The sequence below is a fragment of the Prosopis cineraria genome, unplaced genomic scaffold (genome assembly GCF_029017545.1).
Source record: "Prosopis cineraria cultivar Desert tree isolate PC_DT_omini unplaced genomic scaffold, ASM2901754v1 PC3, whole genome shotgun sequence".
Classification (NCBI taxonomy): Eukaryota; Viridiplantae; Streptophyta; class Magnoliopsida; order Fabales; family Fabaceae; genus Prosopis; species Prosopis cineraria.
Window position 1 is genome coordinate 37783927 of NW_026555334.1, and position 71345 is coordinate 37855271.

At 33.5% G+C, this 71345-nt stretch overlaps 6 protein-coding genes and 1 pseudogene across 10 annotated transcripts; 4 read left to right on the plus strand and 3 right to left on the minus strand.

The window, feature by feature from the left end:
• The first annotated feature begins 2393 nt into the window (after positions 1–2393).
• LOC129304502 (uncharacterized) lies at positions 2394–5304 on the plus strand. The gene is made up of 3 exons (XM_054944189.1): positions 2394–2767; positions 3208–3437; positions 4696–5304. The coding sequence occupies exons 1-3, from the start codon at positions 2425–2427 to the stop codon at positions 4972–4974; spliced, it is 852 nt and encodes a 283-aa protein (XP_054800164.1). The 5' UTR covers positions 2394–2424; the 3' UTR covers positions 4975–5304.
• A 12297-nt stretch (positions 5305–17601) lies between these two features.
• On the plus strand, positions 17602–19430 carry LOC129307062 (10 kDa chaperonin, mitochondrial-like). The gene is made up of 3 exons (XM_054947924.1): positions 17602–17794; positions 18527–18666; positions 19096–19430. Exons 1-3 carry the CDS (start codon positions 17690–17692, stop codon positions 19142–19144), a joined length of 294 nt encoding a protein of 97 aa, XP_054803899.1. The 5' UTR covers positions 17602–17689; the 3' UTR covers positions 19145–19430.
• Positions 19431–20498: 1068 nt separating this feature from the next.
• Positions 20499–23052, minus strand: LOC129306869 (serine carboxypeptidase-like 46). Of its 2 annotated transcripts, none has more exons than XM_054947641.1 (10): positions 22711–23052; positions 22516–22617; positions 22260–22421; positions 22051–22143; positions 21906–21976; positions 21542–21823; positions 21331–21455; positions 21122–21214; positions 20866–20983; positions 20499–20768 (listed from the first exon to the last, which is right to left on the minus strand). In XM_054947641.1, exons 1-10 carry the CDS (start codon positions 22958–22960, stop codon positions 20610–20612), a joined length of 1455 nt encoding a protein of 484 aa, XP_054803616.1. In that variant the 5' UTR covers positions 22961–23052; the 3' UTR covers positions 20499–20609. The 2 variants fall into 2 exon arrangements, with proteins under 2 accessions (XP_054803616.1, XP_054803617.1); XM_054947642.1 differs by having other exon boundaries at positions 22326–22421; positions 22711–23051.
• Positions 23053–27757: 4705 nt separating this feature from the next.
• On the minus strand, positions 27758–32067 carry LOC129304412 (uncharacterized). Of its 4 annotated transcripts, XM_054944049.1 has the most exons (8): positions 31926–32018; positions 31521–31633; positions 30825–30967; positions 29477–30265; positions 29252–29386; positions 28855–28946; positions 28325–28393; positions 27758–28190 (listed from the first exon to the last, which is right to left on the minus strand). In XM_054944049.1, exons 3-8 carry the CDS (start codon positions 30958–30960, stop codon positions 27783–27785), a joined length of 1629 nt encoding a protein of 542 aa, XP_054800024.1. In that variant the 5' UTR covers positions 30961–30967; positions 31521–31633; positions 31926–32018; the 3' UTR covers positions 27758–27782. The 4 variants fall into 4 exon arrangements, with proteins under 4 accessions (XP_054800024.1, XP_054800027.1, XP_054800023.1 ...); XM_054944052.1 differs by lacking the exon at positions 31521–31633 and having other exon boundaries at positions 27758–28153; positions 31926–32067; XM_054944048.1 differs by lacking the exon at positions 31521–31633 and having other exon boundaries at positions 31926–32067.
• A 4371-nt stretch (positions 32068–36438) lies between these two features.
• On the plus strand, positions 36439–37543 carry LOC129304411 (calmodulin-like protein 3). Its single transcript, XM_054944047.1, has one exon. The coding sequence runs from the start codon at positions 36815–36817 to the stop codon at positions 37271–37273; it is 459 nt and encodes a 152-aa protein (XP_054800022.1). The 5' UTR covers positions 36439–36814; the 3' UTR covers positions 37274–37543.
• Positions 37544–47736: 10193 nt separating this feature from the next.
• LOC129307366 (pentatricopeptide repeat-containing protein At1g80270, mitochondrial-like) lies at positions 47737–51455 on the plus strand. Its single transcript, XM_054948303.1, has 3 exons — positions 47737–47878; positions 48435–48999; positions 49686–51455. Exons 1-3 carry the CDS (start codon positions 47844–47846, stop codon positions 50931–50933), a joined length of 1848 nt encoding a protein of 615 aa, XP_054804278.1. The 5' UTR covers positions 47737–47843; the 3' UTR covers positions 50934–51455.
• A 1564-nt stretch (positions 51456–53019) lies between these two features.
• LOC129304563 (TGACG-sequence-specific DNA-binding protein TGA-2.1-like) lies at positions 53020–55357 on the minus strand (annotated as a pseudogene).
• Positions 55358–71345: the final 15988 nt, after the last annotated feature.

Consider the following 71345-nt stretch of genomic DNA (forward strand, 5'->3'; position numbering starts at 1 on the left):
TTAGAAGATACAATACACGCTTCAAGTGTAAGATTTGCGGGAAATTTGAACATAACCGAAGAACTTGTCCCCAACCTATCAAGCAAAGTTTAAATGCATGCACATAAGAATCTACTCAAGTCACACCACCCCCAAGCAATTAACCTGGATGTAGTTAACATTAATGTTGTTATTTCATGCTTTAGGTTTCAAAAAATTACTTTTGGTATCTTATTTTGCTTTGATGGTGTATTTTAGATATGGCTTAACATGCTAATTATGCACTGTATGGTTGCTTTTGGATCTGGTTTAAAATACCAAGTGTATTGCATGGATGATGTTATAAGTATCTGCAATTAATTAACAAGTAAATGTATAGACTAATTTTTTCCTTATTACTTTAGACCTTTGAGAAGTTAAAAGTTTTACCCTTCAATAATAAGTATTTTCAAAGTTATTCCCAAGCTTGAATGGTATCGATAGGTGGTTAATCTATAATTAATCACACTCAACAATTATTAATACCTTCATTAATGAAATTTCAACCCTTTACTTAATACTTCCACTACTCAAGATCCCAATCTCTAACATTTAAGTATAGCCATTATGTTTATTAACATCCTTTAGCTCATATTAGCTTTATTAAACTCTTTCTTCAACATTAGTGGCATTGAAACTCTTCCAACTATCTCCATTAATGCCTTTTTCAGCCTTAAATATCTCCCAACAACCAAAGACACTTCAATTCACCAACCTATAATTTAAATAATTTAAACAACTCCTATTAACTTTATTTAAGTTAATGGGTTTGGATTTATAACCTCTAAAGTCCGAAAATCAATTATCATGTGCAAACCCTAACTTAAAAGCTTGAGAAAATGGAAGAGGAAGAAGGAGAAGGCTTAGGAAACTTACCTTAGAGGTTAGAAAGCTCCAAAACACCCTAAAACCTTTAAGAATGCAGGTCCTCGTAGAGCTCCTTAGTTCCTCATCTCCCTCTCACTCAACTCTATATTTTTTTTTATAATTTTTCAAGCTGCAAAACACTCTTATTTATGTTAAAATTTGACCATGTACTGCTGTGCACATCACACACCATGCAGCATGTGATATAGAGAGCAATTCCTTCAAATTGTGAACCATGTGTTGTGGTGGATATTGCATGTACCAAGTCACATGCTACAAAGGTATGCCTTCTATTTCTTCCCCCCTTCAGGGCTTATATGGCCCAATGCCGCTCTGAACCCAATCTTTAGGTTGCAATCACAACCCAATAGGGTCATTAGTGCTCTCTAACCATCCACACACCCACACATACTTATATTTGCTTAACTACCTTCAATTATTTTAATTAAATAGGGGGTTAATTTTTATGATGTTACAGATATAACCTACACAAAGAGAAAGTGAGTAGTTAAATGAATTAAATTCTTCTTTTGTTTGCAACTGACATAATCAGAGGTCTTGTAGGACATGTTTTCAAATTAGATATCACTTGCAAATACAAATATCATTGAAAAAAAAGAGCCAAGTTTCACATAAAACCCAAAAATCAAAGCGAAAATCAAATGAAGAAATCATTTGTGATTCGTATCGTAGTCAAGGTATGGGCCAGCCAGGATTGTTAGCCATGATACAACCGACAATGTTATGGAATTTGGGATTCCCATTTCCACTCCAACCGAAATCATGCAAGGAAGCCTAATGAAGAACTTTTCCTGAGTAATGGAAGGCGGGAGCAATGGGTCAAGATCGGTGACACTCTTGTTACCCGCAACGAGGAGTAGCAAGTGGTGCAGAGTGGGGGTGACAACAAATGGACTTCACATACGGATATGCAGCGTAAATGAAAAATGCAGTAGGAAACACCATAAGCACAGTTAGAAATTGGTGTAGGTTATGGCGTGAATGGAGTGGAAACAGAAGTTTGGATTCCACGAATGAGTACAGATAGGTGACACCAAGACGGAAACCATAAAACTTGGAGCCTACCAATGACCACAAACCTTGAGTGACAATTTGATACAATAACCGCACAAATGCGGAAAAAAACTTAAGGCTTTGAGGTGCCGTGCTCGGTTGACAAAGTTTAAGTACAGTGACTGGTTATTCTATGTCAGATTTAGATAGCAAATTGTTGGCGATTGACGGTGATAATAAAATAAGACAAAATTTAAAAAATTCATTAAAGCCACATATTATCAAGTTTAAACATTTAATTTTTGGGGTGATTCATGGTCAGAAATTTTTTGGGTTGATTGAAAATTCTAGGTTCATTCCTCGGGCTTTCTCGGCAACGCGCTCCTGACTTCACTCCCTTTCCATTTCCATGTTTGTTGCCACCCACCCACCCTATTTTATATTATTTTCCGTTTTGTCTTTTCTGTCCATAAAAATATAAATCTCACCCCGCTTTCCTTCGTCAGTGATTTCAAGCTCAAGTCCATGGCGTCTCAAGTCGAGCCCCACTTGGAACCCTGGCGCTCCCTGCATGGCAAAGTTGTCATGGTCACCGGCGCTTCCTCCGGTCTCGGCCGAGACTTCTGTCTCTCCCTCGCCAAAGCCGGCTGCAAGATCATCGCTGTCGCTCGGCGGGTCGATCGCCTTAAGTCCCTCTGCGATCAAATCAATCAATTCAGCTCTTCAGACGTCCAACCTGGGAGCATTCTTGCAGTGGCGGTGGAACTGGACGTGTCTGCCGATGGCCCCACCATCGACAAGTCCGTGCAGAAGGCGTGGAACGCGTTTGGCCGTATTGACGCGTTAATTAACAACGCCGGTGTTAGAGGTAATTATTCAGTTACCCGAATCAACTTTTTGTTTTGAAAAAATTTGAAGATTAAATATCTGGGCGAATTGTCAAGGGTCCTTGGGAAATTGGATCGCACAGGCCATTTTTATGTGATGTATCAACTGCCGTTATTTGTTGTATGCGGATCAATTTACTTCACATTTACTTTGATGGTCTTGTTCTGGCCTTGGTTTCCAAAACTATAAGGCTAATTTGTCTTAGTCACAGCTTGTAATTTATCATTTATGTGAAGGATTAGACTCCGCATAGTTATTTACATTTGAAATCCATGGCTACTTGCTATTTAAAATGTTTATAAGGTTTGTTGATGTTGTTATTCCTGGAGATGGATAAGGGGGTTATATTATTTAATAAACATTGATAGAACAGAAGTTGACATGTAAATTGTCTATTTCCTTTTTTCTTGCGCCGTGTAGGAAACGTTAAATCACCATTGGAGTTGTCTGAGGAGGAATGGAATCATGTTTTCAAAACAAACTTAACAGGATGCTGGCTGGTGTCCAAATCTGTATGCATACGCATGCGTGATGCACAGATAAAAGGCTCAATTATCAATATTTCTTCAATAGCTGGATTAAACCGTGGGCAACTGCCTGGAGCTACTGCCTATGCAACTTCAAAAGGTGGAGTAAATATGTTGACGAAGGTAATATCTTTTGGCATGCACAGTAACGGCATCAAACCCCCAAGTTTCCCTATTCCTCTCTGTCTTCATTTCTCTCTTGGATCTAAAAGTAATGCAGTCTGGATTATTAGAAGAAACAAAGACGTGGATTGGCGTTTAGTATATTAGGATATAGATGTAGAAGTTGGTTTTGATAAAAACAATGGTTGTCAGTATGATTTAGATGATGGCCGAAAATAAAAGGTGGTCTAGCCTAGCTTCATTACCTGAAATGTTTAGTGTCTGCAACAGTAACATCTACCATGTAGCTTAGCAATGTTTACGGAATGAAGGGTTAGAGCCAGCTGTTTTTAGCAAATGACCGGAGCTTAGGCTTGAGTTTGGTATTAGACTAAAAATGACCAAGACAGTTTGGTTGGCTTTAGATGAAGATTTTGGCAAACAGCGAATTTTGCAGGGCTTGTTTTAATTAAAATTCAGTATGATGCCTAAAAACAAGGAAATTGTTTGAATTGGGTGGGCTTCCATATTGCAGCTAAATGGTAAGGTAGATAATTATTCCTACACTTGTATTGTTCAGACCACCAATGGAATGCTTGAAAACTTGTCATCCCCAACCTACACGTCATTCCCACAGCTGTTATGTCCAGCAATCTTGGCACGAGGAATTTTGTACATCTAGATTTCGCTTGAAGGAACCATATTGAAATTAAATATATAGTTTTCTTGCTTTAATGAGGTTTTTAAGAAGTAGAAATGCAACTATTATTTTTTTAGATGGAAAAGTTTCGAAGATGGAAGTGGAAGCCCAACTCTGAATTGCTGATGTTATTACTGACTTCTTAGGCTTCTAGGCAGCATTTTGTTGACGTGTTAGGAGGATAAACAGGCGTGGAAGCTTTGAGTGATGGGGAAGAAATTCCTAGTCTTTTACTAATTAAGCTAGAGTGATGGAATATTCCACGTTTATATCATTTTTACTAATTTAGTCTTTTACAGATTCGTTCAAGATACGAGTAGTGAACAGTGAAATAGCATTTTTAGGACATCTCCATTATCCATCTAATCCCTTATTCCCTTATATTGTAACGGATTAATAATGACTAAACTATCCTAGATTTTTCTTCATGGCATATAGACAAAGGAAGTTCCTGGTCTGCTTTTATATCAACGACATTTTTAACCACTCGCAAATTTAGAATCTTTTTGAACAATGCACGGCTTTACTGTTCATGTTCACAATGACTGAAGTCATTTTCTGTGTGATATTGTTTGACAGGTGATGGCGTTGGAGTTGGGGGAATACAAAATCAGGGTGAATTCAATATCGCCTGGACTTTTCAAATCTGAAATCACTGAAAAGTTAATGGAGAAGGATTGGCTGAATAATGTGGCCCAGAAAACAGTGCCTCTGAGAAGATATGGTACCGCAGATCCAGCATTAACTTCGCTTGCGCGTTACTTGATTCATGAGTCCTCTGAATATGTATCGGGAAACAATTTCATAGTTGATGCTGGCGCCACCTTACCTGGCGTGCCTATTTTTTCCTCCCTATGAAGTACTGCGATCTTCTTTCAATTTTTTTTTTTAAAAGGGATGTTTACGGTTACCTATGTATATCTTGACCTTACTTAGGAAGGTGTAAATTTCCATGGTTTCTTTCAAGATTGTACCGACAGAAATGGAGAGGTTTGTAATTTATGGTGGCTGGAATGGGGTTTGAGCTTTTGGTGGGGGAAGATCTCAGAGCCCGCACAGCAGCTCTGTAGGAGTTTAGCTAGAAAAATTGGCTAATCTCTCATAGAGAAAAGGACCCAGTTGGAAAGCGGTTTCCGAACCATGTCTCGAGAACCCTGTTTTAAGACGATGTTGAAGAGCTTTCTGCAATGATATTGCTTTTCTGCTGGTTTTTTAAAAAAAAAATTTCTCCAAGATGCAATTATAAATCTTAGACAGAGTCGAGTATATGATATAAATTATTTGAATCTAGTTAGTTACACTCAAGTGGTATTTGATTAAAACCAAGTTTTGTTTGTTGAGAATAAGAAATTTAATCTCCGAGTATGGCGTTAACAAATCCAAGGAAAGCCAAGGGCGTTTAAGTTGTCCACAAGTTATCGTTTGGTGATTTGAACAAGTATAATCACACAAGACAATATAGAAGTTAACGCGCGCACGCATATTGGGATTAGATTTGCAAAATTCCACTGTGGAGAATTGGATTTCAAAAACCCTGAAGGATCCTCTTGAATGCAAACAGTGATACAAGGAAATCTCATAGGCAAATCAAGTACTCTTCCAAATAATTGCAGTATATATCATATTTACGAAAATATTTGCATGTATAGATAGGGGGAACACGCAGAGAGATTGTACGTTAAGACTTGAGAGAAGTAAATTTCAAATAAAATATCATTTCATTTTAGTTTTGTTGGGTAAGTATACGTGTATTATTTTTTAAATGTCCAATTGTATGATCGTATGTTAGCTCATGTAATTGAGAAGTCAACAGGAAGCCGGGAATTATCCCAAATTCTGTCATTTTACCAGCAAAAAAAAAAGACTTTTGAGGTAAATAATCGATTGGTGAAACAGAAATGCTTGACGCAGAATGGAAATGAAGCCCAAAAAACAGACAGTGGCATTGTGAGAATGAGACAAGCGAAAAAACCCTGAGAGGGAATTACAACAAGCATTGGCCCACTGATGATTTTATGTAGAGGACGAAATGCCAGCTGGAATAAGGGTCGGGTTTGACGGGCCGCCCGTTTAAGCCCGTTTTAATAAGGGTTCGAGCTTAAAAATTTGATATTTTTTAGGGTAACCGGGTTTTGAAGCCCAGCCCTTTTAAGCCCTAGAAAAATAGGCTCGGGTCCGGGCGGCTCGTGAAGCCCGTTTTATTATTCACAAAGTATTGTTTTCACCTCTTTCCAGATAATGTGCAAACATTAATTTGTATTTTGTATCAGCAATTGGTTGAATTGTTTTGTGCCATTTTATAGTAATTTTTATATTTTATCTTGTGATATATGTATAGATATATATTTGATAATAAAACAATTTAATTAATAATTATTATAGGTGATGATGAAAAAGTTGCAGAAATAATTAATATTGAGCTTCCGCCTCCATTTTTTACAAGTGGACCTACATTTGAGGGTTTTAATATTTTATTTATGGATGATAATGAGGGAGATCTTGATTAGGATTAATGATGATGTTTGTCTTCATCTTATTTGGACTTTTAAATTTTTTGTTCATTTTTTAGATTATGTGAGACTTTGGTTTGATATATGTTAAATTTTAAAATATTCTAAATAAATTTTAATGTTAAATTTTATTTTATTCTTATTCGGGCTTACGGGCCCGGCCCTGAGCCCTATGAATAAAGGCCAGGCTTCAATTTTAGAGTAAAATTGGGGTAACCGAACTTTAGGGTCTAGACCCACAAGGGCCGAGTCCATATGGGCTAGGCCCGTCCGTTTACCAACCCTAATGCCAGCTGGCTATTCTCCCATCAATTGAAATTCAAAATGTGGGGTGGCCTTCTGACAATTGACAAACATGAGTTGGTTATAATTATTTCACTAATGACAATGACAATAAATCTTAAGCTGCCAAATGCTCCATGTACCCCGCCTCCATTAAATCTTGATCAATGGGCGTCCGTGTAGCCCTGCCATTTTTGTTTTGTGAATGAGTGAATTCTGATACCACCAAACAATCAAAGCACTCTACTCCATTCGCTTCACTTCTTTCTTCATTCAGTGTTTCAATGTATTTCATCCATTCCAATGACCAAAAAATGACTTGACATGCACGTGCCACACTCAGCTGCATTTGTGTGTGTGTATTCATGTCCAAGCCTGCGAAGATGTTTTCAGATCCAAGGCAAAATTATTAATAAAACCTAACATGTGTAATTGTCCTTTCAAAAAAAAATACACTCATTATTTTTTACAAAATTATATATTAAAATTTTATAATATAGTGATTTTAATGAAATACGAAATTAATTTAATAGTGAAAATTAGTGTTGATAAAATGGTCCAACCCCATCTTATATATTGAGATAGAACATTAACAATGATATGGGATGGCAATACATTTTTAACAAAAAAGATATAATTAAGACTAATAATATCAATGATTAATATGAAAAATTAATAATTATTATACAAAATATAAAAAAGATTTTTAATAATGCTTAAAGTTATCACGTTGATGGTTTAAAACTACACAAAGTCTTGATATGAATATTTTTCAATGTTTTAGGTTTTAGAATAAGAAAAGGAGAAAATGAAAAGTGAGATTGTTAGAAAAAATTAATGCAAGCTAACATAATGCAAATAAGTATTTTATAGATCTCACTATCATTTTTTATGTAGATAATAAACTAAACTCAACAATTAATGTTATAATGGAAATAATTAGAACTTTTCAATAGAAAAAAACAATCAATACTTGTTATTCTCTTTCATCTACAAATAAATATATAATAATACAAATATCAATCACACATAATAGGGGTATTGATATTTTTTTTTTTGGAGGCCTAAGGCAATTGCCTTACTTGACTTTTGGCTTCCCCAGCCTTGTTCATATCCTCATCAGATTTCAATTTTTCCTTTTATTGAAATTAATAATCACAATAAAATATTGTCTGAAAATTAAAAATATGCCAGGAACTTGTTGTAAAGAACGAGGGACGACAAGATAAAAAAATTAACTTAAACATTTTTATCATGTATTTAAAACAAGTAAAACTTTAAAACTTTGATATATAATTGGGACGAGAGTGCGTTCGTTTCACACTCACGAGTCATGAGCATCGACCCTTCCAACATTTTTTTCAACAATATCAATTATATATGATTATGTGTTTGATATAAAAAGGAGATGGGAAAGATATACAACGGTGCAAGTACTATTATTACTTTCCGCCTCTATTGTAGCTTTTCTACTCTCCTCATAATCAACAAGCGTGCGTTAAGCATGTGCTGCTTCCAGAGCACACCCATCTCTGCCGATTTAGGAACTGCACGTAGTATGTGATCATTTTTTTTTTTTTTGACTTGAAGTATGTGATATGAGTCATCGATCTGAGTTTCAAGCTTGAACTTTAAAAAGTCCATTCTAGACAGAGGGAACGAGGATGTATATATTCTATTGGCTTTGAAGTTGAAGAACATATCTCCGAGGCAGACAGACAGACAGAAACGGCTAATGTTGAGAAGTGAGACCACAGTGACATGCATGTAATGTAACAGAGGGCCAGTGGAGATACTGTTTTTTTTTTTCCTCAATAATTTGCAGCTAACAGAATTATTTCCTTAGCCCCCAATACGTACACACACACACACACACATATATATAATCATCTCTTAAAGTACGTAAATTTAATGCCGTCTTTGGCTGTTTCTGAAGTCTCCATAATTCTGATGCATTTGTGGCCACACAGAAATGTTCCCTCTGCAACAAAAACAATTTCATAGGCAAGGGAGGGAAAGTATGTCCTCCTTGTATAAACTACAAGTTTCAAACATATCTGTATTCCGATCAATCAATCTGTACTGGAATATTAATTAAAAAAGAAAGAAAAACGAATCCTATTGACAATTCCTTGTTATAACTGCCTCTTTTAGCCCTTCACAGTACTGTATGTATCATTACAGTGTAACACCAAAATCTCAGAAGAAAAAGGGTTTTGTTAGCAGAGTGAGTAAGATGCCGAACTAAGTGGGGGTGTGACTGGAAAAAGCAGAATAAGAAATGAAACTCAGAGTGGGTCCTGCCTCATAATAACCACGGAGAAATTACGTGAGTGGGTACATATGATTCATGCTAAGCTTCATGATTAAAAGTGGAGAAGGAGGTTGAAAAATTTTATGCACATCGACGGCCCACAATTCATCTCAGCACACCCTTCCATTCCCACCGGAATTACTACATCGCAAACCCTTTTCAGATTATAGAAGAGGCCTGCATCTACCCCCCAGAAGACAGACGTACGTACATGAGCCTAGCAGCACTTTTTTGCAGAGATTTTTTAGCCTTTATTTGTGCTGCAGAACAGCAGAAATGTAAGTTTCACGGCAACGGGCTTGGTTCTTGCTCACGGAGAAAGCTATTATTCACTCCACTAAATAATAATGAAGATGACATTTGACTCGTGAAGGAATTCTGAATTATTTTATTGAGCATCCTAGAACTGAAGAAAATATTGTATGTATGTACTATAAATGAACAAACCCTTTCTTTTGGACAAGAGCTTGAAGAAAGAAAGACGATCACTATCCAAATTCATATCGCAGAATATTTGATATTATTTACATTATTGTAATTTTTTTTTTATGGGGAAGCCACATTATTGGCACCATTTCCATGCGTGCTATTCAAACAGACTTTCTTGTTAAAGACAGTGGGACTTAGCTAGATATAGAAAACCTGATGATGTGTGTGAGAATCTTGGAGGAAATCAGGACAAAGGAAGCATGCAGGCAAACGCGCATAAGCTAAATTAAAGCAAAAGCAGGCCAATATTCACTCAAACCAACCACCATATTTATAGCTACCTATAGCGTTCATCTTTCGGAGAGAAAAAATCTTTCAAAAAATAATTTTACTATATTCTCTCATCATCACCAAGATCATCTCAAATCTCAAACCTAATTTTGCATATACATCTGTAAATAACTTAACCGGAAAAGTCTTGCAGAGCACCGAAAATGCTCTTTGAAATATGAAATATGAAAGAAAGAAAGAACAAGAGGAGAAAGGAACTTGGATTGAGGACACAAAGCTGGATTGAGCGCGTCGGCTAACTTATCTGTTGTGTAGTGGATTTGGACCTGTGTAGACTTTTCTCTTATCAGCTCCAAAAATTTCATCTCCATCGACACCTTGATATTCATGCCCTTGGAGGTCACTGCCGAAATGAAAGGGCCTGAGCTCAGAATTAGGAAACCCATGACCTTTGAATCTGTGAAATCTGGCTCTTCCGGCAGCCTTACATGGAGAACTCAGTAGTAAAATGGTCAGAAGGAGTAGAGATAGGATCAGCAAACCCATTTGCTTCTTAATCTTGGCAAAAATCATCGCATTGGATAGGTATGATGCAGACTGCTTCGTTCTCTTCCTGTTCTTCTCTATTTTCCTCAAGACTGACGAGTGTGGGCTCGTCACTGGTGAAGGTGCAGCAGAAGAAAAGAAAGAAATGGTTATGATATCAAGAAAGAAGGCCTTTTGGGATAGTTTCTTTATAGGAGGAGCAGCCTAGGAGTTTGAAGAGGAGGAATGTCAATGAAAAGGCCGAAGTCAAAATGCATAGAACTTGCTGCCTTCTCCTAAATTTATAATTTCTGCTACTAATTTCAGAGCCCAGTTTTTACTTTAGCAGGCTCAGCTAGAGACAAACACTTGAAACTCGCACGTACACAGTCATAGAGACAGTGAGAGAATGGTAATTACTTTGTGGACTTGCGTAGAGAGACTAGCTAGGGAGAGATAGGCAGATAGATGGGGAGAGGGGGCGCACACAGAGGGAGGGAGGGAGGGAGGGATGAGTTTGAGTTTCTTAGACTGAAAGCTTCGCATGGTCCCTTTCTCAATCTTAATTGCTCAGTGTCAGGGAGGGGGGTCAAGACAAATGAATCATTTTGTTAATCTTTTTCCCTATTTGGTTGCCCTGAGAAATAGTGCTTTCTCTATTCAGATTAATTTCTTTTGTACTATTCTTATACCCTTACAATTAGACGTACTCGTAAAAGAGAAACTTGCTTTGACTCCTCCTGATCAACATGTGATATCTGGGGTCACCTATTCCTGTACACATAAATGATTTGGTTTTATATCAACGATATCAATTTCTGCTTCTTTCATTTAATTTTGTTTGATTATACGCTTCAACTACTGATTTTTTGCAGTTCTCCCTTTACACTACATTCACGCGCACGTATAATAATAGTGTCATCCTGAAGTTGTGAAGCCAATTGAAACATTAATTAATTTAAAAGCTGTCGTTTACAGACGATGATCTTGAAACAATAGTTGATCCTTTTCTTTCTTTCTCTTTGGAATTTTTTCATAGGTACCGGTGTACCGACAAATACTCCCACATGAAACCCGCAGGACATGTTTATCTCAAAGAAAAGGGTGATTGACCGCAAGCTCATCTGACCTTTATCCTACAAATATTACAATTCAACTCCCAGAATCTTTATATTCTCTTATCTTTTCCTTCAGTTTTAGGGTGCGTGCCTCACACAACCTTATGGAAGGGTTTGTTTCTGTGCATTTTTTTGTGCACAGTACCGTTACCAATGTTTGTGGTTTCCTTGACTAAATTGTAACCATAAAGAAAAGAGAGAAGTTTTGGATACTGTTTACTCCTTGATAGCTTCTCGACGAAACTTTCAGAGTTCAAACCAATCATGAAAGCATATAGAATTTTAAGCAGACAGCGTATGGGATTTCAGCAATGGTAGGGAGGCTAATTGGATTGACAATGTCCTTTGCTTGACAATAAATACCGAGAATTATTAGACACTGAGATGGCAAGTGGTGGTTCATTATATATTCTTTCTTTTTTGTTGCTTAGACATATGTATAGCAACAAGCTGCCGCTATGAAATTGACTGCTGCATAATTTGGATCGTTCGTCAGAATCTCTCCCACAGGAAGAAGAATAGAAAAAGAACCATTAGCCAATTAAACAAATAACCGAGTCAAAAAGGAGGAACAAACATGTGTTTATGCATACATCAGTCAATAATATCAATCATGCCCGTAAAAAGAAATCAACACAACGCAACACAACGCATACATCATGTTGTAGAATTTATGTGGAATAAATACCAAGGTACGTAAAACCGGACCGGTCATGGTACTGGGTCATGGGTTAGTGGTTCAATCAGGGTTGAACCGGTGGCAAACCGGTCATGATTAAAATAATACAATTTAAATAAAAAGACATTAATTATAAAAATATTCAACCAAACCTAACCACTCAAAAGTCTAACAATAATAAAATACTATATTTTTGGACTTAGCATGCTCTATCTCTAATTTTTCATTTTTTGACTTCAATTTTACTTTTTTTTGTTATCTTTTTTCCGAACTTAGAGCTCTGAAAAATTAAAAATGAAAAAAAAAATCAAAAACGACGTCGTTTTGGAGTAAAAGTCTGAAAAAATATTAACCCGGTTAACCCAGTCAACCCACCGGGTTATACCGGGTTGAACCCGGGTTGACCGGGTTATACCGGTTTACTCCCTCACCGGGTTAAGAGCAAACCCAGACCGGACAGGGGACCGGTTCACCGGTTTTCGGGTTGACCCGGCCGGTCCGGTCCGATTTTCAATACCATGATAAATACAGTTAATTGCAGATATAGAAAACTCATATGCAGAACAACAAGGTATATAAAGAAGAATTGAATAAAAAAATGGGGTTTGCATGTAATGATTTGAACAAAAAAGAAAGGAAGAAAGAAAAGAATGAAAAGAAGTGGAGTGGGCCATGGAGGAGAGAGGGGGGAGTGAATTTCAGAATGGAAGTAGTGGGTACTTTCTCCTTAGAAATGATTATGTTGTTGCTCACTTTTAATTTTTTTAGAGGATCACTACATGAAAGTCATGGACAGTTTTTGATTTCTCCTCGCCCGTATAAACTCAGACCCAACCAGATATACTCAAGGAACTTCAACTTCACACTTCAGTAAAAGCATACCCAGCTACGTACCAGTGTTTTCTTCTGCCCCTAATTTTATCATTCATATTGGTTCTTTGATTTCCAGTGTTGTTGATACATAGCAAGTTAGCAACAGTGGTCCTATACCGTGTTGATGTAAATTAAGCACTAATCGAGAAGGTTATAACTTTAGGGAGGCTGATGATTCCTTTCTCTCCCATATTTTTTGTTCTATTACGTGCTAATCAGTAGCTGAACCACTATTTTTACTTTTGTCTCGTGTCTTTTTTCCGGAAAAACATAATATCATAAAACCGATTGAACCGGACAGTTCAACTAGAAAACCGGTACGAAAATCGATTCAAAAACCAATAGATTTAGTCATAAACTAGAAAATCGGCATATTAGTTGTTCGATCAATATTCGAACTTTTTTAATCTTTCTAGTTGTTGGTATAACATACACTGTCTCCCATATAATTTTTCCCCCTGTATTATTATACTCTTTTCTTCCTGTATGTAAGGTTTCTTAAAATATTTTTTATTTCTAAATATGAGATGTTGTCAATATATTTCTTTAATAAATAGGCCATTATATCTCTATTACATTGGAAAGGAAAAAGTTAAGTACTTATAAATTTACTTTAAAGAAATAAATTCATTTTTTACAATAATTAAGGATAAAAATGGAACATTACTTTGCTTTTAAGTAAACAATCAACTTTTATTTGTTTGTGTAATTCAATTAAAAAAAATTTTATATATAGAAACTAAGAGAGTGTTATTTAAGAACTGCTCACAAATAAATTTAATAAATAAACAGTACAATGATGAACTAATTAATTGCTTATTTTGAATGAAGCCACTGATTTTGGACCAATGTTTTGACTAATTAAAGAAGTGGACCAGATATAAAAAGCATCGATGAAAAGGCACTAAAAGTTATTTAAAAAAAAACAGTGGCAAATCAAATACAAGAAAAGTAGAAGGAAGTGAATGAGATGCTATCAAAAAATGGGGTGGTTTGAAGAGAGAATTAGAAGGGGAAACGGAAAGCTGAGAAGCAAAGAGGAGAAGGAGAGATGTGAGTAGGAACAACATGATTAGGGCCGAAGAACTCAGTTTGTTGTGCAAGCAAGATAGCATTTGAGGTTTTGTTGGTTTTGACATTTTGGCCCTTTGCCCCCCACGGTCAAAACCAAAACCTTTAAGCATTGCTCGCCTTTTGATCCTTTATTTTTACCCTTATTATTACTATAATTATTACTATTTACATACAAATATTATTGAGATTTGAAGTTTCTAATACTCGACTTTTCAATGACTTGGATTTTTTTTTTTTCAAATTTATGGTATATCTCTCTATAAACGAGAGAGCGGTTAATTTTAAAAAAAAAATTGAAACAAAAATATAAATATGAGGCTAATAACTAAATATAGAGTCGTTTTATAGATAGATCCAACATACATGAAACTCCTCATGATGGGCTTCAATGCCCCAACCTTGATGGGCCCCTCTCTTGTCTCCCCAAACAGAAATCCTACCAGTAGTCTACCACTCTCTCCTCTTTTTGGTTCCTTGAATTGGATTTCATGTTTGTGGATCCAGATTCAGACTGTAGATCCACTTCACGGTTGAAAACTGAGAAATTATGACCTCGTTAGACAGCAAAGGGAGAGGGGGTAGCAACCAACGTATAAACTGAGTTGTGATGGGATATGATGAGAATCATCCCAAACTCATTAATCATGAACGGAGGATAAACACGTAAACCATGGTTAGGTTCATCGTAATTCTGGTCAAACTCTCATCATTAGGGGCGAGCTGTCTCTTGATTACTACCTCCTGGTCCTTTCCTTTGGCTTCTCTCTTTAGCATAATCATTCTCACGACCTTTATTTCCCTTTTATTACGCCAGACTGACTCCATTAATCATCCAGTTTATCAATTAACCTTCACTTATTATGTTTATATCAAATTCTATTCCCTCATTTCCATCTTCAATCACTTCATGAATAGGTCCATCCACCCGCCACCTCTTTTCTTTCTCCTTATTTATTATTTTTTTTTTTGGGTTTCTTTTGGACTTGAACACATAAGTCCAGCCCACCTATGAATATAGCTCTTTTGCCTGCTTGAGCCTCCAGGGGCCTTGCTTTTTGCTTTATTATTCATTATTAGTAAAACTTTATTCATACAAATTTTGGTGCAAAATAATCATGAAGACAAAATTTTCCAGGTTCATCTAATTATTGTTATTGTTTTATTTTCATATAATTGATCTTAACAATTTTTTAACTCATTGCTAATGATTCTCTGAACATAATCGTTTGTTTTTAATTTTTTCATCCGAGAGTAGCCAATATCGTATAGTGAGTGTTCATCCCAAAGGCGTATTTTTTTAAAAAAAATTGAACCCAAAAGCGTATTCTTTGTTAGCTTGCCAATTTTTATTTTTTTATTTTCTAGCAAATTTTTTTAGTGATTATTTAAACAATGTTTTCTTTTTCTCCACAAAACATTTTTCAGTATATTAAAATCAGTCTAGTGTAGTTATGCCCTTAATATGCATCTTCCCCTTTAATTATCTGTACCATGCACGCAGTAGCATGGGGACGTACTTAAATCCAATTGTTCAATGAAATTAGATGAACCACAAATATATACACTTGCAAGCAAAAAAAAAAAAAAAAACAGTTTTGTTGCTTTGAATTAGACTGAGGTTTTGTGGAGGGCTCTTCTCATGGTTGTGATTGGTAGTGCAAGGACTTGTTGTAAGAACTCAGGCTGGGGTGGAGATAGGGCACTAGTAGGGGCATGTCCTTTCTAACTTTTTAATTTTTTTTAAGTAAAATATAGAGATTATATATTTTTTATTCTCTAAATTAATACATTATAGAAGCCTTAGAATACTATATGTGATTCTTATTTCAATTCTATGCAGTCTTTTATGCATATATAATCTAATTGTTTCAATAGCTTGAAGACATAATTATTATAAAGTTTGTTTATTTTCAACAAAATAATATTATAGTTGTTCTTAAAACATCAATGTCATTTGATTTTTCTTTCGTTTTATATTTTGCTCTTAAAACTTTGTCAAACATTACCATAAAAATTTCAAGATAAATTGAACATGCTGATGTCTATAATAAAATCACTTATTCAAAAGTCAAAGGCTTATAGTTAAGATATGTTCTTTTTTTAAAAAAGTATTTTTTTCTATAATGATCAAATTATTGAGATTTGTTATATGAATGATTTTCATTATAATATATTTACATATCATCGATGTAAAGAATTTGTAACAATTGAGCATCATTACTTTATTAATATATTTATTTACTATAATTATCAATTAAAAGAATTAAATAATAAATTTAGTAAGTAAGTAAGTAATAGAGATTTTTAGATTGAACATAACTTGAAATTTCAATAATGCATTTAAATTATTAAATACTCATGGGGAAGATGAATTCTTACCAATTTAATGATAATTTAAATTGAGAATGAAATTGTTAAAAATTTTACTATAAACATGATAATTAATTATTGTTGTGTTATGAAAAATTATTGAGCAAAATTTGAAAAAATAAATGAATATATTTATTTTTGTTATGCATATGTAAAATTAAATATAAATATATATATTAAAATATTTATGTTATGTTAATATATATATATATATTTAATTTTTTTATAATTATTATATATGCTTTGTTATTTTGGCCCTCATAAAATTTGTTGGCTCTACCCAGTACCCATGGACCTGAAGTCTTCTATTCAGGACGCTTCTCCCTAGTTAGTTTCTAGACTAGGGAATAGAGCTACTGGTTTTAACAGTTGGTGGTGAAAAGGGGATGTTCCAAGCTTCTCGGTGGAGTCTGCCCCATTCTCTTTATTGGATATTCTCCATGGTGATGCTGTTGGGTTTGAGGCTGCCAGGTTTGTGAAGGAAGGCTGAGTTTCCTAAATATGGTATTAGCTAACTTTTGCCGGTTTTGTGCTTTGCTTTCTTGTGTTTGTTCTGGTTTGTTGTTGTTTTATTTTCTTCGGTGAGTAATGTGTTAATTTGTATTGTTAGATTTTTTTTTTTCCAAGTGTTTTGTTTGGCTTTGGTTATTAATGTGTGTAATAATTTTTTGTGATTAATAAAATTAATTCTGTTTGGCCGGAAGAACAAAATGTGTGTCTCAGTTAAATTAGTTTATGGACAAGAATAGTGCAAATAATTGTACCGTATCTAGGGCTGTAATAGCTGCTTAGGTGTTGTTTAATGAAAGTATGAAACTATAAAAGTGATCAAGAAACAAGGCCATCTAAATTTAACTAGAGTATAAAAAATTATTATTATTATTATTTTTTTACCATCAACCTAAAATTATTTTTTCGAGATTATTATTATTATTTGGCAGTAAAGAAAGTAGTTGTTTTTTGTGAGACCGTAAATATTGACCAGGCGAGGTAAAACCCCTGCAAAACCCTAACTGTGCTTAGATTTCTCTAGAAGGTTTGCTGAAGTTTGATTTAGTTCTTCGCAGCCTCTCACTCCTTACTCGCTTCTCCTGTTTTTGTCTACACAATGGCAAAGCGCTTGGCTCCCTTGCTTAATCGCGTTTTGGTGGAGAAAATCGTTCCCCCATCCAAAACTAACGCCGGGATTTTGCTACCTGAGAAATCCAGTAAGGTGGATCCTCTTATTCATTTCGAACCCGTTTCATTTCTTGCTTCTGGTTGTTGCGTGTTGATCTAAAAATTTCAGCTTGCCTCTCACTGTTTACCTCTGCTTTTATCAGTTTCTGGTCTCTAATTTCCTTGAAAATTTTATGTTGTCCACTTTTTGTGAGATAAATTAGATGATGGATGCTTTCTTCTTTCAGTAATTGTTCACATCTGTAAAGAAGGAAGTAGGAAGTACTGAGTAGTATTCTGTAGGAAAGGTCCTATCATTACGGTCCCTTTGACTTGACAATTAGACAGATTAAAGATATTCAGACTTACAATCCTATAACTTGCGTCGGATGGCGTTGTTACCTGCTTCTCACTTCTCTTCTAATGGGATTAGAAATTGCACAATTTCAAAGGAACCAATCAACAAATAATGCATATCGTTATACACTCATCACATCTCACTAGCTCCCAGTAGATATGGGTTGACCACGGCGTTGGAAATTTTTCCTATGAAATCGGGCTTTGGATGAAAACCATCTACCAAGGATTTTTGTTTGGATTGCCATACCATGGTGCATGATCAAGAGTAAATGTTTTGTTGTATGGTTAAAGGTGCTGGACTTTGAAGAAGGACTGGAATCTCAGTTTGGTTCATGGCTTGCACAAAAAAAAAAAAAAGAATAAATTGAGTTTTTGCTGTGTTAGAGTATTATGATGACCTGGTAATTATGCGTTTGTGCTGCTGTAGCTAAATTCTGGAAAAGTTATTGCCGTGGGCCCTGGCATTCATGATAATGAGGGAAAGCTAACTCCTGTAGCTGTAAAGGAGGGTGACACTGTCCTTTTACCTGAATATGGAGGAACTGAGGTGAAGCTTGGTGACAAAGAGTACGTGCACGTTTCTCTAGGGTTGTGTTTCTCTTATTATTTTTTGATTATTTTGGTGATCATTATCATTTTTTTATTATTATTACAAGCTAACAATCCTTGAATCACATGGCTCTAAATCATTATATGTAATGCATTTTCTTTATGAAAAATGCCAATGTTCCTAGAGCAATCTAATCGAAAGTCATTTCAGCTCCCCTCCTCTTCCCCAACAAAATTTCTCCCTGTTTTCTTGTGTTATTCCTTTTTCTGAGAGCACGAATGCTAAGAGCTATCTTGTTGGCCAACATGTTTGCTATAAAAACTGAAGCACCCCCCCCCCCGGGGGGGGTGTTCTGGGGAACACTCGTCTGTTATTTTTAGTTGCAATATATGCTGGTTGTCAAGTCTCAGTAATTAGACTATAATGTGTTTAATTTCTTATTGCAGGTATCATTTATATCGTGATGAAGATCTACTGGGGACACTGCATGATTGATGTTCTGCTCACCTTTGACCAATTAGTGGATTCAACCTCTGCTGCGAAACTATGATTATATAAAGAAGTTCAGCTGTTTTGAGCGTTCTCATTCTGTTCTAGTTTTGATAAATTGAATGCAGATCCCTGTTGTCGACTTTTGTTGCACGCTTGAACCGACATTGATTCAATTGGAAAGCTCAAACACTTCCGTGTTTACAAGTTGAACCATAATACTCCCCGGCCTTTAATGTAACATGCTCAAGACATTTTCACGTGAATTAAGAAAAATTATTGTATTGCTTTATTTGTTTTAAAACATCCAAGTATTCTTATCATACCCCTATTAATTAAAGTGATATAAATACCTTCACTCAGGTCACGAGAAGGCTATTAAAATTCTTGAAATGAAAATGAAACATTATTTGATATTCTGACTGGGCAATTTATAATTTGGACTAGCTTTTATTTTTGAAAGGTACTTTATATAAATAATTGGAGAGAGTAGATCAGTAGTTATTGTCAAAAATCATTACTAATTTTGAGGCCCAAAATTAAATTAAATAAATAAAAAGAAAGGAAGTGAAATATTTTGGATTAGCGTACAAATCAAGATCAACCGCCACTATTTAAGGGTGATTATTAGTCAAAAATTCCTGCTTGGGGGTTAAAACAACTTTTTTTTCAATGAATAGGATGCTAGGTTAGCCTTCTAGTGTATCAAGTGGTGGATGAGCAAAATAAAAGAGCAACGAAAGTGAGTGAGGGAGAGGGAGAAAAGGGAAAAAGTTTGTAGTCTGATATATATATTATAATTGAAAGAATTATATCTAACACCCTCTTAAAAAAATTAATTAAATATAAAGATTAATAATAAGTTTTATTTAAAAAAAATAAATTATATTTTTATTTTAACAATAACTCATTACACATTGATTTTTATTTATAATTAATGCTCTTGAAAGGTCATCTGGTGTGATTTTTCTTTTATAGTTTGAGTTTGAAATATTTTTTTTTTCATGGAAGTCCCTCTTTTCATTTTAGTCAAATCCGGAACTTTTTTTGGCCCATAGATCCTACAGTTATTCTTTAGTAATGCCATTTTCTTTTTACGACCATAGATTGCATGTGCGAATATTATCCAAAGTTTCTAACTCTTACCATTACAATGTAAAGCAGGGGGAGGCTACTGTATACTATTATGGTCGTGTGGAAGAAAGATTTTTTTTTTTTTGGGTGTGTGGTGGTTTCCCGCCGGGGGATTTTGAGGTTACGTTGGGGGAGGAAGCGCGCGCCCTCACGCACATAAATGTATATATCGAGAGAGAGAGAGAGAGAGAGAGAGAGAGAGAGAGACAGAGAGAGAGAGACCAAGTTGAGAATCAGATAGCTTCTTATAGCAATAGTCAATTCCAGTAATGGTTCATTATGAAACTCTGGTTTATTTCACAAGGTGATTGGTGAAACAGGGTTATAGGTGATTTGTTTATCTTGAAGGGGCTGCATCCGGAAGGGGCTTTCCCTCGAGCAATGCTTTGAATAGAATGAGTGATCTCTCTGGCTGTGAAAATGGAGCTTCATGACCTGCCCCTCTTATGGTGGCAAATGATAAGATGTTACCGTAAACTTGTGTCCATCCAGCAACCTAACAATTTTGCAAAGAAGGTTGAGCAGAATGGTATGTCAGTGTTTAAAGTTGTAACAGAAGTTATCAGGATCTCTTAAATTTTCTAGCAACTAACCTGTTTCCCCTTGAACCAGGCTCTATAAGGCACAGTCGTATTAAGTCCTAGCTCCTTGGCTAATTTATTCACCATAGAACGTGTCCCGGTCAATGGGATCACTGAATCTTGATCTCCACTGCATACAAACCACTTTGCTTGCAGTCAATACACAGACATTTAATACCCACAAAAAAATCTAGATGTCTAATGGTAGTTGGTAGGTGGTTTAAAAAAAAAAAAAAGCAATATCTTGAAGAGAATAAACAATACCAACCTGTACACGAAAACCTGGATGCCAGACTCAACAAGTTCACCTAGAATAGGAACTGTCGGTTTTTCTAGATTATGATAGTCGTACGCGAGCACCCTATTATGGTGGTGTTAATCACGTAAGCCAGCAAGACCAAGTTCAGAACAAAGGAGGAAAACCACGGCCATAAAAACGAGTTAGGATAGTGCTTTCTTTCAAGCATGAAGACTTACTCGCTACAAACAGACCAATCGATAACTCCCACTAGCTTAGCGTGGAGAGCTTCTTGTACTTCTTTCCTGTTCAAATATGTTGATGTTTCATCTTCCAAACAAACATCTATCTCGGCTGTCTCTTGCTGCATCACCAACGAAAGCAAACAGAGGAAAGTTAATTGTATAACGGTAGGGGAATAAAAAAATCGAGAGAAAGGATGAGCCTTACCGGCTGATTTAGCATCTGAGCCTGCATATCTATGGATGAAAAACAAACATCGAGAGTGACGTCATATTGATTAACGAACTTACCGACCTCCCTCTGTATTAATTTATTCACTTCTGCACAACTGACACTCGGAGTCTCGCTGTGATATTGTCTCCAAATTTGGGAAAAATTGCACACCGTGGTGAATATCTTATAAGTTGAATCTGATATCAGTCCATGTGCCCAAAAAAATTCAGCTCTAGAATTTAGATCAGTATTAAATTCCAGAAGAGGATTCCCTATCTACAAATAACAACATTGAAAGGAGTTATAAAATGCAAATTAGGCTAATTTTTTAAAAAAAAAAAATCTCCTTTGTACTCACAGCTATCCCCTTGAGATTGAACTTTGCTTTGGTTCGAACAATGAGCCGTGCAAGTTGGGGAACGTAGTGACCTGAAAACGGGTATGCTTACAGAATTGTAGTGCTCAAACGAAAATACTGTTTAATATACAAATATATGACCTACCCGCATAGCTCTCCCCCGTCAAGAAGAAATCATTGCTTTCGTACTCTGGGAATCTAGCAAACCAACGTTGTAGGAAAACAAGATTGTCTCTTGCTGTGCAAGAACAATCAGTTCTTTACGAAGAGGAAAAATATCTGAGAGTTTTATTGCATGCTAATATGGAACCTAAAAGTAGTTACGAAGATCTTAAAGAAACAAAGCCAGCTTACCACGCCTAACAGTGAGCATTCTAGTACTACCTAACTGCTTGAATGCGTAAAATGAAGTGAAAGAACCTGTGATTTCATCGTCTACAAATTCATAGAACGATTCATTAGCAGAGTAGGAGAAACCAACACCAGCCGGTGATTCCAAGTATAGCATATTTGCCTCTGCAGCAAGGAGGTAAATAAGAATGATTTTGATTAAAAAAACGGCATACTTAATTGTAGCATTCAATTCGAAGAGCTAAAACTTTTTCACTACCTTTGTTCCAACTATATTCATTTCTCTGGAGAACTTTTTCACTTGGTTTGAAAGGTCCATGTTCAACGAAAGCCCCAGCTCCCACAGACGAACAACCAGGCCCTTCATAATTATAATCCACAAAGCACCTCAACCGCTTCTTTCTCTTCCCTTAGACTTAAATTTTATGCATTTTGTATATAAATAAAAGCATACCTCCATTTAACCAGAGAACAAGTGGCTTAGAAGCAGGTTCTGATTCTGCTTCAACAAAATAGTAAAATAGAGCTCTGTGCTGGTTCTCATCGACAGTAATATAACCTGAGTACTGCTTAAACTTGACCGGCGGCTGCCCTGGCAGACTGGTAATCTTATCAGCTTCTGACAGTGAAGTAACCGACGTAAATATATGTGCAAGAACCACAAATATTAACGTTGCAGCCATGGTAGACGGCTGAGAGATCATGATAAGGTACTAAAATCTGGTGTTTTGAGCAATTGGGAACAGGCTGGGTTAACCAGAGATGGGGAATAAAGCCTTGAAATAAAGCAAACATTGTATAAGGTCTGAATGATTGCTAGATTGCTAAACGTTGTAAAGTAGGAAACTTTTGAGTTCTAGGTTAAAAGCGAAATGTGGTATTGACCCCAAGTCAATGGCCAATGCTTTTGTCTCGCTTTTATTTATCCTTGAGTCGTTTTTGTGTGAATAAAATCTTTCATTTTTAGATTTCTTCTCCAATCACCATCTCAAATTCCTGCAGTGCTCTTCAAGAGAAGATCCGGTCCTTGCTTCTGCTGGTTCTGACGGATTTTCTTTTCTTTTTTTTCTTCTTTCTTTTTGTCCTTTGACACGAATCATATACAGTTAGTTATATACAGTTCAGAAATGCAAAGGAAAAGCGCTGGGCATTTCGAGATGAACTAAAATCTGGTCAACATCTCTCCAGGACAAAGAGTGAACGTTGGGACGCGTTTCTTGTTTGTCTTCCATCATTGGTTTCTTTTGTTAATAAATGGAATTTAAAGTAACTTTGAGCTTGAGCTTTATCTACAGTTAATTATGAGTTATGACAACAAATTCTACTTTTGAAAAAGAAAAATAGTACCTTTTTTTTTTAGAGTTATTAATTGAGGAAAAGCCAAATAAGACTGAAAAAATTTAGGCATAAGTTTAATAAAATATTTTTTATATTTGGACTAATTTGGAGCAGCTCGAATAAGTTTAAAAAAATTCATACCAAATAGCAAAAATGCTTAAATTAAAAAATCACTTTTTTTAAAATATATTAAATATTAATTATTCCCTCCATTAAAAAATGTAAGATATTTTTAATTAAATCTCACCTCATATAATAAAATAGTTACTTACTTTCTAACTAACCCCATCTTTTCATAATTATCTCTATTAAATACCTTATAATAAATATAAAATCATTATCGACACTTTAAAAAAAAAGATAATGATTACACTTTAAATGACTAAAAATACTTTATATTTTTGAACATCTAACTTTTTAAAAAATACTTTACATTTTTAAATGAAAGGAGTAATTGTTTAAATTTTAAACCACTTTATATTAAGATATCATATATTTGAATACGTTATTATAGACATTTTTTTATATTATCATATTTTTATTATTTTTTATTTATAAAATATCTTAATATAATATTTAAAATATATTTTAATATTTATTTTCAAATTTTAAGACCCATATATCATTTTAAAAAAGTTTGAGTCTTTTATATCGTGTATCCCAAAAGATATGTTTTATATTTTTTACAAAATAAAAATATTTAATTTTAAAGCACAAAATTAATTTAAAAAATTAATAATTTAAATATTTAAGCTGGATTTGACTATTTGGGTCAGCCCAAATTTAGCCAACTTGCTTGAATTAATGGCTCAAATGTCTTTATCATGATGTTCATGACAAAACATTGATGATCTACTGCAATGCAATAACAAAGTGAATATGAACAAGTTTACAGCTTAAAAGTTTCGCCAAAACTGAGACGTCTTGGAGGCTCGTTCAGAAGGACAAGTATAAAGCCGTAAAGGGCTGCGGCATATGAAACTCGAGCGCCGTAGCGGGCCATCGGGAGGAGTTTACTGTATACTGATTAGCTTGAAAATAAAAATAAAAAGAAGGTTGAATTGAAAGTTCAGGATAAATGATTTTTTTTTTTATCCAATCCCAGTCAGTTTACTCAGAATTTCAGATAAAACAGCCGCCTTTTGGTTCTTTTTTTTTTAAACAGATATAAATGGTAGTGTGTCCACGTCATTTTTATTTAGACACAGTGAAGCCATTTGAAACAATTGTGTAATAAATCAAGGGCTTCTGGTCCAAAGCTTAAGGTTGTATTTGGATTGATAGATTTGAGTTAAAAATTTAAATTTAAAATTTTTTATTTAAAATCTCAAATTTAAAATTTGTAAATTATAAATTCTTGATTTAAATAATATAAAAAAATTTAAATTATAATATTAAAATCCTTTATTTGGATCTTAAATAAAATTTTATATTTTATATTTAAATTTAAAGACAACTTGAAAAATGTTGACGATTTGGTTCTAATCAAAGTTGGTGATCTAGTCTTGATTAGAGGTGTCAGCTCAATCTTGATTAACTCTGGTTGTTCGAACCCTTAAACCTGAATGTCATCAATGATTCAATCTTGATTAACAATGGTAGTCTTGTCTCGGTTGATGCCCGCAATCCAGTCCCAACAATGCCTACGAATTAGCACGAGACAATGATAGTAGTCTAAGAGTTGCGGATTTGACCTAGATGATAACACCAAATCATTTCTTGTTAATACTAATGTTTGGCTTCAAACAATGAAGGTGGACAAATAGAAGTTGGTGATCACAAACTGGTCCCAAACAATGACAACAGTGGTGGACTAGCACTAGTTGGATATGGTGGACCATCACCAGGCAATGCAGTGAACCGATACCAAATGACAGCAGTGGACTAGCATCAAATGATGGTGGTAGATCAACACTAGGTGGTGGAGGAGGGTGATTAAAAGTGAATTCAATTTTGAAATTCCAAAACCTAATCAATGCCAGAAGTTCAGTCTTGGTTAAAGTAAGTCATTTGGTCCTGATTGGTGCTGACATTCTTATCTTGGTTGATATCAACTGTTCGATCCAAGATGATGTCAATAGTCCGGCCCCAATCAAGGTCATTTCAATCCTGGTCGAAGTTGGTTGTTCGGTGCTAGCGGTTTAGTCCTAGTTGAAGTCATTCATGCAGTCTCCGTTGGGGCCATCGGTCCAATCCCAATCGACAATGTCAGAGGCAAAAAGTTAGTGAAATCAACAAACAAACACAAAGGAAAAGAGAAAAACAAGAGTTTAAAAATGATTTTAAATTACAAAAGAATTGAGTGGCATTTAAATTCAGATTTGAATCAAATCTACATCCACACATTTTTAATTATCCAAAAATAGATTTCACTCAAATTTAAATTCAAATTCAAATTCATATTTATCCAAACATAACATAAGATTATTTTTCATGCAAAGCAAAGTGAGGATGAGTATGGTCCGATTTAGGACAATCCCATGCCACCGGGGTATGATGATCTAATCTAGTTTCCATGTGATAAAACTAACTCCAAAGGAAGGTATCTGAAAATTCGAAGACCGGTACATTCACTCAAAAATATACAAGCAGCAGGAGAAAGTCTTTTAAGTTTTAACCCTTTAAAGAGCAAAATATTATATTTTGCCTCTCCGGTAAAAATTACTGACACTATCTATATTTTTAATTTCCTAAGCCAGTAATTGCAATTGCAATCCCATTGAAAATGACAAATTTCAGCATCAAATCTTTTGTTGGGAAATTCAATTAGAAGAGGAAATAATAATGGCTATGACAAATGCTATTTTTCTTTACTTTTTTTCAATTAGATAGCTGTTTTTAAATGCTTTTGGAGTTTTTCTAGCTCACTACAAGCATGTTCATAAGCATTCGAGTAAGTGTTAATTCTGTCTCCACTACTGCAGAAATCGTACCATCCTTAATTACCACTGGTTACTTGCATTGCTGATTTTCCTTTGTTCATTTTGTTGCCGAGAAGCTGCCCATCAATCTACACACCTAACTGCCTTGCCATGGCCCACGAGGCCGTATGAACGATGAAGACGTATTTTTTTAGTATAATGTGTTATATCTCTAAAAAAAACTTTTTTTTTTTTCATTTCAACAAATACCACCCCCCGCCCAAAACCGAAAACATCTCACCCTGCACGTCAAACAATGATTGAATTTATTTACCAACTATGGGATACACAGTTCGTGTAGCCACATTGGCTGGGGGACTGTTGAGGACTATTTTGTAATGTCAACTGTTGCGGAGGTAAACGTCATATTGTAGTAAAGAGGTATAATTATACTTTTTAGAATACATTTGGTTTACTCATCAACTGAGGTTAGAGGTGATCCCAACCTCTATTAGGGAGCAAGAAGCTCATTACAGCGTCTCATATTTTGTTTGGATGAAAAAAATATTGAATGGACTTCTGGAATAAAACCAGTGTTACATTCAAAGTTATTCGATGAAACTTTTCAACACAACGCCCATTAAAAACGTTACAATGTCTCATATTTTATTAATATATATTAATACTATAATTATTACAACTTATTAATATTATATTATAATTTATATTATAATACATATGACTTAAATATAATTATAATTAATATATACCTATAATATTGTAACAATTTCTCTAAATATAAATATTCTAAATTATAACAATAAAAAATAATTATAATTATCTTATGTGATTTATAATTTATTAATGTTTCTTACAATTTTAGTCTTTTTTTTAATCTACTTTTTTAAAAAAAATTGTAATTTTAGATTTAATATTTTTTTAGAGAAATATTAAATTAATTACAAAAGTATAAACCAAAAAAATTCATACTTATTTTTATTATTATATATCCCTACTGACTTTTAAATTAAATCATCCAAATAAATTTTAATTTGTTCAATTAACTTTTAAAACAAAAAGCTATCCAAACATAAATCACGTTAAAGTCACCGATTTTTTATCTAACATCAGTTCACTAACCTCAATTGACTCTAACCTTAATTATAAATTTTTTTAATTCAAACACACATTTAAACTCTATAGACCGCCGTTACTTGTTGGTTCTTCCTTGAACCATTTTGGTTCAAGAGATTATTCACACATTATTTATTAGCGTCCGCGTAACATAATTACCCCATTACGAATTTAAATGTTACTTTAAACATCTTTAGTTCTCACAGAGTAAAATTGGAGATAAAAGTACAAGAATATCCATAGCATAAACGAGTTTCTGTCTTCTAGAAAACTCCCACCAACAGCCAAGACTCCATGAGTCTGACATCAAATCATACTCCCAAATAAAACAAACAAGTAACAAGATCCTCCAGAGCAGGGAAGCGTAACAATCAACACAGGGCAGGTCAAATGATGGCAAAACTCTAAAGGGGAAGTTTAAAGACCTAGTCCAACTGTACGGCCATCTCTTCGACGGAGACCTGCTGTGTACTGCTTCTCCAGGTCCAATTGGAGCTGTTCCCTCTGCTTCTCCACATTTTGGTCGTTGAGACTTTGCTCCGCCTTGGGATCGCCCTTCACACCCTACAATTGGCCATAGGCACCAATGCAACCTCAGACTCTAAAACTGTGTTAGTAAGGGGAAAACTCCAACGGAGCCAGCCAGACTATTCAGGAACAAGTTAAATAAAAAGGAAAAATATCTCCTGATGCTATTATCTCGTTAAATAGGGCAGTAGGTCAATCAAGACTTACCATGAGTTTGTTGAACTTCTCTTGTCGTTCCCTATCAGAAAACAGCGCTGTATCCCAGCGGTGACCAGACTATAACATTCGGCGTGTGCATTTTTGGAGCAGCAAATGAATGAGTAGCAGTTTATAGCAAATGTCACACATATAAAGTATAAACAAATGCCGAGACAAATAAAAAAGCTCAACAGTGTTATAATAAATATAGCACCTCAATATTCCGTAACCATAACAACCCAACCCACATTCTCTCCGCTCATGTAAACAAATCACGTTGAGGCTCAACTAGTAAGACCTAATAAGAGAAAAGGATCTTCCCATGAAGAGCTTGACTGAGAGGTTGTCAGGTTAAGCTTCTCCACCATTAAAATCAAATCACTTTTGAGATCATGTGAATGACAATAACTCACTCGACATAAATTTCAGAATATCTGATGGTTAAAATAAAACTTGACCCCTTAAAAGTACCGTGAACATGATTTCAGATCACAATTAACCCAAAAAAATTGGAAAATGTGTTAAAAAGTCAAAGATACCTCTTCTGCTTGTGTATTCTTCTTATTGCCCCACAGGAGCTTCTTCTTTTGGTCAGTAGTCAAGCAACCAACGCCAACTAGGTTTTTGTTAACTGCCATTCAACAAAACTTCCAGATGAATATAACATAGCTTCTGAAAGAAATTAGAACATAAATTAAGTGGTTTTAGACTAAAATTGCACTAGCAAAAGCCAGAGACAACATGAAAATCAGATATACTAGTCATGCAGTAAGATTAGACAAGATATAATAGAGCTTCAAACCACTTCTACCTTGTGCACCAGGGTTAAAAATATATTCAAGACAAACCCCCAAGTTTCTTAGAAAACAAGTCAATCATTGGAGGTCAAGCCATGTTGCAAAATTAGGTCAATTGCAATGGAAAAGAGATGCATACCTAATTCAGCTGCCTTCATGGCTGCAACCTTTGCACTATTTAGATCATTGACAAATTCTGAACCACTGGTCTGGGTAGTCCCTAAATTCACATTACTCTCCTGAGGATGCTTTGAACTTGAAGTCTGGCTTTCATCTGCTTTTAGTTTAGGAAAATTTAAAGTTAAAAAATGGTATCGAAAAATTGTGGAAGCTATAAGTACAAGTAATATTTGAAAAAACGCACCATATTCAGTGCCAAAACACTTTGTTTTTTTCACAGAAGATTCTTTATCTTCACTACTGATTTGCTCCCCAGCTTTTCTGGTGTTTCTATCCAGGTCCTCACCACTTTCTGAGTCCCTACCAGATTTCTTACCATCCAGCTCCCTTTGTTCACTCTCATAAGCTTCTTTTAGACGATATTTAGCACTGTCTTTCCGTGAACCTGAGTCATCTCTTTGGCTCCTTGACTCTGAATAGGAGACTGCCCGATCACTTCTGTAATCTCTATAACTTCTGTGTGAATCTCTTCTTTCATCTCGGTAATCACTGTCCCTTGTACGCCTCTCCCTTTCTACATCATCATATGGAGAATGCTTCCTTCCAGATCCAGATCTTTCATATAAAGTATCCTTCCCTTTATATTTTGGATGCTCCGAGAAGGTTTCTCTATCCTTTTCCTTGCTCCTATAATCAGAGCCCCTATACTCTGACCTATCATGCTTGTCACGAGAATATTTGTCGGCAGTGTGTGCATGATCTTTGGACCTATTATCACTCCCTTCTCTTGTATGATCACCCCTTGAATACTTGTCATGTCTAGGGTAATCTTCATTTCTAGAGTGGCTGTAGGAGCTCCGAGATGACTGTCTATCGGAATGTCTAAAAGAATCACTGCTCCTGCCATGGTGATTCTTTCCATAATCTCTGTCTTCTTCCCTACCATTATTCTTCCTTGCATGATAGTCAGAGACATTTACAGAGCCTCCCCTCGATGGATTTGGATCTGGGCTGCGTTCATTCTTAGGGCTACCTGAATGTGAATAAGAGTATCAAACACAACTCTCATTAGCAGAGCTTAGCATTAATAGTGCAAAAATATTATCAATCCCAATTAAACATCAACAGGCAATATAAGAAAACTTGGAGAGGCAACCTTCAAAACATCTACTTGAATCTAGACAGCCCCACCAACTCACTCCCATTTTCCTAATTTACTTCAAGAGCCCACAAATTTATTTTATTTGGCAATGGAAAACACAGATCTCCATAGGGGCTAGGATCACCATTCATCAAGGTTAGCACCAGTCTACATTTTGAAGGGCATCACCAGAAGATAACATATTTTAGAATCCTTCAAAACTCCAGTGAGTTCATCATGACAGAAAGAAGCCCAGCAGCATCATTAGTCATCTAAGTTACAGCATATAAAGCAACACAGATGAATGACATGGAGGATGTGTGTGTGTGTGGCCATTTTTAACACCAACACAGATTGTAGAACGCAGATACCTACCAACTCAAAATTATTATGATTTACTAAAAGAGCATTGTGACTGCTAAAAGAAATCAGAAAGTTAAAAGATTCCAACCGTCAGATGATGGCAATCCATCAGCTGGAGAATGACGGCGATAATTCCTATGAGATGCATCACCAGAAGGCTTGCGAAATGCATTTTTTGTATCAGTATTGTCATGTGTTAGAGGCTGCAAGTTTGAGTCCATCATGCCAGGTCTAATAAAGCACCAAACCGAGGATTATAAGTCAATGATGCAAGATATCAAAGACCTTGATGGAAAAGATAAGGTAAAGAAAAAAGTTTAATGGTACTAATAAATTCTGAATAATTCAACCAAGGAGAAGCTAAAATTTTACAATCAGGGATAGCAAATCAGGCAATTTCCAGCTACTAATTTGAGAAGAAAAAAATTAGAAGTATGCAGAAGAATATTGTTTAACCCTTATGCAATGTCATCATATGAAGATTTTGAGGTGATACAATCGTAATGTAATTAATACAATCAACTCAATAAAGGAATTAAAGACGCCAGGAAAAAGAACATGAAAATTCTGTCATGGATGCTGAACAAGCATTTTCCAAACCCCAATTTACAGGTGAATAAAGACAGAGGATATTACTATTAATAATGTGTTCACCCTGAATCACTAGTATCTTGCACAAAATGTTGAGCTTTCTCTCAGAACGAACATGTATTCATGTGCACCTAATTCTAGAGAGAGAGAAACAAAAGGGATAAAGAGTGAAAAAGAAAAAGGGTTTTATTACTTTTCCTTCTCTTCTGCTTCACGGTTAGTAAAAAGAAGGCCCAAACGCACTCATAGATCAGAAAAACCCGATATCTAATATGCAGAATCCCCGCATCGTTCTGGTTCTTGAATCTTGATAAGAGTTTAACACAAAGCATCAGTTGAACAAAACCTTCATATCTTTTTCTCACTGAATTAAGCAGTAGCGTGAGCAAAGCCAGCTAATAACGTAAATTAATCTGTGTTTCCTACTCCGCGTCCTCAGCTATCATGCGAAAAATATTAATATAAACTAAAAAAATCAAATAATTCTAACATATTCTAACGAGATTAACAAAGAAGATGCGCGCCCCGGAGAAATAATTCCACGAAACGGTGCATGGAACCAGATAGGGAGAAAGGAAACAGAGAAAGGAAATAAAACCTGCGAGCTTCCGTACTTCAAAATGCAGACAATTGAATCATTTGATTGTGGGGATATGTGATGTGAGAAACCCTCGCGCCTGCAAAATATCGTTCCCCTGCACGTCTCGGATATTTGGGTTTTTGCCCAGCGAAAATGCTTATATGCATTTTGTTTTTTTTTCCTTTTCTTTTCCTTTTTGGATGAAACGCTTTGCATACATTGCATCCGACTTCACATATTTTTTAAAAATATATACTTATAAATTTAACATCAAAATACTTGATCAAGTAATAATTAATATATTTTTATTCAATTAAATTAAAATTAATGTGTTTTAACGTATTAAAAATATAATAATAATAATAATCTATTAAATAGTGTGTTAAAAATATGAAAAATATCATATAATATATATATATATATATCTTAATTTGACTAGATATAAGTGCCTTAAACATAAATTTTCCTTTTTAAAAATAAGTCTCAGGCATGATTATATGTGAATGAGAGATCACTTGAAATTTTATAGGATGTGACATTATTAGTAATATAAGTTAGCACAATTTTTTTTATGGAAGAAGATAAGGTAGTGCAATTTATTTTAGCTGTTGATATCACAATCTAATTTGTATAATTTTATATCATGTATGATGGACCTCATGGCACGGGTGACATAGCATTAATGGCAACGAAGCCTGAGGATGGTAATCATGAGCATGGTGACATAGAAGGAGGCCAATACTTCCAATCCAACGTACCTAAAGACCCATTGCAACATATTGGAGGTCCAATGACAAGAGCCCGAACCAAAGCCATGAAGCAAGCCTTGTTCAGTCTTGTGCAAGAAGTTCAAGAGCTTTGAGAGCATTGGGGCACTCCCCTCAAGTCCAAATGAGGGCATCTATACGTGTATAATGTATTTAAGATCCAAACTCATGAAGAGTCAAGCCCAAGAGATGCAGACCTTAGCCCAATGCAAGGAAGACTACAAGTTGAGCCTCTTGCATGCAAGGAGGCATGAAACCCTAGTAAAGAAGTCAATGGTGGCGTGATTTCAAATCCTTTATGATCCCTTGATTGTCTCCTAAATTATTTCCTATTTTAATGGTCCTTTGATTTGATTTTCTATTCTGAGTCTAGTCAAAGGTTAGAATTAATTATAATATTAATTTCTAAATTTTGTAATCCCATAATTTTAGGATCACATCTCCTAAATTATGTGGCTGAATATTTTATCATTATTTTATATTATTTTTCCTTTTAGTATTAGGAAATTAGGGTTTTAATTTTAGGAAATATTTTTCTATGAGCCTATATAAATTAGGCATGCTTCCTATTGTAAGCAACACAGAAGTTGAATAGAATTATTCATTTTAGAGTTTATAACTCTTGTGAGCCTTAGTGCTTTGTGGTGGTATCCCGTGTGAGAAACCAACGTGATCAAGAGCGTGATCAACTCTTGTGGTGTCTTCGAAGATTGAGGTTCCTAGAGGCAGGTGCTCTAGAGGATCTTCTCCTTGATCATTATCCTATTGTTTACTTCATACCTTTCTTTATTTCCGTCATAAATTTCGTCCCTTTCTTTATTTCCGTCATAAATTTCGTCCCTTTCTTTTTTTGTTCTTGTGTTTTTGTTGTTTCAGGGTTCTGTCCCTAAACTAGCACGATTCTGCTTCCGCGTCCCTATCATGTGTTATTATATTAGTTGTTTTTGGATTTATAAAAATCTAATCTATAAAACGATCATGAAATAAATTTTATGCAAACACATAAGACTTGTGTATTAGTTTTTAGGGTTAAGATATTTTTTTTCTTGATTTTTTTTTTCAAAAAGCTTTAGGCATTCTATATTGATAAGTGAGGTAATTTTATCCCTAAATTAATTTTTTGAGGAGCAAAAAACTCTTCTGTTAATCAATCGTTGATTTTTTTAGTTTTCAACTGATATGGCATGTATGTGGGATCTACGCATAGTGACAGGTAACATTTTAATCATGTTCTTTAATTTTAATTTGCTCCTAAATTTATTTTTTAAAAGTACTAGACACCCTAAAGTTTTTTTCCAAAAGTTGTGAACACTTTAAAATCTTATTAAAATAAAATTTACTAAATATTGCTAAAATATAAAATATTTTAATACTTAATAATTTGAATATGATTATTTATAAATATTTATCTAAAAATTATAAATTATTTTTTAAATATTAACCGTTGAAACTAATTTTTTTGTAAATTTATAAATGACTTATTATTTTTTATATATCGATCTCCATTTTTGAGTCTCTCCTTGAAATAATGTCCTAATCATTATATCTTTTGTGTGGGTCAAAACTTATACATGTTTTTGATATTACTTAATTTTATTAAATTTTTAGTCAATCAATAATCTTTCTTCAAAATATTATATCATCCAAATTTAATAATCTTTATATGCTACAGTGTTAAAGATAAAATAAAAATATGATAAATTAAGACAAATAATATATTAACAAAAATGCTTATCTGAAAGATATCATCTATTCCATTAACGTATTATAAAAAAATTACTTAATGAGAAAATAACGAAGAGATGAGGGAGAAAAATCCCTCCATTAATCTAAAGATTCATTCCATTTATTTTCAATATAAAATTATAAAATATCAAAAATATTAAAATATTAAATTGAGTTATATAATAATATTTTGGATGAAAAATGTTAGTTGATTAAAAAAATTACAGAGAATAACATAAAAAATTTTAAAAACTCAATTAATATTAAAAATATGATTGGTATATAAAATATTATGAGTCATCTATAAATTATTAAAAATTTAGTTTGAGCTGCTAATATTTAAAAAATAATTATAAATTTTGGATAAATATTTATAAATAATATTTAAATTATTAATATTTAATATTTTAATAATATTTATTAAATTTTATTTTAATAATATTTTAAAGTGTCTAATACTACTAAAAAAATACTATAGGATGTCAAATGCTTTTGAAAGAAAAATTTAGAAATAAATTAGCACCAAAAAATATGGTAAAGTCTTGCTTGTTATTGTGTGTGTGCTTTACATACATGTCATGTTAACAAAACAATAACAAAGTTAACAGTTGTCTAACATAAGAGGGTATTTTGGTCCTCAAAAAAATAATTTAAAAATAAAATTATCCCACTTATCAATATAAGATGCCCAATACTCTTAAAAAAATCAATAATAAAAAAGCACCTTAACTCTAATTTTTAATAATAGGTATGCAAGAGGAATATAACTATTTATTAAAATTAAACTTGAAATATAAATATAACTATATAAATACAAATGCACAATAATCATAATTTTTAAAAAAAAGTCATTGGAAAACTACCTTAATTTAATACAGTAGTAATCAAGTTTAACTTTGAATATGAGATAGTTAGTTTAGGTATGTTCACGTGTATAGATAAAGTTCACGTTAATCACAAAATCAATTGATTTAACTGGTGGGGGGTGTGTGTGTGAGAGAGACTTTAAAAACAACCATGTGAAGCCAAATGATACTAAGAAAATGACGCGCGCGCGCGCACAGCATATATTTAATCGACTTGCAAGAGCCAAGGACTCGAAGGTAATGACCAATGATGACGGTGATAAGTCGGGTTAGTACAATGCCCACTGCCTCACCTTGTTCAGTCCATGCGCAATTACCATTCAGAAAAAAAAAAAAAGTAGATAACATGCAAATGTATCTATTTTTGTGGTAAATGCTTTTTACAAATAGTAAATCCAGGTTAAGTAATTGTCACGAGTTAAACCAATACTGTAACCCATGTTCGGGACGCACCTACTTTCACAGTAGAGATGGCAATTGCCCCCGTGAAATAAGTTAAAATTTTACTTATTTTCATGTTAAAATTACACCTGGCCCCCTTTAAAATTGCAAACCCAAAAAAAAAAATTAATTATCTCACATTCTCTTTAAAATTAATCAAATATTTATATTCAAAAGGTTAGAATTTATTTTTAATCTTTTAATTTTATATAAAATTTTATTTTATTCTTTTAATTTTATAAAATTCTTTAGTCTTTTGATTTTAATACTATTAGTTTCATTAATAAAAAAATTTTATATTAAAATTTTAAACATTGATAAAATATTATCACATGTTTACATATTACATTTAATTTTTTAAAATAATAATAATTGACACAAAAATATTCATTTAAAACTATCTGTATTAAAGTTAAAAGAAACAAAAAATATTTTATAAAATTAAGACACAAAAAATATTCATTTAAAACTATCTGTATTAAAGTTAAAAGACACAAAAAATATTTTATAAAATTAAGAGACTAAAATAAATCCTTATATGTAGTTAAAGGATCAACAATGCATTTTAATTTATTAAAAAATATTTTTTATCTTTTAAATTTATGATGGAAATGAAATTTATATATGTTTTTAAATTCTCATATAATTTATTTAGTCAATATTTATAATTATATTTCAAAAAAATTATTAATATTTATGTTTGATATAAATGTTGCCCCCATTAATAGCTTTTTCTGGATCACTGCCCATGTTGTGAAATCTTATCAGAAACCCAAGTAATTAGTTATTTGAATCCCAAGCATTCTATTTGTTACGCCTGAAATCATTTAAACGCAAACAACCTCGCAGCGCAAGCCAACCAAATATAACGAATGATTTAACGCAATTGAAGGACGAACATGTCATCTGTTCAAAACACCGAGCTAGAAAAATTATTAGTTCCAGTCTGCTAACCTCACAAAACGTTCGCCAATCTGCCTGCATCTAAATCCGTCGACCTGCTTGCCCATTCTTCATCTTCTTCTGAGAACCGTTATATATTTTTCTTGCGATTCGATTGTCCTCTTTTGCATCATCATTGCATATTTGCACTGGAAGCGAATAATTAATGGATCCAGCAGAAGTACGGCGAGTATTCCAAATGTTCGATAAGAACGGGGATGGTAAGATCACGAAGAAAGAGCTCAGCGACTCCCTAGAAAACTTGGGGATTCGCATCTCGGATCCGGATATGATCCAAATGATCGAGAAGATTGACATAAACGGAGATGGGTGCGTCGATGTTGACGAATTTGGAGAATTATACAAATCAATAATGGACGATAAAGACGAGGACGAGGATATGAAGGAGGCGTTCAACGTGTTCGATCAAAACAGGGATGGGTTCATAACAGAAGAAGAATTGAGCACGGTTTTGGCTTCTCTGGGGCTGAAACACGGGAAGGCACTGGAAGAGTGCAAGAGAATGATCAAGAAAGTGGATGCAGATGGGGATGGAATGGTCAATTTTATGGAGTTTAAGCGAATGATGAAAGCCGGTGGGTTTGCCGCTGCCTCTTTAAGCTGATACAAACAGAGAGGGTGCGAGTCTATCCTCTCATCCGTCAATGAAATAATTATATGGGTTTACGAATAGATATTGCATATACTTGCTTATGCGGATGCTTATGAAGAAAAAAACAATTTAGGAGGCCCTTTTCTACTTGGTTTCATGTGTTATACTCCCATCAAATCCACCATAGCACGACTTCACAGTTTAAGAATATTATGCTGTTTTGGTTTCTCTATTTCTCATATATCCTCCTCGATTTCCTTAATTTTTAACCAACATCAAGGGCCCGATTGGGTACGTCATTTTTTAGGATTCTAGGTGTTGCTTGTAAAATAATTCAAGAGTAAAAACACATTTTAACTTAAATTCACTTAGTTTGAGATTCGACTTGTTTTCCCTATTTTTAACTTATATATATTTTCTGTGCATTTTCCCTTGTGTTGATGCATTGTTTCTAATTTGCCTGGACTTGTGCAAATTTTGGAGTTCCCCTTTTTGTGGGCCTGATGAGCAAAATTAATACTTTTGGTATTAGGTTGGGGTTATAATTTGCAAATTCGACTGTTTTGACAACTGTTTCAATTTTTCAATCATCCTTTATGAATTTTTCTTGCATTTTTCACATTTAATTTTCACGGTCTTCCTACAACTTCCTTCAAATTTGATGATTAATCTAACGATATCAAAGTCAAGGGCTTTTGAAAAAGCTGATTGAGGACACTCTTAAAAGGGTATCTATAATACGAGATCAGTACTTTTCCTCAACTACCTTGAAGTGCAACAACCGAAAAACGTTTACTTGTTCCCATATTGGACAACACCTTTTAAATTGTTATTGCAAAACAAAATGTTGCTAGATCTAACATGACTTGACAGGCTTTAACTCATTTTTTTAAAACACTTAAATATTTTGGGCCATTAATGAGCCAACAATCCACGGATGCATAAATTCAATAATTCTATATTTAAATAATTTAAATAATTCTCATTAACTCTATTTAAATTAGTGGATTCAAACTTATAACCTCTAAAGTTCAAAAATCAACTATCCTCTGCAAACCTTAACTCATAAATGTTGTAGAGATGAAGAGGAGAGATTAACAAGGGCTTACTTTAGTGTAAACAAGCTTGAATCACTTTGACAAGCTATAATCATCAAGCCCTAGCAAACCCAAACACGAGCTTCTCATCCCTATCTCTTAAACATCACTTTCTCTTTTATTTTTTGCGAGTCAGACTTGCGTTTGTTATTTGAAAAATTGACCACACGTCACAACACATACCACACACTCCATGACACGTGGAATAGAGGGGATCCTTCGCATTTATTAGATCCTTGCACCACAATGGACATTACACGTGCTGTGACGTGTGATATAGAAGCATACCATTCATGTTTTCTTCATTTTTTAGGGCCCAAGTGGTCTAACTCCACTATGGACCCAAACGTTAAACTATAATCAGAACCCAATAGGCCAATTAGTGCCCTTAAACCACGCACATGCCTAATACATACTTTTTTATTTGCTTAATTACCTTTGATTAATTGGTAAATAAGGGGTTAATTTTCAGGATGTTACACATTACAAGAAACGAACTGCCTTCTTTATGCTATGTGCTACTGTGCATGATAGCAAGCCACAATGCATGGCTTGGTTTTTTTTAAAAATGCCATGTTTCAAAAATTTATTTATAGAGTGGCTCTTTTTAACCTTTTTACCTTTTTATAAATTTGTTTAGACAAATTAGCCTCTATAAATCATGTTTCACTTTTGACTTATTTGCAAAATATTTTATTAGTAAATTATCACTTGTTTTCAATGGGATCTCATTAGATACACATGTTTTAAATTTTTAAATACCTAATTCATCTTAATATACATAGTTTTTCTCTAAATTACTATGGTAATCCTCTATTTTTAGTAAGTTTAACTCTTTTACCATGGTAGATCATTTTCTACCATGATAACCCCATTTGAGAAAAATTATATTGTAAAAAAAGTTCTTTCTATAATGGTAAATTGTATAAAAATAATTTTGATTATTAATTACCATGGTAGCCTCTTTCTACCATGGTAGAGTTTGAAAATATTACTAGTCTTTTTTCCATGGTAAATTTTTATTACCATGGCAGTGTTTTGAAAATTAAGTTTTACTCACTATGGTAGATTTTTTTCTACCGTGGTATGCATTTAATGGACAAGGTAATTTGTGAAATTTTATAATTGGCAAAAAATTGATTTAAAATTTTAGAATGTTACATATTATGAATTAAGGATGCTCATGTGATGCATTGAGTTATTGGCATATTTATATAGGGGTGTTTAGCTTGGACTCATCTCAATTGACCCGGTATCATTCTCATCATGTCAGGACGGGTCTTGTCTTGCTAGAAAATAATCAAGACCAGACTTTATGAAATGAGATAGGAAAGAGGTTCGGGATAAGACGGGACGGGACACGGGATTACCATCGGGACGTCCCATCTCGTCTCAAATATTATATATATTATTTTTTATTTTAAATATATTAATTATATTAATATAATTTATACTTATATTAATTTTATTAATTATAATTTCAATACTTGTAATTCTTATTTAAAACTAAAGTTTTTTTATATTGATAATTTTAATGGCATGGAGTAAACATGGCGATATCTTTTTTATAATATATTAATTATATTAATATAATTTATCTTTATATCTATCTATTTAATAACTTTTATTTATATTTCTTACTTTATTTTCAGAAGAGTAATTAGCTTAGTACATCTCTACTAAAGTAAAAGAATGATGATTTGATGTTGTGTTTGACTTACTTGTTATTGCTACTCTTATAGCATAAAGATCACTTGTATTTGCTATTATAATATGTAGTTGTGATTAATATAATTCAATAATTAACATTAAATTGCTGTAATTTATGTACTTGTGTTGTTTTGATTTTAAACTTAATAAATTATATGATTTAAAATTTTAATGAACGTTATTATTTAGATCTTTTTTTTAATATTATCCCATTTATTGGGATGGCAGGATGTCCTAATCTTGTCTCGATCTCATTCGAACTCCTAATAGGACAGGTTGACTTTCAGGACGGGATGAGATACAGGATCGAAATTTAGTCTTGATCTTTTTTTAGGATAGGACACGGGACGGGGGTGTCCTGATCCTGTCTTGTCCCGTGAACCACCCGTATTATTCATGTCCATGTGGATGTTAACAACACCATAGGTGGCTCCAATGTTTAGTTTAGGGTTAAGTCTTCTTGAATTTCACTTAAGAATAGGCATAAGTATTGGTTACCTGTACTTGGTCAGGTCTTCCTGAACCTAACCCCAAAGTGGGTGTAAGCTTAATTTATCTGTACTATGTGCCCTTAACATTACCTTGGATTGGGTATGGAATAGGGCTTGCAACATCTCAAGGATTTGAGTATGGAGGAATCCGTAGTCTAAGCGTAAGTATAGCAAATTAGCCAGGTAGCTCCTCACAATTGATAAGCTTGGCTAATCTATTCACATAGATGAGATCCCATTTAATTTGCCAACATTTAGATTTGGTTGGCGATATAAGGAGGAGATAAGGTTGCTTATTGATTATACATTCCATATTTATTGAGATATGATATTGTAATACAAATGTGATTGAGTTAAATTGCCTACTTTTCATGCCTTAACTAGTTTGACTTGTAAGCAGGTTATTTAGTGTTTTTTTAGTTATTGAGTGATTATATTCACCCCTCTTTCATATATTACAGGTGGTAGCTCTGATTAGGACAAATGGGAAGGAAATGAGGTTTAGGATTGAATATCTTACTGTATGCCTCTTGTTTATTTTGTTAACATATACATATTTTATATGATATTGCCAACTAAGACATCATTTCTATCATATATGCACCATGCTTATTAAGTTGCAATTTGGGTTGTATGCTGGGCCTTAGTTTATGATCTTTATATTAGAAATTGTGTTGAAAGGATCTAATATATTAGTTCAAGTATAGATATGGTTGTTTTTGTTGAATGTGGTTGTTGTTTTAGGAAATGGTATTAAAACTTTTCCCTTGTAATTTTGGTAAAATGTAGGGTTGAGGATTAAAATTAAGTTCTGTGATGAATTTAATTAATCTAGTACAATGTACAAGTTGTCTTAAGTTCCATAAGTGTGATATCGAGTTTTGACACCACTTTGGTTAGGTTTTGAACACCTTGAAGTGTCAAAAGTGTGAAAATATAGTCATTGTGGTTTCAGGTGCCTAATTTTATATCATGAAATTAGTTGAAAATAAAACTAGTGCCATTAGCTAATTAATTGAATAAGCTTTCTATAAATATCTAGATCTCCTTAATTGAGCAACAAATGAAGATTGGGAAGCACCACAACTCTAGCCCTCATATTTACATTTTGATAGTAAAGTGTTGTTTGAAACTGTGTAATGTGTCGTGGCGGATGATGCCTTTGCCACAGTGCATGATGCAACTTATTGTTAGCTGTAGCACATCATGTATTGTGGCATTGGCTATGGCAGACAAACCTTTTTGTTTAAATTTGACTTTTAATCTTGTTTTCAAATATATTTTTTTGTCATTGATATCCCAGGCTTCCAATTATTTGCAAACTATGATATTTATTTGGTTTCTTAATTTGAAATGATTTTAGTCATACTCAAACTTGGAATCCCATTAATTAAATGGTTTTACTTATCAAACAAGAATTTTCAAACTTTTTTAAAACACTGGTATGTAAAAAATGGTTTTAATTCTTTCTGTCATGGTAAATGTCCATTTATATACTTCCAAATTGATATTATATTTATGATTTCAATTGTATTAATCATGTTAGACCTTCCATCTTAGTCTTTTCCTTTTCTACTATAATTAACTCTTTTAATTACAGTTAAATCCTTTCCACCATGGGAAGGTTGATGTGTGGGTTAATCCTTAATTATTATGGTAGAGTAATATTATTAAGGTCAAGTGTTATGATATGAATGGAGATTTTACACTCTTTTCCTCCATCTCTTTTATTTTATCTTAGGAAGAATCACATCTAAGGACCATTCAAAAAACTTATTCACAAGTAAGGACTAATATAAAATGAATTGTTATTAAAATAAGAACATTGACTTTTGTTTTCTCAAACATGACTTATCTTTAGTCCTCGGCTAAAAATAAATTTTTTGAGTGGTTTTTGAATGTGATTCTTCATTTATCTTAACACATGAAAAAGTTATAGCATTGAAGTTATTTTACTTTTCTAAAAAATGATTTATCCGCAAAATTTTTTTCTATTTTTTGAATACTCCCTCCAATCCTTAATATAAGATAAAATTTGAAAGTTTTTTTGTTCCTAAATATAAGATGAAGTTTCAGTAATTGATACCTTTTTTTTAATTTTATCCCTTATTTATTTATTGTTATTTTAAATAATAATTTATTATGGTCATCAATTATAAATACGGGTAAAATTAGAAAGTTATATTTTTTCCTACAATTTGAAGATCATGAGTACCACTTTTTAACAAACTTTGTTAACTTGGCCTCATACCAAGGAATAGGGCAGTGTAATAGAATTCAAATCAACTACACGTCATCTAACATAAAAGTGCTAGAAGTGTTAGGTTGGATGTGCTTGGAGAAATGAACCAATAAGGAAATATTGCAAAGAATTAAATTTGACAACTTTTAGTTAAAAAAATGATGGTGATGATTTTCCTAGCAAGGTTTGTTTGGAATTTTAAAAATAAACGTTCAATGTTTTTGTTTAACCCTCCCATTATCGTTGCATGGAGCTTAACATCTATTGATTTTGATTCATTATCAAACTTAAAGCTAGCATCTAAGTGAGCATAAGTTAGATGTAAATAATTTTACCATACATGAATGATTAATAATTCAAACCCAAGTTAAAAGCCCAGTTAATTTGAATCGGGCCTATTTACAATGCTGCGCTCTGAAAATAATCATTCACAGCATTTCTTACTAAAAATTCAGCATATCTCATGTCCTTGGCCACTAAGTTCATAGAATGCGGAGAATGAAGTCATTAGTCATCCCTTGTCTTGGACGGGCAAAGTGGTTTCTGAAAATGAAGACAAACATTAGGATTAGCTCCTATATAATAAGAAGATCGCAATCAATGATGAAAATCAGCATTGGTTTTCTAAGCCTTTTATCATAATACTATTGTTGCAAGACAGTAATAAGTATATTAGAGGCAAATGAGGCGACTAACTTAAGCCTTTTGATGGTGTGTTTTGATTTTATAGCAACTAAACTAAAACAATTAGTTCAATAAAAAATTTGTTTCGATCCAAGTTAAACATTCAACTTATACAACCTATATTTTTATGATGCATTGTACAACCAATATTTTACTGACTGTACTTGTTCATTCTTTTAATACGCTGTTTTTGAAGATGAAGGTAGACATTAGGATTAGCTCCTATATAAGAAGAAGATCGTAATCAATGATGGAAACCAGCATTGGTTTTCTAAGCCTTTTATCATAATACTATTGTTGCAAGACAGTAGTAAGTATATTAGAGGCAAATGAGTCGACTAACTTAAGCCTTTTGATGGTGTATGTTTCGATTTTAAAGCAACTAAACTAAATCAATTGGTTCAGTAAAAAATTTATTTCGAGCCAAGTTAAATATTCAACTTGTACAACCTATATTTTTATGATGGCATTGTACAACCAATATTTTATTGACTGTACTTGTTCATTCAATGCACTGTTTAGTTTCAATTTTGGGAGAATTGTATTCATGGCCTAAAAGAAAAATGTATTTGTAGATAGGGCCAAGTGATTTTGATATGTTTTTGCATGCTCGAAGGCAGGGGTGTTCAGAAGATGGCCCATCCTGAAAAATTATTAGGACTAAATTTTTATCCCATGTCTCATTTCATTTTAAAAGTCGTCCTGTCCTATTAGAAATCGATGTGAGACCGAGATAAGATTAGAATGTCCTGCCGTCCCGATAAAGCAAATAATGTGGAAGAAAAGCCTAAATAATAACATCCATTAGTTAAAATTTTAAATCACATTACTTATTTAAGTTTAAAATCAAAATAATATGAGTATATAAATCACAACAATTATTAAATTACATCCATCACAACTACAAAATGTTCAACTTAAAATCAAGTATACGTTAGACATAACACATCATGATAACAATTACAGGTGATCTCTAAGCTATAATAGCAACAACATCAGACAAGCCTAGCACAACGTCAAGTTATTATTATTATTATTTTTAGTTGAAATATGTAAGCTAGTGACTCCTCCTAAAATAAACCAAGAAATATGATATAAATAAAAATTATTAAATATATAAATATAAATTATATTAATATAATTAATATATTGTAAATAAATATATTAACATGTGTTGCTTACTCTATATCATTAAAAATTTTAATATAAAAAAATTTTAATTTTAAATAAGAATAGCAAGTATTGAAATTATAATTAATATAAGTACAACTTATTTAATATAATTAATATATTAGTGTATATTTTTTAAAAAAAAATTTGTGCGCGCGCGTGTGGGGGTGCGCGCGCGCGTGTGGGTGCACATGTGGGTGCGCGCATGTGTGTGCGTGTGTAATATTTAGGATGGGATGTGTGTGTGTGTGTGATATTTAGGATGGGACGTATGTGTCTCTATATAATATTTAGGATGGGACCCATATCCCATCCTGTTTTAAACCTCTTCCCCCATCCCATCTCGCAAAATTTCATCCCAATTATTTTAAGGTTGGGATGAAATTGGCCTAATCAAAATAGGTACAAGTTAAACATCCCTACTCATGGCTTCATTTACAAGTATTTTAATGGTTGAAATGACTCAATTATCCTTCATATTCTTCTCATTTTTGTTTCTTCTTTGCTGCCAACGTCATCTCTCACCTCCTGCCATGTCTTCCTTTGTCAGCAAATACCAAGTTATCATTTCTCTCTTCTTTCGACCCTCTTTCCTTGCCTTTGGACTTTGATTATATTCCTCTTCTAGCTTTTCTTCCCTTGCATATTTTGTTTCTTCACCCTGGCTCTGCGATCGACCTATCCTTACCCTACTGGTGTGGCTTTTAAGCTCTTCTTCTCTACTCCTTCTCACGTCTTCTCAAACGGACAATAAAACAAGTGATCTTTCTTACTCTGTCGGTCTTATTTTCTTTGCAATTGTCCTCTCATCTGTGCTTCGATCATCAACTATAACAGTACGTGATCTATTCATCTTGATCTGCATCCTTGATCTAGATCTATGTTTCACAACTTTTCCCAATGAAGAAGTAAAACCTTGTATACCCTATCGTGTGTTTTCCTTTGACGGGATTTTCGTATTTCATTGCCCGTAGAAGCTTATTGCCGTCTTAAACAATAATGGACAACAACTTTGGCATCACTATAAATCCTATTCAAATTGGCACGTGATAAAAGAGCACAACAAAATGAGACAATCATTCTAAAGTCCTTAACAACTTATTTGACTTGATTTTTTTTATTACAAAATTATGTTTCTAGCACCAATAAAATAAAAAAAAATATAATCATTAATATGTGAAATCTAATTGTTGATTTAGTTATGTGATGACAAGCACCCTTCCTACCTTAATGCTTTTGGCTTAGTGATTAATAACTTTAATTTAAGTATTACACATATAGCCATAACTTCAGCTTACTAATGCAATAATGATCATGCTTCTTGTGTTAATGGCTTTACTTTTGTTATTAAAAACTCCATCTTAGATTTTAACAACTACATTTTCTAATACTTTATGGAGGATCATAAACATAATCTTGCAAAAAATTATGTTAGATAAGGTTTCATGGATTTTGCAATAATTACTCTATTCATGATACTCTTTTGTTATATACCTTGTTTGAGGATATTAATAGGATGTGCAATGTGCCTCTAGAGCATCTACTGACCTACATACGCGAAGGCCTTCCCCTTCCCCTCGGATGTCTACAAAAGGAATTGACAATTAATCTGATGCTTTCCATCGAAGGCATGCTAATTGCTCTCGAAAGCTAGATTCTGAAAAAGCATTTTGTTTTAGTTTGGCTCATAATTTTATATGAAATAGCAAAATTTTTTAATCTTATAAAATTTTTTTTAAACTTTGAATTGAAGTAAAACAGTTTTTTTGTGTAACTTATGTATTCATATTTTAATTAGAACTTCCTAGATGTCATTACTTTAACCTTATGTCTAACATGGAAGATATTATCATGTACTCAACTTTAAAGCACATCTAATTTTACTTATAAAATAGAGATAGAATACTTGTTTCGATTTTATTTATAATATCTTAACAATTATTGTATTTATTTTTATTTTTTTATTAAATTATGGGAAAGTTATTAAATCTTGAAGTATTATACTTTTAAAATATGTATATCTAATAAAGATAAAGTTAAAAATTTATTTTTATGACAAAAAGTTGAAAACATGTTAGAATTTTTTGATAAAGGTTAATAAGGTTTAAGTTTTTTCCTTAATTATGATATTATAAAAATAATTTATAAATAACAACATACTGAAAACTGAATCAATTTAAGGCATTTGTTTAAGGAATAATGATTAAGACTGTAATGAATCATGATTAAACTAATCTTAAATAAAATATTTTATTAAACTGACAATGATTCCATGGTTTAACGGTTTAAAATGATGGGTTAACTTAAATTTTCAAATCATAATAAATAGGAGGGGGAGTACCTATTTCAATAGAATTCATTTATTACATTCTCCTCTTTCAATTTGGATCGAGGCACTCCGGAGAAATTATAATAAAAAACTTTAAAAACCCACTTTTATATTTAAAGGTTAGGCTGCTTCCGAGACTTTTTTATAATTAACAAGCTCACAAAAATCTGGAATGTATTAACAACTAACCTGATAGTTTATTTTGTCTATAATTAACGAGTAGTTGCCTGGTTTCTTACTTTTTGATGCTCTTTCTTTCTTACGGATATTTAATTATTATTACTCGTATACTCCTAATTATTAAGCTCATAAAAATAATTATAATTATTAAGTATTATAGTCACTAAATTATGATGGGAGACTGATAGAGAGATTCAAGGGGACTAATTAATTTAACATAGGTTTCAAACACTAAACTTTAATAATTTTTAATTTTGACTTTTAATTTTATAATTTTATTGTGATAAATTTATAATTTATTTTTTAAATTTTAATATGATTGAAGAATAGATAAATTTATTTTTTTCTATTAAAATATAAAATATAAAATATAAAATATAAATTTATCACAATAAAATTATAAAATTAAAAATTTAATTTATAAATTTTTAAAATTTGATATTTAAAATTTAAATTAAATTAATTAATTTATTTAAGATTTATGTATCATTCTTTCAATTATGATTAAAAAAAAAATAGAATAAATGGCCGTTTCACTGAGGTTACGGCCGAGAAACAACTGGGGTGCGCGGGATATATTTTTACCCGGACAAGCGGAGGGTTTTGCATTTAGGGTTTAAGAGCGCAGCTTCCCATCATCCCAACGCTGTTCCACTTTCTCAGCCAGCGGTCTGTTAATATGTGGGCTCTTCGTCGAGCTTCGATTCCTCTTAGGTAAGTCTCTGTAGTACCTGTTTCTCCCGGAAATGGAGAAAAATGCCGGTATAAGCCCAGTTCCATTCTCTGTGTTCCGTTTAAAGCAAAGCCAGTAGTTTTTCATTTTTCCAGCGACCATCGAGAAAGCTGGGCCAAACTTGCTGCGCCCTCCCATATAACTGTTGACACGCTTCCGTGTTCATGTTTTCTTCGCCCGTCACGATCACGGTTATGATAGATGCATTCCGTATCTTCTCATACGAGTGGGCTAATGGAAAACACTCACTGTGTATTGATAATTAATCTAGCAAGGGATTTGGAAATTTTTATGCTCATCCCCCTCACTTGTGGTGCCATACCCTTCGCATTTTTGCCTTTTGATATTGATAGTATTGCACGGCTTTTTCACATCGAGTACCTCGACATTGTTTATCTCTAAGTATCTCCTTTTCTCAATGTTGTAATTCGTGCAGAAAGAATCCAGAGAGACTATTTTTTACATTTTATGCTTCATATTTGGTTTGCTTTCATATCTTAATCAGTTTATGAAGGTAGTTTGTTTCGATGTTTGTAGGAGCCGATGGCTCAAGCCGGGAACATCTCGTGCTTGTCTCAAATTAACACCAACTGCTTGTGTAGAAGATGAGGGTGGTATCTCCGAGTGTTGTCCTATATTATTTGATAGATCTCCATCATTGAACACTGTTCACTACCACTCAGGATACGCTTCACCGAAATTTAAGGCTAGCAGACGTGAACTCTCTTCACAAGCTGATGTGAGAAGCACAAAGGAGGATGATTTGGAAGATGGATTTTCTGAACTGGGAACAACTATAGGAGAAAATAATGATGAAATAGTTTCTAACAAATCAGATCTATCTGGTGATGATGAGAATGCTGAGGAACCAGAAAACGAGCTGGACCTATCTGATACTGAGACTGAACCAACTGAGAAAACATCACCAAAGCGAAGGAGGGCTAAATCAGAAATGCTCAAGGCAATCTTAGATGCCCCAGGTGTGACTATCCGTTCTACCATGGACAAGTGGGTTGAAGAAGGGAAAGAAGTAAGTAAGTCAGAGATCTCATTGGTCATGCTTATGCTTCGCAGGCACAGATTGTATGGGAAGGCTTTGCAGGTAAATGGATCAGAATTTAGTTTGAATAAAATTTCAAATGACTTAATTAATTTTTAATCTATTGCCTTTACGTTGTGGCTGCTTGATGTCATTTTAGTAATTTGAAACTATGCTTATTTTGATTTAACACCCCTTCTCTGGAACTGACACTCTAGCAAAGCAATGCTATGTTGATTTTATTATTTGGACTTGATGTCATAGTAGTTGGGGCTCCAAGGGGATTAGGGACAGGCACTCGTGACATATCTATCAGGCACAGATGCTGATGAGTGAGAATAATTCATCTATTGTTTTAAGAGTTATTAATAGAAGAAATCTTAGGCATTCATCCAAATATTGATATTTTGGGATGAAGTGGCCCTTGACTTCGTATTAGAGCTTCTATGACCAAGTGGATAGAAGTTAGATCCTTCCTACGTCCATTGTTAATTACTAGAAATCTGTTCCAATATGTTGAACTGGTCAGTCCGGTTTTTTTGAACACTGGATATAACAAGTTATACCTATTATTGTTCTGGAAAGGCATTGTGTGCATGTAGAAGGGCTACGGATATTCAATTATGTTGCTGATTTACTGTAGACTCTATTGACCTTTTTTGAGCTTCCTGAGTTCCTGTTTTACAAGTTGATGTTCTGTACTTTTGCGGCATAACTTAATCTATATTAATATATCGTTGGTTCTGTAGCTTTCAGAGTGGCTTGAGGAGAAAAACATCTGGGAATTTGCTGAGAGAGATTATGCATCTCGACTTGATTTTATTGCTAAATTGCATGGCCTTCAGAAGGCAGAGAACTACATAGAAAGCATCCCAGAATCTTTTAGAGGGGAGCTTGTGTACCGAACTTTACTGGCTAACTGTGTTAGTCAGACCAATGTGAGAAAAGCAGAGCAAGTATTCAATAAAATGAAGGATTTAGAGTTTCCTCTTTCAGCATTTGCTTGCAACCAATTGCTGCTCCTTTATCAGAAGGTTGACAAGAAGAAAATTGCTGATGTGTTATTGTTAATGGAAAGAGAGAATATTAAACCTTCTCCTTTCACTTATCAAATCTTAATATCTGCAAAAGGCCGGGCTAATGATATAGCTGGAATGGATCAAATTGTTGAGACAATGAAGGCTGAGGGCATTGAACCAGACATCCAAACAAAGGCAATCTTGGCTCAGCATTATGCCTCATCTGGGCTCAAAGAAAAAGCTGAAGAAGTTTTGAGAGATATGGAAGGGGAAAACTTGACTGAAAATCAGTGGGTATGCCGGTTTTTGCTTCCCCTCTATGCAGGCCTGGGAAAGACTGATGAAGTTGGGAGGATTTGGGAAGTCTGTGCATCAAATCCTCGGGTTGATGAGTGTCTGGCTGCAATTGAAGCTTGGGGAAGGTTAAAGAAAGTTGAAGAAGCAGAGAAAGTTTTTGAGATGATGGTGAATAAATGGAAGAAACTTAATTCCAGGGACTATACAGTACTCCTGAAGGTTTATGCCAATAACAAGATGCTGAAGAAGGGTAAGGATCTTATTAGGCAAATGGCAGATAGTGGGTGCCGAATAGGCCCATTGACATGGGATTCAATTGTGAAACTTTATGTGCAAGCAGGGGAGGTGGAGAAGGCAGACTCTGTTTTGCAGAAGGCAGTGCAGCAGAACCGTATGAAGCCAATGTTCACTACCTATTTGCTTATTTTAAATCAATATGCCCAGAGGGGTGACATCCATAATTCAGAAAAGATTTTCCATAGAATGAGACAATCTGGTTATGCCTCTCGTTTGAGCCTTTACCAAACTCTAATCCAGGCCTATATAAATGGCAAGCAGCCAGCGTATGGGATGAGGGAGAGGCTGAAAGCTGATGACGTATTCCCAAATAGGAATTTGGCAGGTCTGTTGACTCAAGTTGATGCGTTTAGGAAAACGGCAGTTTCCGATTTGCTTGATTGAGGAAATAAATTAATCTTTCCAATATGATAGTTAGTTCCCCCCCCTCCCCCCAAAAAAAAAAAAAAAATTCCTGTGCGCGCAGCTATCATTAGAGAAGTAGTTGGTTAAGCATCTTCGATTTGAATGTTTATCCTACAAATTAATTGCCGTCGAATGTTGAAGAAGACTTGTCTTTATTTTATGTCATGTATTGTTGTTACATAGCGATAGATATTGTTCTTATCACTTGTATGGGTTGTTACCAGCACAACACGTGTGGGAAGGAAGTTTTTTCAAAATTGGGTGCTGAAGCTGGCATTTTCCCCGTCTTTGGGGGCAAAATATTGGATGTAAGATTCCAATGCTAACCGCAAGCAATGCTTTGCACTGAATGTAAAATAATATCCACACTGATAAATTTAGACTGTATTTGCACAGGCACAGCAGGGTAGGTGGAGTAATTTCTATTCAAGGTAGCCGATCATGATCCTTTGTATGATAATGAATCATTAGATTGAATTTCACGGAAAGTAGATTGCTGCTCTGGTTTCTGTCGAATCTAATTTGTTAATATAGGATATCAGATACTGTGAAAAATACTCTCGACTGTTTTTTGTTTTTCTTTTCCGTAACAAGTTCTTGATCTTATTTGAATGACTGGCATTTGTATGATTCACAGTTTGTTGCATAACTTGCTATTGTCAGATATTTTCAAGTCAAAGGTGATGAAGTATGAACAACAAACTTATCACATATTGTTCAAAATGTTGAGTTTTGTATTCTGATACTTCTTCCCTTGTTTCATTTTTTCTTCTTCTAGGCTTGGGACTTCTATTAAAAATTCATTGGCATATAAAAAAGAAAAAAGAAAAAGACAAATGAAATTATCGGCAGGCGAATCATGGATTTTTTTTATTTAAATCACTATTGTTAGTGCTCTGGAATCTCCGGCCTCCCCCTCCCCCCTCCTTGTCATCCATTTCTATTGATTACGTTGATTATGTCAAAACTTAGCCCAAAAAAAAAAAGGAAGCTCGATTATTCTAAAACCAAATCAGCAATCATGGTTGTTGACAAATGCGCCAACTGGGCGCAGAATATTTTGATATAAAATATCCCACATTATTTCAGTCAATCTTCATCCTACTTGGTTGTTTGGGGAATGAAAAGAGAACTGTAATTATAAAACTATTTCTTTTTTAGACATGATATCTGTTTTTCGTATTAATTTATCAATCATTTTAATAGAAAGACAATGATTATTGCTTTTATTTCAAGTTCATTTACTTTTCACTGTGATACTTGGTTTTCTTAATGTTGTTTAACAGACTTAATTATCTTATGCTAAACATAGCATTAACATCCAATCGCATAGCAAAAAACGCAGAATGAGAGATTCATATGCACAAGATTCAAATGCATAAGAAATGAAAGAGAAGAACTTTTCTTCCCCATATAATCTTTGATTTACTGACTACAATGAACAGACGTAGCCTAAATTACAAACGCTATCCCATTTCTTTTCTACTCCTAAGTCCTACCTATCTGCCGCTTATTTACACACAACATATTTGAGAATATTTTCAATGTTAAGGTGAATGAACCAAATTAGAACACAAAGTGTAGCAAACGGGTAGTACATCAAGAGATAGACTACGTTAAAGGTGAAGACTATATCAGATCCATCATCTAAGGTCACGTTTGGTTACTAAAAAGAAATGAAATGGAATGAATTGAAAAAATAAAAAAAAATGAGATGATAAAAAAGAATAATGAACCACATTCATAAAGGAAAGGGATAATTTAATTCATAGAGTTGGGAATTATGATTTATGAAATTTTTAAAAGGTGTGATGATTCTCACATTGATAATATATATTAATGAGTTTTATCATATTCACAATGAGAAAGAAGGATGATTTAGTTCATTTTTGTGTTAATTTTTTAAATTCATTCCATTTCATTCGTTTCTAGTAACCAAACATGACCTAAAGCTTCTAGAGGAACTCGTTTTGATGCCCAAGAGTCAATGCTCGTGTTGACCAAACAATGAGTCTTTAGTTGTCAAGTTTTGGAGACAACTCCAAAAATGGGGCATCTAGATGCTTCATTTTCGTGGTCAGGCAAGCCACGATGAACTCAGGGCTCATAACCAAGAGAAATACGCACCTATTGCCACAACAGCTCGAGCCGATTGCTGGGTGGTTAATATTAACATCATTTATTGTAATGTCTCCTGTTGCAAATATCAGCCTAGCATAACAGGGAAAACAAGAGCATGGATAAATATTCTGACTACTATTTTCCTAAAATAAAACTAAATCTATATAATACATAGAATCTATAGCAAGTTGTACCAATCATAGATGCATAAATAGTGTGGTTTATTTCTAGGTAGAATTGTTGGGCTCAACCCACAGAAAGGTGCAAGTCAAGTTAGCAAAAAATGCAAATTATTTAAATATGGGCTTATTTTGGCCTGCATCACACAACCCAAACCTATAGCAGGCTAATACACAGGTTGGCAAGTTGGCTTGCATAACTTTTTTTTCATTTTAATATTCCTTGAGAAGCAAACACTATAACTAATAAACTCATATGTTAGGTATTGAGGATTAGTAGATTGGGGATTTTAGTATTTACTTGATCCCAATCACATCATATCATGCATGCGCTACAAGTGGTTAAGAATCTATTACTTTATGAGGTAGTTTAATTATATTTCTTTCTATTCTATATAAAAAGATTCTTCTTTTATGATTTAATATTTTATAAAATTACTATTATAATGTCTATTAAAATATATACTTAAATTTAAACTGTTAAAGTTTGATCTGTTTAATTTGATTAAAACTATAAACTATTATTAAAATATTTTATAAAATGATTTTATTTTTTTTTTCAATTTTTCATTATAGTTTTAAATTATTCAGATACAATTTTAAAACTTTAAATTTATTTATATATTTTAATATAAACTTATAGTAAAAATTTTATAAAATATTAAATTAGAGAGCCATTGAAAATTTGATTTAAAGATAATAAAAGAAAAGAAAAAAAATTTTATTTATGTATTATTTGTTCAGTGATTATAAAAATGTGAGATCATCATCTTTAGCTATTGATAGTAGTATTGGAAGAGAAAGAGCATCAATTTCTAATGTGTCTATGTCATTGTCATTATCGTCATCATTTCAAGCTTTGGATTGCAATTTAAACTTTTTATTATGTTTGTTTGTAATGGAGTAGATATTTATTTTGGATTGTATTAATGTATCTTAAATTTGTATTGTGTTTTTTAATGATTTAGAAGGAGTTTTATTATTATTTGAATAATTAGTTTTTGGGGGGGATATGATTTTTTCACCATCTAAAAATAATGAAAAAAGATGAATTTGTAATTTTTAAAATTGGAAAAAGTATATATATATATATATATATAAAATATTTTACTAGCAAGCAACGGGTTGGCAAAAATACAACCTATCAGGATACAAGTTATGCCAGCTTGCACTACCAAACTAAATTACTTGGCGAAGAAACCCCTCAAGAGTACCAAGTTTTCCTATGGCCTTAGCCATTTAGCCCATATAATTTTCCATGTTGCAGATGAACCTGACGTGGGTGAATTATTAGCAAGTGTCCCAGTCAGCCATTACTGCAATGCATCCATTCCTTAAGATAGAGCATCTTCAGCATGTTGGGAAGACTGCTGCAAGTTATAGATGCCCATCATTTATTGCTCTGTTAAGGGCTCCAATTGGCTTACAAGAAGCTGTACCAGACTTGCATTCAATTTGTAGTCAGACAACATATTATGGAAGGATAGCCACTTTAGAACAATAAACATAAAAACTATTATCAACTAGTGAAGCTGTTAAACATGCATAGTTCTAGCATGCAATAGGTGTTGTGTACACCAGGCACCAGCATCTTTATGCACCATAAGGAATAAGCAATTGATTAGGCATTTTCAGCTTTAGGTCCCACCATATAGTGTTAGCCAAACCATACAATTTTGTTAATTACCACGCTTCTATTTACAACATAATGCCTAGAAGAAAAAAGATGAGAATAATGCATCCATGAAAGATATTATCACCACACTTTAATTTACTACACCATAAACCCCAGATAAAGCATGTGAGAATATAGCATCTATGAAGAAAATATTCTTACCTTGAGAAGCTTAGAAGAGCAAAAGCCTCTAATCCACATGAAACACCTCTCTGCTGGAGTCTTTCACAATCTTGACATGATGTAGAAAACATCAACTTTTGCTGCAACACCTTTAGCCTGAAAATCTCATTAATAGGAGTCATGACGTTGTCGACAATAGCATGCAGCTTAATATCTCCAGTATGAGAATTGATTGCAGCCCTTAGTTCATTGATATGTTTATTATGCTTTTCTAACCATCATACATACTCTACATCAAATGCCATGGCACCTACATAGCATATCAATTAACCTAATTGTCTATAATTTAAGATCTGAATAACAAAAGAGCAATTAACTTCCACTTGCCTTTATCATGATCTCCAAGTGCAATCAAATAGCATACGTGTACTTCTTTAAGTGCATACTATGCAATCTAATTTAAGAACATTGAATCCAATAAGATATGTTCAATCCAAGTATGGTAAGTTCCATATCCTCTAATGTGAAAGCTTTGGTTTGTTTCATGAAAAACATGCCATGGAATTACTTTATGCAACACTCTCCATAGGGGGTTACAGAAAGGAACATATAGCTAAAACTCTAATCCCTTGGGGAAATAACCAAAGCTAAATTCAAGCACATTATATGGTTAAGGAACATTCCTTTTAAATAAGTATCAATAGGAGGGACCTCTATAGCCTGGTTTAGAGCCTAATTTAATTATAAAATATTAATAAAACATGATAGATAGCCAGGCTTGTTTGGAAATTCAAATTAAAAAAGCAATAGTAGTATCAGATTTACTTATAGTTAATGTAAACACATGATTGCTCTGTAGCCTATTCTTAATTAGATCATGTCAGGCTAAGTATTAACTTTTATACTGGAAATAATTATAATTCTATTTAACATCCCATAATATTGTTCTACCTGGAGGGGCTTCAATGATAATCTTATCAAGTTTTAAGGTTCACAGTCAATACCATTTACACTCAATGAATGGGATTGGTCTCCTATACTAGAAATGAAAATTCCATACAACAAAATTAAAAACCTAATAAAAAATGTGGCTTCAGAGGAAAAGTGTTGAGCAGGGAAAATAACAAAGGATAACTAAACTTGACAGTGGGCTTGCCAGAGCTCCTACTCAAGTTAGGTCAATTTCAGCCCGCTGCTTTCTAATTGTTGTACATATGCTTGAATAAATTGAGAGGAATGAATGATGAGGAGGAAAAGAAGAATACATAAGCAATATAGTCAAATATGACAACTTACTATCTACTCATTTTGATGATGCTTCATTTAGCAACTGGATAATGATTCTATTACATTTGTAACAAAAAGAACAACATTATTAGAATAGTTGCAATTGATATAAAAAAGAGCCTATCTTTTTCTTTAGTCTGCATGATTATAACATTAGTCCATAGTGATGACAACCTTATATATTTTGTGAACATAATTAATATGTGGGTGCGTGAGACATTCTAATTTGATTTATCTTTTGATCTATCATTGGAATCGAAGATTGCAATGATTGAGTGAACCCTCTCAGGTTGCAAAATAATATTGAAGCACCTTCTCCATATAAGCATATTTTTATTAGCTCAAATACGGACACTAGCCAACAATTTTGTCCAAGTATAAAAGAAAAACTCCAAGTAAAATTCACATGAATGAAATTCCATATATGATAGAATGAAAGCAAGATAATCACCCTGTCATTTTTAAAATTTGTGTCATCTGTTGAAGTATTAGTCCTTAGGCTTGCATCTACAAAGTTTGACTCCTCGTCTCCTCTAGTTCTCATGGTGACCAGCAGATGTAAAAGTCAAATTTGGTTGTGAATCTTTTTGCAATGGCAATATTTGAGATGCCACAATTGCAGCAGAGGGATTCATATCTGAGGTTGCTATTGATGGCATCTTTCATCAAAAAGAAGAGTGTGAAAAGTGGGATTTCCATAAGAAAGAAGAGTATGAAAAAGCAAGATTTTCAATTATTTTAAGATTTATTACTTCTTTAACCATATGAGTAGATATAGAAAATTAGAAATTACTTTTAATGCATCAAATTGAATATCACTACTAAGAACTTGTCTGTTTGACTTCATTTGATTGAATACTTGGATCTAACAGATAATTATAAATAATAAACAAAATCATTAAAGATTAACTAAGGTACTAACTAGAGGGGATGACTCCTAAGACCATAGATTTTTTTGATTATTTTCTTAGGTTAAAAGTATAATTCTTCTATATACTATTTGCTCCTAACTTATCTATCACGGCCTCTTTATAACAAGTATCTTTCTTCCAAGAAAATGAAGAAACTTATAACATAACTGGTAGGGTAAATAAATTAAAAGGTTAATGTTCATAGCAAGTTAATGACATATGAGAACAATTAGAATGTAACAAAATATTACAAGCCATGGAATTATGGTAAAAGAGTACTAGAATATGGAAAATTCACAAAGTCAAACTACTATACACCTTCTAGTAGGAAAAGCAAGGAAACATAATTTCACAATGAGGTAGAAATAAACTGCTAAGCTTCTGCTCATAGTATTAGTGTAGCGTATGAGAATAGATGGAAAGAATATGATTCTTCAGTTGAAATACAACAATCAAGTTAGGCACAAAATCCACACAAAAGCCGACAAAATTAGGAAAGTCACCAAAATATTATAATAATAAGAAAAAGGTTTCTCATAAGCAAAAGAGATTGAGACAGTGATCAAAATGTGACCAATATACCTCTACTAAGGTTGATAGCATCACCTATATGAAATTCAAGTAGTTGCTTGAGGGCTTTAAATTCAAAAATTTGAGAATGATGAGCAGTAGCTCTCTCCATGCCCCTGAAAATCAAAATAATAAAAATTGTCAAGTTAATCCATGTGAGATTTAGAAAGGCAAGCAACCAATGAAATCCATATTTTCAAGCTTATGAAGAAAATCATGAATTGCATACTTATCGTATGACAACTGAATGACCAGCAGAGGGGAAAAAATAAAGAGTAGTCCGACTAATTTATGTAAACTAGAAGAAGCAAATTGAGGCACGTAGCTCGGCATTTCTTTCACACGACTTGCTAGCTTCTTAAATTTTAATGTTTATGATTCTACTTCCCATGTATAACCATCCAAAGCACAACCATCTTTTTACTCACAAACCATAATCCAAGAAGGCTTGACCTAAATAGCATAGAACTACAATTTATTTTAATTTATTTTATTTTTATTTTTTTGAAGGAGATTGTCCTTTGAGAGCTTTTAAAAGTCAATTTTTTAGAGAAATTATAGCTTATAGAAGTATAAATGAAGCCCTACAGACTTGTGTCCTCATATAAGCAAGCAAATCAAGTTTTTGGATAGAAAATAACTAGGCAAGGTATTATGGAGTATGAATTTGTCCTTCAAAGAGCATCAATGCTAAAACTAATGTAACTCAAATCTTTACTGCACTAAACATGCTTTAAAAAAGCAGTCTACTTTCTAAAAATAACATGCATAAAGATAAACTTATCGAGTAAAAGGTTCCCAAAAGTTTTAGAATGAAGAGTTCACTGATAAACTGAGTAGAAAATAATCATAAAATATCATTTGTCTATAGATTAAACAATGCTAGAAAGTGCAGTTGAAGGAATAGCATCAGCCTGAATCAATGAAAAGTTATTAAATATTGAGGCCTTCTAACTTTGTTGATCCAATACCATGGTGGTATTTTAATATTTGATTAGTTTTACATAGAATGTTGTTCTTTGACCTTAAAATTTTTTATCTTTTTTCATTTTTTGATTGAAATTTTTGTTTGCAAGCATTTGAGAAAAGGTTTTATTCTTACCACACATAGAAAGAGAAGAATCAAAACATCATCAAGCTAGTTAAAAAGAGCAAAAAGCAGAGGTCATGAGGTTAAACTTTTGATTGAGTGGAAGAAGCATGACATTAAGGCCAATTCTTTCATACGTCCCTTTCATATGAAACTGTCCTCTATTTTTGACTTTATTCTTTTCTTGTTGATGCTTTAATCATAACGCTCTAACTCAATAATTTTATGGCTGAACTTTATATACCCATTAGCCCCAACTCTATCGCCACCCGCTGCCACCAGTAACCATTAGAAGTGTTGTTATGTATTTTCAACGAAAAGGGTCTTGAATTCTCACAAATACTTTACAAAATAAACTATTAATGCACGGACACGTGTAAATATATATGTATATACACACGTATAATCATATATATATATTGAAATGGGGGCCTAAGGAGTTATATGCAATGTGCAACAACATAGTATTACATAATAGCTTTTGTGTAGCATTGTTGTTGTTGCCTGATAGGAAGGAAAAATATGTTTGGTGGAGGAAGGCAAAATGGCAATAATACACCTGAGTGCCAACTACCAAAGTCAACTAAGGAACTTAGATTCACAAGAATTGATTTTGAATTCAACCAAAATCTAATCAGTGAGAGCGACACACCTACCTCTCATCAATTTTTATTGATTAGCACTTTGGAGTGGATTTGGGTGAATGGACTAGCCTACTCATTTAGGTTGGCATTTTTATAAGTTGGGTTGAGCTAGCCCACCAAATAAAACCTAACATGTAACATCCTAAATTTTCTCATTAGTAATTATCAATATTTTCAAAGGTAATTTGATCAATTTAGATAAATTGCTATTTAGTGAGGTTTATGAGGACTAATACAATTTTTAGATCCTTGGATAGCTTTAGAAGAGGGCTTGGTCGAGGTTCAAGCAGGCTATGGCACGAAAGGGAGTTTAAAATTTTATGGAGTTTTCTGTGTCATGCGCTGCAGCGAGCGTGTTAATGTGCCATAGCGCACGTGCAAAATATGCACTTATCAGATGTGAAAAACAGAAGAGAAAAGGAGAGATAACGAGAAAGCGATGGAGAAGAGCTTATGGTTTTCTAGGGCATAATCCTTAGGTTACTTTGGGGGCATTTGGAGTTTGAATCACTATTGGATAAGTTGTATATTTCCTCTTCTCCCTCTTTTATGAAAAAATCTAAAAATTTAAGGTAATGAGAGCTTTGATTTCGGTTCTCTTGGGTTTAGACAAAACCCATTAGTTTATTTAAGATCTTGGAGAGTTAAATTAAACTTTAACCCTAAGTTTATGAGTTTTGTAGTGATTGAGAATTTTTTGTAAGGGTTTAGACGAACCTTAAGTATAATTTGAGGCTTTTAAAACAATGTGGGACATTGATTAGCGAATTAGGTGTGTTGGGATGTTTAATAGGATGGTTAAAGTGTGTAGGAATTGTTGGTATTGTTAGAAAAGAAATTTAAGTATTTTAAGCACTTAGAACCTAGTGAATTCAGAGTTATCCAGAGTATAATTGACGATTATCACTTATTATGTAGATTGAGTGTTACTCGCGTCATATTATGCATATAAACGTGTGGAGCTAACGTTGAGCCATGATAACCCTTTTTGTGTGATAAAGGGATTAAGGTAACTATATAGTTTATTGTGTTTATTAACTATTATAACTGTGTAGAAGTAATTATAAATGATAAAGTTGTGATTTTGAAGAGTTTTATGCATAATGTGACATTGTAAATGATTTTAGCATGAAAAATTGATTTATAAAAGTTATCAATTTTAGTTGATATATATATATATACACAATGTATATAAGATTGTGATGTGAGAATGTGATGAAAAGTGATAAAATTTGTGAAAAGCATGATCATAGGGGGTGGGAGTTTACTGAGATATGTGAAAATATATGTGTACAGATATGTGAGTGAAAAATTCATATGATCAGGCTGACACCATAGACAGCTAGTGCAGTATTATATGGGACTATTACCATGGACATCCAGGCAGTCTAGCAACTCCCTAGTACCCATTAGGAGTCACGATGCCTTATCATAAGTGTGTGAAGAGGAAAAAATCATAGTCCGTAAGCGAGTTAGATTACCTTTGGCTGGGTATTTCTACTATCAAAAGTGCACTCGGGTCAACAAATGGTTGATCTAAGAGAGCCTATGGTTTCATGTCAGGGAGCATTGAAAGTTCAATGGTTAGATGATCATGCTAGTGTGAAACTATGTGTTTTGTTATGAAAAGATACACTTATCTCATAATTATGGTATACTTGTTATTGCTATAGTCTTGATACTTTTTCATGGTTATTTGTGGTAATAAACATTTGATAAGCTATATTGGTTATTGAGATATTCATCTCACCCCGTGGTTATATTTTACAAGCAAGAGCTCCAATAGGGGCAAGGGAAAGAAAGGGGCATTTGAAGAGTGAAGAGTATCATTGTATAGCTCTTTCCTTTCTCCTTTTTAGTTTTGTAATGAATATTGTTACTAAATATTGCCAACTTAGGAACATGACATTATTTGGATATTACTTGTGTGAATCTTGTGATAAGTGTGCATATCTTAGTCTAAAATTGATGTTGTGGATTAAGTGTGTGCTTGGCCAAGTTATATTTACAAGTGATATATATATTTCAAGTGTTTTGAATGTCAAAATGACCAATTGATTAACGTATTGAATTTTATCCATCCCGTTGTGTTATTGTCAATTGAGAGTTTGGTGGTCATTTTGAGTGTGATTACTCAATTGGGTGTTATGATTGAATTGTTATGTGATTTGTGGTCCATTTGAAGTGGTCAAGGTGTCTCTAAGGCTAATGGCATTTGGTATTTGAGTTGGACACCATAAAATGTGTTTTGCTATAAAAATAAATCATTTTGATTTTGAGTGTCTATCTTTTAAACATATGGTTATTTGAGGTGAAATTGGTGCTATTAGCTAAAAGGCTAAAAGAGCTTCGTGTGGATACTTGAACCGCTCAAATTGAATGTCAGATAGCGGAACGACACGCTCTAGAAGTTCGGGGAGAAGCCATAACAGCAATCTGCTGTCATGATAGCAAGTGCGCGCTGCAACGGATGGACCAGATAAGGGTAAAGTGACTTGTTTTAGCCTGTTTTGAAGTGAATTGATTTCCATACTTCTGTATTTGCTCTTAACTAATTTTTAACCATAATTTGAGCTCAAATAATATTTTAAAAGGGTTTTTCTTGGGATCTCAATGTTTTTAAACTAATTATTTTCAAACCCTTGAGTTGTGGTAGCTTTGATAATGGGTTTTATTAAATCTTAATTATCATAACAATGTGTGAGTAGTGTTCTGATAATGTCAAGGCGAATATTACACAACCCAGCCTGCAAAAACAGGTTAAAAACCTAACCCAACCTATTTCTTGCAGGTTAGCCAGCCCGCGGGCTAACCCACAAAAATGCTCCAAAATCTATTTTTTTAATAATTTAAAATTTATATGACATAAATATGTATATTTAGTCTACACTTTATAGCAAATTAAAATTAAAGAACTTATAAATAAACAAAATAAACATAAAATTTAATTAATAAAATTTAATCAACCATAGAAAGAATAATGTTGTAAAGAAGGAAAGTGTCAATGTGTGGACAAAGATGAAGAGAGAGTTTGGATGCATTAACAATAATACCACCAAGCATGTTGTTTTCATACATATGTGAGGAGAGCACTAAGCAACTCAATCTTAGTAAAAAAAAAAAAAGGTCAAGGAGTGGGGTGATGGGAGTCTAATATGCACGAGGCTTACCAAGCCGTAATTTTAAAGAAACAAACAAGAAGAAATGGGATTGGTGGGCTAGCTCATTTAGCTAACAAATTTTTCAGTTTGAGCTAACCCAACCTATTTTGCAAAATGGGCTCATTTTAGCAACCTAACCCATCAAAATTGATAGGGTAGCCATTAGGTTGAGCCCATTTGCCCAACTCTACTTTAAAGTTTCGTACTCCACTATAACCATATTATTTATATAAGATTTTAATTTGAAATTTCAATTTTATAATTTTTTTATTTTCTAACTTTAATATTATTAATTGTAAATGATTATTTTTTATGGAATTTATTGTTATTTTAAAAAAATTAAATTTCATATTCAACATTTAAAATTATTTTTGTTAATGTTTAAAAGTTTAATATAAAATTTTTTATTAATAAAATTAACTATGAAATGGTTAAAACACTGAAAATACACTTTATAAAATTAAACAACTAAGATGAAATTTTATATAAAGTTAAAGGACAACCATTAAAAAAATACCTATAGCTAGTAAACTTTTTATTATTTATTTAATTTTTTGTCACCTTGTTTTGTTTCAACATAATCCTTTGAGTCGATGTGTTATTTATGAGCGTTTGGGTTAAAACTGAAATGATGCCTATTTAAAAGAACACAGCGGTTATAGCAAGAATTGGGCTGAGTAAATGAAATTTCAAGCCTAACAAGAGATTCAATAATGATAAAGCCAATCTACATCATGCCGAAATGACCTAACTAAGTCAACTTGGGTCCCTGAAACTCTTAAAACTCAAAACCACTATCTAGATCATTACCTCACAAAAGACCATGATCTTAATAGGCCCCAAATCTCACAGGATCATGACCTCTATTGCAGATATTTTGGGAACATAGATTGGAAATTACGAATAGCTAACGATGGCTTGCATACACTATAAATAAGAGAACAACAGCAAAGAAAAGGACATCACAAAAAATCACACAACAACAGCTTAATACTCTCAAGAGTTCTTTCAATTATTAGATTTTAGTCTTAGTTTATCTTCCAATTTAGTGTACTTTTTTGAATTCAATTTACCCATTGAATTCATGCCCATGCACACTAATTTAATCAAACTTGTTTCATTCTATTGTGACTTGCATCTTTATATATTAGGTGAGCTAAGGTAAGGGAGCTCGAAAACTAAATTATTTGAGACTCCACATCTTTGGCATACTTAGTATATTTTGTTGTTTACATAGAACAATTTATGGCATACCTAGCAAGACTTTGTGTAACAAGATGCCAAGGATGAGAAAAGACAAGAAGATTGATTAAACATCTGCTCGTTCTAATGAGCAAGAAGAAAACTTGCACTAGCAGGGTTAAAACTATTGATGCTCGATGTTAAGATAGGTGGACATCGTGAATATATGGTACAGATGACAACAAGTAGTAGTAGCATGTATCCTAGTTTGAAAGTAGGAAGCGAACACGTTAACCTTTTGATTATATCTAATGGTTCAGTAGCAGAGGTGTTACAAGGAATTTAGGGCCGTATGGATAAACAGATGGAAGAAAAATAGAAATTATTTGCTCTCTCTCTCTCTCTCTCTCTTTGTGGAAACATTTAAATGTAGAGAAATAGAAAGCCAATAAATGATTTTGGAGGATTTCGAGGAAGTAAAGTTGACACATTCCTCAAGCCTAGAATTAAGAAGTAAATGAATTAGCATAGATAGCATTAGAGTTGAGACTGTCACCATAACTTATTAGGAGAGTAATTGTAGTAGAATGTAGAGAGCATCATTGAATCTTTTAATGAGGTTTGACAATACAATACAGCGTGATCTAACAAGAGTTAGCTCTAGATTTGTGAGATAAATTCAAAATTTATTTGCGAAATCTTTGCCAACAATACTCTTATAGAACTAAGATATATGCCCAGCACTTCATCCCAATCAGAGATGAGTTGTACACGAAAGGTCCCAACAAACTATTACTAAAATTCTCAACATTCATAGAATACATGGAAGTTCTAAGACAGGTGCATGAAAGGGTAAGCGGGGCTCATCAATCAGGGCAAAAAATGCAATGGATGGTGTGCAGGCATGAGTATTACTTTCCATCTATGATAAAAGACTATATTAAAAGTATATAAAATGTCAAACTCATGGGCCAATATAACAAATACTAGCATCGAATATGCATCCTATCATCAAGCCGTGGCCCTTCAAGGGATAGGCCATAGACATAATAGGAAAATATACCCAGCTTCTTCTAAGGATCACTCTTTTATCTTAGTGGCTACATATTATTTCAATAAATAGATAGAGGCCACCCATATAAAGAAATTCAAGCAAGATGATGTAATTAATTTCATACACAAAAAATTGTATTTTGTTTTAGGATTCCTCAAATGATTACAACAAATCAAGAGACTATGTTCACTCGAAACAACTTCAAAGCTTTATTAAAGAAAGTGGAATCAAACTGTTAACATCCTTATTATAATATCCTCAAGTGAATGAACAAGCTGAAGTTCCAACAAGGCGATCCTAAGCATTTTAAAGAAAATGATCTAAGAAAACCTTAGAGAATGGCATGAATGACTTCTTAAAGCATTATGGGCTTACAAAACTTTAAAAAGAGAAGCAACTGGCATGAATCTATATGTTTTAAGTTATGGGCATGAGGTCATGCTACCAATGGAAGTAGTTGTCCCTTCATTACGAGTTGCTAAAAGCTTAGGAATGCCCCCAGTGGAATACAATGAATCTATGTTAACGAGCTAATCTAATTAATGATATTTGTTTACAAGTGTTAGATCACATGATTGCCCAGAACGAAGAAGTTTTGAAAATATATAACAGAATGATAAAGAAGAAACAATTTCAAAAAGGCAAACTCATGTGAAAACTTATTTTTCCACTTGGCACCAAAGATTAGGCACTTGATAAATTTTCATCTAATTGAAAAGGGCCGTTCAAAGTTAGTGAAGTATTAAAAGGTAACACATATTGGCTATCTAGTCTTGATGAGATTTCACATAAACTGGTTGCAAACAGAAAGGACTTGAAAAATATTAGTCATCACAAGAGCGATCACAAGGATCTAAGGCCTAGAGCGGCCTTAGGCAAAGAAAATAGGCACAAGGACTTGAGGCCTAAAGTGGCCTCAAGATACACAACTTTTTGACAAATAAACATGTACATTGATAGCTGTTGTGTACATGATATATATATATATATATATATGAAATATAAAGGCCCACTTCCTTCCAATGATCCTCATAGATGGACTGGAGCATGTTAACCATGTGGTCCAAGAGGGCAGAGATCGAGGCCAGTTGTGAATTTTTTCACGAGGTTTCTTAGAAAGAGACTATCTTCCAGGCTAGCAGCAACTCCTTAATAGATGATAGTTGCCAAGGGTTAAAGATTATGGGGCTGGACGATTCCACGTCCTCTGGAGCAATTGACAGGTGGTGGGCATCGCTCATGACGACCAGGGTGAAACTATATGGAGTAAGATGAAAACGAAGGGAGGAGGGAAGTCTAAGAGAGGTTGTAGGCTCCTATTAAGGAAAAGAGATTCATTTTAGAAAAGAAATGACACAAAAGCAAGAAAAAGAAAATAGAACGAAGAATGCATACCAAATCAGCGTCTTGAGGCAGTCTGAATGGATTGCAAACAGTGGCCAAATCTTCAGATAGGCTGGCAAGGATGACGGCTTAAGCATTCTGGGTAGCATCAACAGGGGAGGCCATTGTTGAAAGGATGAAGCTTGAAGGGCGAGGAAAATTAGGAGCACGAAAAGGCAGAATGCTCAAGCTGAACATTAGAATGTTACCCAGATCAATTATTGTGGTTTCAGATCAATTATTTCCTCCTTTCTGACAATGTTTTTATGGAACATTTCAATTTGACGGTGCTAGATGAAAACAAATATTTGAATAATTTTTTAGATTATTAAAAATTAGGGAAGATTATGAGTACACAATGCAAGCATCTCAAATTCTTCACGACGCTATCGATTCTTTTTGCTGGGGACTGGGGCTAGAAAAAAAATGGGCTGTAGACTAATCAAGGGACTGGGCATTAATGGGCTTCAAATATGTTGCTGGCCCAAAATAACAGTCCCAAACTCCAAACATGGCCTTGTTGACCCAAAGATAAAACTGAAACCGCCTTGGCAGGTCAACAAAATCCCTATGAACCGTTCTATGTACCAGGTCAAGCAAATGAATTAGTTTGTTAAATGAACAATAATAAGCAATAACTTGCGCTAAGCTTTATAATTTACAGTGCATGACAAAATCCGCCCTCGCAATCAGAAAAGAAATTTAAATTTTTTTGGTAAAAAGGCTGGCAAGTTGTAGGTCGGTTTCTAATTATGTTTTCCTACTCATTGTTTATTGTGCGAACATGTGAGTTTCGTACGCTTTTAGTAATTTAAATATTTAATTCCATCGAACTAGGGTACCCCCTATGCAGAGGTCAAGTGATTGGTTGGCCACTTTTCTGAAAGCGAATGACCAGTGATTGCCTACAGTGATATATATAATTAAGGAGTCCATGATACATGTGATAATCCAAGACTACACAACACGATCATTATAAACCAAAGACAAGTGAAATTCAGTCATATGATAGGTTGGCCGGCACTTTATAATATAAATTTGTCAATTAAATCATGAGATGAAGCGAGCCAATTATTGCCACTGTAGCATGTAAATACTGTAACCTTGTTGGGGGAAAAAAAACTGCAACTTGGCGGATGGATAGTCATGACGAGAAGGGGTGTATTTATTATTGGTTTGTTGGAAAAAAAATAAACAAGAATGAAAATTTAAAACCTCATAAAAATTCATGTTAAGATTTCTTCATGGTTAAATTTTCCAAATTCAGTATTCTTTTTCTCATATTTTAATATTAATTTTTTTAAAAAAATCTTCATTTGATATTAACTTTTTTATGAGATCATTGCTTGTCATTCTCCACAGGAAAAAAAAAACGTATTAAATCCGTGATAACGATGGACGGCTTTTTGGCTCTCTAGTGTTTGATTAGTGTGAATTAACTGGAGAAGGCATCCTTGATTTGTAATATTTAAATTTAAATGTTTTTGACCGTTTGGGACCTATATAGAGTTATAGACAATTAAATTGATTGGACTTCAAAAAGCCCACCATGAGGGAAAATAGGGGCGGGTGATCCTGTCCATCACGTCTCCACATCCCCAAGCTTGATTAATCCCCCATTCCTATTAATAACCTATATGGCGTTTTTGACGTTGCCCATGAGAATGTTTTTTCATTAAATTATTTTGCTAAGAAAATTAATAACTACATAAAAAATTAATAATTTTGGTGACTGGGCTGGTGAAAGATGAAAATTTTGAATCCCTGCCATGGATTTTTGAAGATACAAAAGTGAAGGCCGAGTTAAACTATTTTAATGATAAATGAACAATTCATCCATCGAAACTAAATAATAAAAAATATAAAAACCAAACAAGATCCAACCGAGGTTAAGTTACACCATATATATATATATATATATATTTTGCCAACCACTACATCACAATCTGCTTTGTAGTTGCTATTACTCCATGCAAATCCAAGAGACTCGTTCTATATATAGCCCATGAAAATTCACATAAACAAGTCAGAACTCAGAAGTGAGTGCCAGTGAACTATTATAATGACCGAGTCTAAGGAACTGCTGTAAAAGATCAGTTCCCAGGGGTTTCTTTTACTTTTTTGTGGTTATTAGTATATCAGTGATAGTCATGTGCTAGACAAGGTGGATTTGTTGGGTGTTTTCAAAGTTCTTCCATGGCATCTAAATGAGGATCCACGAAAAAAATTATGATGTGTCACGCCTGGTTTAAGGGTTGAGCTAATCATGTCGATCTAACCACCCACGTGTCCTCAACATTCAATTTTATGGTTTTCGTTTACGTTTAATCACATCATTTTCTTTGAAATTTTACGCTGTTAATCACACCGCGCCACCTCGCTCATTTCATCCACTTGACACAAGAAGCATCGCCTAATTCCATCTCACTTATCGGCATCAGTTCCGTTAAGTAAGAATATGGCTTTCTCCCATTTGTCCACTCCAATCGTTTTCGTTTCATGTTAATCAAAATACCATCCATAGGTTCATTGGAATACAATATTAAAGACTGTAAAAATAATAATCAAATGATTTATTATTTTTTTTAAAATGATTCATTTGTGACACACACACACACACACAGTTGTTGTCCGTAAAAAATGGGGAATTGTGGAAATAAACACTAGAAAAATTCATTCCGGTGCCAAAAAGAAAAACTAGAAAAATTCAGGACACATACAAGCCGGCGAGAAAGATGTATAATTATAATTTTTCTTAAATTTAAATAATAGTACTTGTTTAGTTAGAAAATGTAATACATTTTTAACTAAATTTATTTCCTAATAAAGTAGTTAATTATTTTTAAAATAATATTATTTTATATATTTACCCTTATTTAATATAATATTTTATTTTAAAATAAATATAAAGTAATTTATTTATCATGGATACTTTTAATAAAAAAAGCACACTAATTATATTTTAAAATATTAAAAATACTTTGCATTTAACCTCTAAAAAAATGGTTTGTTAGTTTTCTTTCGTGAACAGAGAGGGGAGTCAGTGATCCGAACAAGAAAAACACATTTAAGAAGCTCCATCTGGTGTGATATGACGATGATGATGCAGCCTACCAAAATCTTGAAAAAGTAGCAATTGGAGGTTCATATATAAGAGGTGTAACAATTAATGGCAGAATATCCCGTCTCATAGATGAGCTCCAGGTTGTAAGGAAGGCAACTTTAAACTTGCGTAAATGACCATCCAAGTGTTGAATTAATAGAGAATCAGTTAAGTATACGTATAAAAATAGATGTGATGTGAAACGAAAAGAGGAAAGGAGAAGAGAGAAAGAAGGAAAAAAAAAATGCATGACTCTTATTCAAAATGTCAAAACTGAATATAATTGAAGAACCTTACAACTATTTATAGAACCTTAAAAATAATAATAAATTTAAATATAAATCAAATCATAATATAAAAAGTGAAAATAAGGTATTTAGTTAGACTAGATATCTTATTTTGTTTGAAATAATACTTAAAGATAAAATAGATTCAAGCTACTAAAAAATAATGACAATCTCTAGATACTAAATTAAATCTTAATCAATCCTAAATCAAATCAAATATAATTTTTATCAAGATAGCATGGGGTTGATGTTGAGAGGGTTGAGTTCGGGAAGAGTCCTCAGAGAATACTGAAATGTGATGTGAAAAGAAATGGAAGGGACTGATGTTAAGAACTATACAAAGAGTGGAAGTAAAAACGAAATCGTCATCATAATTAGATGTCTCCCGTGCTAACGAGTTGAACCTTCTTACAGCATTTCGTGTCGGCTCTACGTACTATTATACAACTAACAATCATAAAGGAAGGTACTCTTGCATGCTAATTTTTTTCAAATCTCTCTCTGTTCACGGGGCCGGGGAGATGAAATTTGGGGGTTGGATCAAGAAATCACTGTCATTCATGCCAACATTAGTTACATGTCTGTGCACGTATTGAATATGCAAGGACATTATTCGATTCCCATCAAGTAAATATTAAATGTTCCCGTTGCCATTTATCGACCCCTTAACTTGTAGAAACTTTTCATGCTTACTGATCATAAATAATAATAGAAACAGGGCATTGTAGGGAGAGTTGTTTGGAACTGACCACGTGATGATGCCACGCACAGAAAATTGTTTATTTTTTAAGAAAAAACGGAGATTGGGTTAGGGTACAAATAATGGAGGATGAGGCTCCATGGGTAATATTGAGTTCATGTGTAGGGGAAGTGATTGAAAGGAAGTGGCAGGGTGGGCAAGTAGGGGAAGATGCGGCCGCGAGGGTAAGGGAGAGCTGGCCTGTCTCTGTCGTTTCTCTGTGATTCCATTTCATCGTCGGAGATTGTGACAGCGGAGTGCAAACCCACACATTATTAACTGTATGTCACCCTCGACTTCCTTGCTTTCCACGAGTCATATACATGGCTGGCTGTCTCATCTTTGCGAATGCCTATCAAACGGCCCGCCCGCCCAGCTAGGCTCATCCGCGCGCAAAATCGTTCCAACGTTTATTTATTTATTTTTTTTTCCCCAAATGCCAGCAATACCATGGGAGATCCAACTTGTGATCTGATCCCAGCCAGAGTAAAAAGAACGCCACTGGCTAGATCGTAAGGTTATACTGTTTTTATTGTTTCAAAAATTATCAATTATCGATTATATGTTATCTTTAAATATCTCAATTTATATATACGAGAAAAGTAAAGAATATATGCGTACCTGAAGAATTCATGAGCATTTAAAAAATCTCGATTATCTCGAGTGTAGACAGAAATACAACCCACAAGTCCCCAGAGCTTTCAGAGAGTTCAGAGATAATAGAGTAGAAGAAAATAAGTCGTATTTTTTCAATTATCAACTGATCGACTTATATAAATCAGATCTGTAACCGCCTTATTAAATAATTAAATAAGTATATTATCTATTATCTCTGACTCAGTCAGTTAAGAGATAGGAAATAATTAACAGCTATTGGGTTAT

What these genes read in the sequence shown, in the direction of transcription:
- LOC129304411 (XM_054944047.1), top strand. Translation starts at nt 36,815, where the DNA reads ATGGATCCAGCAGAAGTACGGCGAGTATTCCAAATGTTCGATAAGAAC.
- LOC129307062 (XM_054947924.1), top strand. Translation starts at nt 17,690, where the DNA reads ATGGCAAAGCGCTTGGCTCCCTTGCTTAATCGCGTTTTGGTGGAGAAA. An exon ending in TACCTGAGAAATCCAGTAAG is followed by an intron (nt 17,795 to 18,526) that starts GTGGATCCTCTT and finishes GTGCTGCTGTAG; the next exon opens with CTAAATTCTGGAAAAGTTAT. An exon ending in GTGAAGCTTGGTGACAAAGA is followed by an intron (nt 18,667 to 19,095) that starts GTACGTGCACGT and finishes TTCTTATTGCAG; the next exon opens with GTATCATTTATATCGTGATG.
- LOC129304412 (XM_054944048.1), bottom strand. Translation starts at nt 30,960, where the DNA reads ATGATGGACTCAAACTTGCAGCCTCTAACACATGACAATACTGATACA. An exon ending in CATGAAGGCAGCTGAATTAG is followed by an intron (nt 28,947 to 29,251) that starts GTATGCATCTCT and finishes GTTGAATGGCAG; the next exon opens with TTAACAAAAACCTAGTTGGC. An exon ending in AGAAGTTCAACAAACTCATG is followed by an intron (nt 28,191 to 28,324) that starts GTAAGTCTTGAT and finishes ACACAGTTTTAG; the next exon opens with AGTCTGAGGTTGCATTGGTG.
- LOC129307366 (XM_054948303.1), top strand. Translation starts at nt 47,844, where the DNA reads ATGTGGGCTCTTCGTCGAGCTTCGATTCCTCTTAG. An exon ending in CGAGCTTCGATTCCTCTTAG is followed by an intron (nt 47,879 to 48,434) that starts GTAAGTCTCTGT and finishes CGATGTTTGTAG; the next exon opens with GAGCCGATGGCTCAAGCCGG. An exon ending in TGTATGGGAAGGCTTTGCAG is followed by an intron (nt 49,000 to 49,685) that starts GTAAATGGATCA and finishes TTGGTTCTGTAG; the next exon opens with CTTTCAGAGTGGCTTGAGGA.
- LOC129304502 (XM_054944189.1), top strand. Translation starts at nt 2,425, where the DNA reads ATGGCGTCTCAAGTCGAGCCCCACTTGGAACCCTGGCGCTCCCTGCAT. An exon ending in TAACAACGCCGGTGTTAGAG is followed by an intron (nt 2,768 to 3,207) that starts GTAATTATTCAG and finishes TGCGCCGTGTAG; the next exon opens with GAAACGTTAAATCACCATTG. An exon ending in GAGTAAATATGTTGACGAAG is followed by an intron (nt 3,438 to 4,695) that starts GTAATATCTTTT and finishes ATTGTTTGACAG; the next exon opens with GTGATGGCGTTGGAGTTGGG.
- LOC129306869 (XM_054947641.1), bottom strand. Translation starts at nt 22,960, where the DNA reads ATGATCTCTCAGCCGTCTACCATGGCTGCAACGTTAATATTTGTGGTT. An exon ending in TGTTCTCTGGTTAAATGGAG is followed by an intron (nt 22,618 to 22,710) that starts GTATGCTTTTAT and finishes ATAATTATGAAG; the next exon opens with GGCCTGGTTGTTCGTCTGTG. An exon ending in ATCCAGGTTTTCGTGTACAG is followed by an intron (nt 20,984 to 21,121) that starts GTTGGTATTGTT and finishes GTTTGTATGCAG; the next exon opens with TGGAGATCAAGATTCAGTGA.